This window comes from Lactuca saligna, chromosome 4, assembly GCF_052625555.1.
Source record: "Lactuca saligna cultivar CGN05327 chromosome 4, ASM5262555v1, whole genome shotgun sequence".
NCBI classification, from domain to species: Eukaryota; Viridiplantae; Streptophyta; class Magnoliopsida; order Asterales; family Asteraceae; genus Lactuca; species Lactuca saligna.
In genome coordinates this window covers 18,060,415-18,132,503 of record NC_136420.1, presented here as the reverse complement: position 1 = coordinate 18,132,503, position 72,089 = coordinate 18,060,415, and the positions used below count along the sequence as shown (strand labels likewise).

The 72,089-nt window shown below is 35.6% G+C and overlaps 4 protein-coding genes across 4 annotated transcripts; 2 read left to right on the top strand and 2 right to left on the bottom strand.

Annotated features, from left to right (window-relative positions):
- Positions 1 to 33,575: 33,575 nt before the first annotated feature.
- Positions 33,576 to 35,158, top strand: LOC145038331 (uncharacterized). The gene is made up of 2 exons (XM_078986724.1): positions 33,576 to 34,316; positions 34,975 to 35,158. The coding sequence occupies exons 1-2, from the start codon at positions 33,617 to 33,619 to the stop codon at positions 34,992 to 34,994; spliced, it is 720 nt and encodes a 239-aa protein (XP_078842850.1). The 5' UTR covers positions 33,576 to 33,616; the 3' UTR covers positions 34,995 to 35,158.
- A 5,792-nt stretch (positions 35,159 to 40,950) lies between these two features.
- Positions 40,951 to 41,355, top strand: LOC145039336 (uncharacterized). The gene has a single exon (XM_078987406.1). It carries the CDS (start codon positions 40,951 to 40,953, stop codon positions 41,353 to 41,355), a length of 405 nt encoding a protein of 134 aa, XP_078843532.1.
- Positions 41,356 to 51,401: 10,046 nt separating this feature from the next.
- LOC145041336 (uncharacterized) lies at positions 51,402 to 53,051 on the bottom strand. The gene is made up of 3 exons (XM_078989359.1): positions 52,111 to 53,051; positions 51,927 to 52,004; positions 51,402 to 51,816 (listed from the first exon to the last, which is right to left on the bottom strand). Exons 1-3 carry the CDS (start codon positions 52,933 to 52,935, stop codon positions 51,811 to 51,813), a joined length of 909 nt encoding a protein of 302 aa, XP_078845485.1. The 5' UTR covers positions 52,936 to 53,051; the 3' UTR covers positions 51,402 to 51,810.
- Positions 53,052 to 65,698: 12,647 nt separating this feature from the next.
- On the bottom strand, positions 65,699 to 66,596 carry LOC145039335 (uncharacterized). The gene is made up of 2 exons (XM_078987405.1): positions 65,853 to 66,596; positions 65,699 to 65,752 (listed from the first exon to the last, which is right to left on the bottom strand). Exons 1-2 carry the CDS (start codon positions 66,594 to 66,596, stop codon positions 65,699 to 65,701), a joined length of 798 nt encoding a protein of 265 aa, XP_078843531.1.
- Positions 66,597 to 72,089: the final 5,493 nt, after the last annotated feature.

Genomic DNA, 72,089 nt, shown 5'->3' with positions numbered 1-72,089 from the left:
ATCTTATGGTTAAGGCTTCAGGATCCTGCAAACGGAAGACTTCTAAGGTGTAACGCCCGTAGATCAGGGCTAGTCAGTTTTAAGACGATAAGCATCAAAAATGACTTTTTCATGTAATATTATTTTGAAGAATTAATCTTAACCAAGTTGTAGTATATGTCACAAGGTTTCCGTGCGTATAAAGAACGCCAAAATCCGAGTTATAACGAAGAAGTAATAACCTATCGAAGTTTCGCGCCAGAACCGGCATGACCCAGCACGACCCAGCGCGACGTAAATAGTGAATCTAAGGTAGATAGATATCTATCCTTAGTGATCTAAATGAGAGTTGAAGATGTATTCGGTAGTAGTCCAACAATAAAAAGACAGACGAAAACAGAGTTCAGATGAAGGAGTTATGAATTTCGAACGGAGTTTTACTGTCCCTGCCTACTAAAGATAATATATAAGTAATATACTTATAATATATTAAAAATAAAGTCAAAACTAGACAATGGAGTCTAAAAGAGAGTTGTAGATCATAATCTCACCTTCGCGTCGATATAAAGAACATCGAAAACGGAGTTTGTATGCGAAAGTTATGAATTTCTGAAGTTCGGGGCGCGAAATCCCAAAACTGTCAGAGACCACGATGTGGCAAGCAGTGCCACGACGTGGCAAGTCCCTTGAAACCTCCGGGAGTCCCCCAGATGCAACTTGGGATGACGCATGTAGTGAAAATCAAGCCCATGACGTGGCAAAAGGTTCCACGACGTGGCAAGGGCCAGTTTTGCCCTATAAATAGATTTGAAGGGCCATCCAAGTTTGGTTGCTCATTCTCTCATCTCTCTCCCATATCACATCGATTTATGTGTAAAGAAGTACCCCCGAAGCCCTGGTATCAACCCCGAGACCCGAAGCAAGTCCCAAAGCCCGAAGATCCTGAGAAGAAAAGAGTTTCCGAGCCGAAGCTCTGCCCGCGAGAAACCCGGTGTGTGAAGTGATCCCAGTTTCACCGAAGAATACTACTTCTACAAGTCGTAGTGCTGTCCGATCATCTTATGATCAAGTGAGTGTATAGTCACTTTCATCTTACACATAGATATGAAGTATTTTATAAAATACATGCTATGTGTATATATATTGTTGTTTATACGTGCGAGTACGTGATCACTTTCTTCTAACATATATATATATATATATATATATATATATATATATATATATATATATATATTAAGTATTTGCTATGAAATACATGCTATGTGTTTATATATTGTTGTTTATTTAATATGAGTGTGGAATGGATGTTTTATATAGGTGTTAAATGAGTTAATATGTATATGTATTTTATATCTACAAATATGTTGGGTAGAACATGGGTAGATGAATTAGATGATGTGTGATGATAATTAGGTGATGAGAAATAGATGATTATAATTAGGCGATGATAATTAAGTGATGAGAAATAGGTGATGGTAGAAAGGTGTGTTGGAATAGTGTCTAAGGCTGCAACTATATTAGACAAGTATTTGACCCGATTGTGTGTGGTCCTTTTGGGTTGCCTTCACCATAGCAACTTGATAGGATGATTTATTAAGAGAGAGTAAATATCATTAGTATATTATGAGAATAATATATTGTTATTTGATTAATATAAGTCATAGAATTAATTGGAGTTAATTTGGTGACTTAAAGAGATTAATTAAATAAGAGGGTATAAACTGTCAATTGTTTGATAGTTACACTTTAGACTGTAAATTCTTATGGAAGATAGGTTGGACGATTTCTAGGGCTTGGATAAGCCAAAATCATCCAAAGGATATCTAAGGTAAGGATATGGATGAACTTAAAGTCTAAGTTATCCAACTAGGGTTTAAGTTGTAACCCTTAAGGAGTCTACAAGTATAAATAGACCCTATGGGATAGAGAATTCGACACATCTTCAAAAGTAAGGATACTCTGGTCGAATTCCTCCCCTCTCCTCTCTCCCGAATCATCCTCCTTGCTATTTGGTGTTTGTAAGCCATTAGAGGAGTGACAATTGTGACTCTAGAAGCTCCAAGACAACAAGATCAACAAGGAATTCAAAGGTATGATTCTAGATCTGTTTCAATATTGTTATTACACCTAAATAGTCATTAGAAGTCTTGGATTCAAAACATGTTTGATTAGAAAGCCTAGATCAAAGCATTAGGGTTTTGCATGCGCACATAGGAAAGTTCTTATGGCTAAAACCCATCAGTGGTATCAGAGCCTAGCTTGGTTTTCATTGAATTGTTGCTTGATTGTATGAAACTAAACTGAAAAATTCGATTTTTATGTTTCTGAGTCATGGATTCGGCGAGTTCCAAAGTGGACTCGGCGAGTAGGCCTGACTTGGCGAGTCCCTTTGTGCACTCGGCGAGTCCAAGCGTCAGGAATGGCCAGATTCGGGATTTTTTTTCATATTTATCTTATGGAAACTTACCTTAATCATATTAGATCAACCCTAATCCGATTTTGTGATATATATGACTATATTTTTGATCTAATTGAAGATAATTATCAATTAATAAAATATTTGATTTCCTTATATGATAATTATTAATTAAATATGGATAATTATGTGATTTAGATTATTTGTTATTTGATCCTTTATGTTTTAAATGTTTAAAACTTGTCCTCAAGTTTTGAAATTTATGTTTTGTGATTAAAAGTTTAATTTAGACAATTTAAATTTCAAACCCTAGAATTTTACAAGTTTAAAATACAACCCTATACTAGTATAATATTACAAGATTAATATATATATATATATATATATATATATATATATATATATATATATATATATATATAACTTAAATGCTAGTCTTACCGTTAGTAGGCCTCATTCACGAAGCCGGTCTATAAGGTGGGTATAAGGTTGCGGCCTATAAAATGGCGCTTAATGGGTGTACACTCACACCCACCGCTCGCTTGATTGGTGGAGGGTCGTTAGCCGAACGGGTAGGATAGGGCAACCTCATCCTCTCATTAAAAGTATAATAAGAAATACAAAGTAACTAAATGTTTTATTAAAATTTCCCAATCTTAGTTACTTTAGGAAAAGTGAATTGATGCAATCCCATGAAATTACACTTTGCACCTTGCTAAGAAGTTAGTGGAGCGTGTGTGGTTTACCAGCACACTAATTGGTTCTAAGAAAAGGTTGCAAAGGGTGATTCATTGTTTATCATAGTTCGATGGAGCGTGTGTGGTTTACCGGCACATCGAATAGGTGATCGTTACAATGAAGGCACCATGTGAATTTGCATGGTAATTCACACCCGCTTTGTGATCCTCGGTATCCCAATCACAAACAAGAGGGGCATATCGAGATTTAAACATGCCATTGAAAAGTTTCAATGAATCTCATCCGAACCTAGGAATTCTCAATACATTTAGGACTTAAAGTTATGTTTTTCATGGTGGAGAATTAGTGAATCGTCATTCACTTACCTTCAAATTGTTTGCATGTTAGATTACGGCATCCCTTTTCTAATGTGTAAATATTGTTGTTGGATCCTAGCCCTAATTTCTTATTGGGTGAATATTAGGGATTCATATTCTAATCTATCTTTGTCCTTTCTATTTGTAGATGTCGAACGCCAACAATGTTGCTGCGAGTTCTTTCACTTTGATGAGCCTTTGTCAAAAGGTCACCTTTGATGGAACGGACTTTAGCGAATGGATAAGATACATTCGCACGATTGCTCGCTATGAGGATAAGGAGTATGTCCTCGACGAGAAGCTCGAGAAAATCAACCCCGAAATCGCTACTCCCGCCGAAATCACCGCTTTCAAAACTCACGAGCGTGATGCAACGAAAGTGCATTGCATCATGATCACGACAATGAACTCCGAATTCCAAAAGTCCTACGAGGACATGTATCCGTACGAAATGCACCAAGACTTATTGGAGAGATACCATCAAAACGCGAGACAAGAGCGTTATGAGATTTTCACGAACATGATTTCCGCTAAGATGGGTCATGGAGAATCTCTTACCGTGCACTTGCAAAAGATGCAAAGATATGTCGACCGCCTTCGCAAGTTAAATGTTGACTTTGGGGAAGACTTGGCAATCGACATGGTGCTTCACTCTTTGCCTCTGAGCTACAATCATTTTAGGATGACCTATCACATGAACAAAGAAGAGGTCACCTTAAGCAAACTCCAAGGTCTCTTGAGGGTCGCTGAGAGCAACTTCAAGGACAAGTCTGTTGCATCAACTCCCAATCCGCCTGCTGCTCCTGTCTTGGCAAATGCACAAGGAAAAGGAAAGAAGAGGAAGGCTTCGTCAAAGAACCATCGCAAGGTGAAAGCCCGAGATGGTGCGTCTTCTAGTGGGACCAAAGTTGATCACGCTAAGCCCTTCTCTAATCCGAAGGAGGCAGAGTGCCACCACTGCCACAAGATAGGACATTGGAAGAGAAGCTGCCCGGAGTACCTGCAAGCCATCAAGGAAGGAAAGATCAAGCCTAAGAAGAAGTAGAGACGTGGAGCATGGAAGAATAAATCTAATCATGGGGAACAGAAGATCGTCGCCTGTGACCAAGATTGGAGTGTATTCTTTAGTGCTTAGGAATAGTTTATCTTTAGATTTGAACAATTGTTGCTATTCGCCAGAAATGGCTAGAAACATCATTTCTTTTCATGGTTTGTTCAGACAAGGTTTTAGATTTTCTTTTAATAATGAGAATGGTTCTATTTTAGCTTATCTAAATGGTGTCTTTTACATTGAAGCTATACCATGTAATGGAATTTATGAAACTATTATGATTGTTGATAACTTAGGAAATGATGTTTTGTACTTGGATTCTTCCAATAGTATGGATAAGGCATCCTTATGGCATTGTCGTCTTGGACATGTCAACAAGAAACGCATAGCCCAACTCCAAAAGGATGGAGTGTTGGAGTCATTCGACCTCAGGGAAGATGACACATTTGAGTCTTGTTTACTTGGAAAGATGACTAAGTCACCCTTCGCTGGTACGTGCGAAAGGGGTGAGGATCTATTGGACCTCATACATACCGATGTGTGTGGACCGTTTAGATCTACCACGAAGGATGGGTATATCTACTTAATCAAGCAAAAGTCAGAAACTTTTGAAAAGTTCAAACAGTTTAAGAATGAAGTGGAGAATCAATTGGGCAGGAAGCTCAAGATGCTTCGATCCGATCGAGGAGGAGAGTACCTAAGTCTTGAATTCCACGATTATCTCAAGGAGTGTGGAATAGTTTCACAATTGACGCCACCTAGGACACCACAATTGAATGGTGTGGCAGAAAGGCGTAATCGAACTTTGTTGGACATGGTTCGCTCTATGATGAGTCGTGCTTCGCTATCTATCTCTTTTTGGGGGTATGCCTTAGAGACTGCCGCCCATATCCTTAACCGAGTCCCTACTAAGAAGGTTGCCAAAACACCTCACGAGATGTGGACGAGGAAAGCTCCTTCGTTAGCACATATCAAGGTTTGGGGTTGCGAGGTTTTCGTAAGACGAGATACTCACGACAAGCTCGAACCTCGTAGTGAGCGATGTATTTTCATCGGCTACCTGCAGAAATCCTTTGGATATCTCTTCTATAGACCGAAGGACAATGTTGTCTTTGTTGCGAGGAGAGGAGTTTTCCGAGAGCGAGAACTCATAGGCTAAGGAGACAGTGGGAGGCAAATCGATCTTGAAGAGATTCAAGAGTCGATGGATGAAGGAACCTCTACCACTGGCACTCAACCCGAGGAGGAAACTCCGGTTGAACCAATTGACATATCATTACCTCTTAGACATTCCGAAAGAGTTAGGTTTCAACCCCAGTTGTATGGTTTTCATATTACTACCGAAGGGGACACGTATATTAGTGATAGTACACTAATAAATCTTGATGAACCTAATAGCTATAAGGAAGCCATGGCAGGCCCAGAGTCTGCAAAATGGAAAAAGGCAATGGATAGCGAGATCCAATCCATGTATGATAACCAAGTTTGGAATTTGGTTGATAATGTGCCTGGACGTAAGACCATTGGGTGCAAATGGATCTTCAAGAAGAAGACCGACGTGGATGGAAAGGTACACATGTTTAAAGAGTGACTAGTTGCGAAGGGCTTTACTCAAACTCCCGGAGTTGACTATGAAGAGGCCTTCTCACCAGTTGCGAAAATAAAATCTATTAGAGTGATGCTAGCTATTGCCGCATTTCATGATTATGAGATTTGGCAAATGGATGTCAAAACCTCTTTCCTTAACGGAAAGTTGGCTGAGGATGTTTACATGGCTCAGCCAAAGGGGTTTGTGGATCCGAAGCATCCGAATAGAGTGTGTAAGCTTGAGAAGTCCATTTATGGACTAAAGCAAGCGTCTCTCAGATGGAATCTTTGCTTCGATGAGAAAGTCAAAGAGTTTGGATTTGTACGAAGCGAAGATGAATCGTGTGTATATGTCAAAGCCAGTGGGAGTATAGTAAGCTTCCTCGTTCTATATGTCGATGACATATTACTCATAGGAAACAACGTCCCGACTCTGCAGGAAGTTAAGTCCTGGCTCGGGAAGTGTTTCGCTATTAAGGACCTCGGAGAGGCTTCCTATATATTGGGAATAAGGATAGTAGGAGAAAGAAGTAAGAGACTAATAGGACTTAGTCAGAACACTTACTTAGAGAAGGTACTAAAACGTTTTAGTATGGAAAACTCAAAAAAGGGAGAATTACCGATACAAAGCAATGCCAAGTTGAGTAAGACTCAAAGTCCAAGTACCGAAGCCGAGATAGCTGAAATGAGTCGAGTTCCATACGCTTCCGCAGTTGGCTCAATCATGTACGCTATGACTTGTACTCGCCCTGATGTAGCCTTTGCTTTGAGCATGGTTAGTAGATATCAAGGGAATCCAGGCAGAGCCCATTGGGTTGTGGTGAAGAATATCCTTAAGTACCTTCGGAGGACGAAGGAATGGTTCTTAGTCCTTGGAGGGAGTGATGACTTGAAGGTGCGAGGGTATAGTGACGCCAGTTTTCAGACCGACAGGGACAACTACCGTTCGCAGTCGGGCTGGGTCTTTACCCTGAATGGAGGAGCAGTAACTTGGAAGAGTTCCAAGCAAGAAACCGTAGCTGATTCAACGTGCGAATCAGAGTACATCGCAGCGAGCGAAGCGTCAAAGGAGGCAATATGGCTAAAGAACTTCATTGGTGATCTTGGAGTTGTACCTTCCATAAAGGAGCCCATGGAGATTTTCTGTGATAATGAAGGTGTGGTTGCCTTGACCAAGGAACCGAGAGATCATGGTAGATCACGACATATCGACATAAAATATCCCTTTATTAGACATCGGGTAGAAGAAGGACAACTCGTAGTGAAGATAATATCATCGGAAGATAACCCAGCAGATCCGCTTACGAAGGGACTGAGTAGGGTTAAGCATTTGCAGCATGCTAGTAGTATTGGGTTGAAGGATGATATTAGCATAGATTAGATAGTATTAGAAACGTGTAATAGATAAATGTACTTAACATTTAATGATTAAATAAAGGAGTTTTATTTATAAGTAATGTTACTGTCTTATGTTAATTGTTTAACTATTGTTTCACTTTGCATGTTTTGACTTCCAGAATAATTGAGTTTATTAAGAATAATCAAATTGTTCAAATAGTACACAATCGTTCATATGTCGGAAGTAGATATGAATGAAGATTGTCATGAATAGGTGTGTAGAGTGTCTAAATGGTGTTAGACATAGCAAAAGATTGTTGCAACGTTCATGAGTGCTTATGAACTAGGTTTGAGCATTGGAACAAACCCGCGCTTGCTGGAATCACCTTATGGAATGTGATAGTAAATGGGTGATCGAAAGACGATAATATCATATAGTCTTAAAACCTAGATATATGGTTTGTTATTGGTTAATTGATTGTACATTGATAATGCGAAAACGCATTGGTAACTCGATGTTATAAAACGTATTGTTGTGTGTAGTTGGTTAATGAATAAGTAAATGCATATAAGTCGAAGTTTATCTGTAACTTTTATCCTTTGAAGGAAAAAGTGATATCTTAGCCGCTCGATGATTTGATTTGACTTATGTGTCGGTCCGGGTCAGAACTGAATTGATATGTTCGATTGAGTTCTATGTCAAATAAATCGGAGATCGAGAAACCAAATGCTAGACTAACTATTCCATAGTATTGTCAGCATGATATCTAACAGAGGACTGTACGATCCCTTATCTAAAGGAAAAGATTGATTAGATCAAAGTTTGACAGCGTCTTTGAGAGCTACGATTGCAAATCGGAGTGTACCTGCGCATATAGTTACTAGACTTATCCAAGTGGGAGACTGTTGGAATAGTGTCTAAGGCTGCAACTATATTAGGCAAGTATTTGACCCGATTGTGCATGGTCCTTTTGGGTTGCCTTCACCATAGCAACATGATAGGATGATTTATTAAGAGAGAGTAAATATTATTAGTATATTATGAGAATAATATAAAGAATAATATATTGTTATTTGATTAATATAAGTCATAGAATTAATTGGAGTTAATTTGGTGACTTAAAGAGATTAATTAAATAAGAGGGTATAAACTGTCAATTGTTTGATAGTTACACTTTAGACTGTAAATCCTTATGGAAGATAGGTTGGACGATTTCTAGGGCTTGGATAAGCCAAAATCATCCAAAGGATATCTAAGGTAAGGATATGGATTAACTTAAAGTCTAAGTTATCCAACTAGGGTTTAAGTTGTAACCCTTAAGGAGTCTACAAGTATAAATAGACCCTATGGGATAGAGAATTCGACACATCTTCAAAAGTAAGGATACTCTGATCGAATTCCTCCCCTCTCCTCTCTCCTAAATCATCCTCCTTGTTATTTGGTGTTTGTAAGCCATTAGAGGAGTGACAATTGTGACTCTAGAAGCTCCAAGACAACAAGATCAACAAGGAATTCAAAGGTATGATTCTAGATCTGTTTCAATATTGTTATTACACCTAAATAGTCATTAGAAGTCTTGGATTCAAAGCATGTTTGATTAGAAAGCCTAGATCCAAGCATTAGGGTTTTGCATGCGCACATAGGAAAGTTCTTATGACTAAAACCCATCAAGGTGATGATAGATAGGTGATGTGAGATGAGAGGAGATACCATAACCTTGACCGGCGATGTGGAAATTTGGCGATGTAGTCATCTACCAGAGTAAAGATGGCGACCAAGGACTATTCTAGATGACCCCGTGGAAACAACAGCAGGCTCATAACCTGTAGGTGATGAATTACGAGTCCAGGCGATGTTGTGGCTACGTATTCATGCGATGATACTCTAACCTTTACTATAAATTACGAGTTCAGGCGATGTTGTGGCTACGTATTCATGCGATGATATACTAACCCTTACTATGAATTACGAATCCAGGCAATGTTGTGGCTACGTATTCATGCGATGATAGACTAACCCTTACTATGAATTACGAGTCCAGGCGATGTTGTGGCTATGTATTCATGCGATGATAGTCTAACCCTTATTATGATTTACGAGTCCAGGCGATGTTGTGGCTGCGTAATCATGCGATGATACCCTAACCCTTACTAGACATATATTGAGGGAGTGATCCCCAAATTAGTATTGTCTATGCAATGTAGGCGATGATTCTTAGAAAAAGTTCTTAGGAACAAGTATATAAGCATATAAGATGTAAGGAGATGAGCGGTAAATATGATATAGGAGATGACCCTTAGGATAATATCTTTAGGGAAGATTAAAAGAAGATAATGGGGATGAGTAATTGGGTTGATTGTTTGATAACTAAATATAATAATTACATTATTGTGGGTTAAAAACCCTATATGCTCATCAGGCTCCTAAGCCTGACCAACTCAGTTTAATTGTATCACATGTATCGATACGAAGCTGTTTTGCACTGAGGGATTAAAGGAGATGTAAATCACTAGAGTAAATGAATGTATGTTCTGTTTATGCTTATGTGTCTGTATCGGAACATGACATCCCGAGGTTTTATTATTTAATGAAAATACATTCTCTTTGAGAAATATTTTGATAAGTTTTTATCATATCTTGTTTTGGGAACAAATTCTGCAACCGTTTTCTTTAAACGAATACTCTGATTTATAAAACAAAGCATAAACAAATCGGTCTTTTCTGGCCGTGAAATTGGGGATGTCACAGTTGGTATCAGAGCATTAGTTTAACCAAACTAGGAATTTGTAGGAAATTTCTAGACTTAAACTTAGAATGCTAAGTAATAATCGTGAGGAGTGTGTCTAAAATATGTTAGGTAGTACACCTAAATTGACACATGCACTAGTTTATTTTAGGAATGATGCCTAAAATGCTTTTATGTGCTAATTGTTTTGTGTGATAGCTAAATTGATGCTATTATTTGTTCGGATCTATGGTCTGTTGCCGACCGGATCTGGAAACCTTATGTGTTTAGGATTCTAAGCGTTCGACTACCAAATTAGAACTATCATGTAAACGTTTTGGGGTGATAAGGAGATTTGTACGTTTACGTAATTAAAAACTTTCTTATCTTAAAAAAAAATTCTCGCTTGGTACACCAAATGTCTGCTTGGATGTACAAGAGGTCATGGTGAAGACTCGTAGATAAATTGAGTAAATGGAGGAAATGAAGAAGTCTTATGATAGTGGATGACACCTATCAGAAGATATCATAAGAGTGGTATCTTGCCTTTAGAGTATGTCATATGAAATAACAGTACGTTTAGAGGAGTACGGTACGTCTGAAGTACACTTTCGATTGGCAGGATGATGGAACGATTGGTGAAATTCTTGAAGTTGTCTCATCTTCTAGTATTTCCATCACCAGTCGAGTTGAAGTAGAGTTGATGATTGAAGATTAGGCAATAAAGAAGTCCAAGTAGAGTCTAGGGACATTGTTTATGATTACTTGGACACATTCGTATGTGTTAAATTGTTTTGTGATTTTCTTGTATAGTGAGTTGGTCGACTGCGGGACAATACTTGGGACGAGTACGAGTAGGTGTGAAAGGTAGTAGATGTATATACTACCAGAAGCATAGGACTCGCACTTGGATCAGGGAAAGTCACAAGGTTACCAAGAAGCTAGTAATTGATTCCGTTTTGTTCAAGTGTGTCATTACCCTTGTTTCGGTAGTGACTAGTAAGATGGTTGTTATTCCGACCCTAGATGGTTGTTATTCCGACCCTAGTGGTCATATCAAATTGAGTCCGACTATGAGGAGTTTGTTACGTGGTTCATGAAACCAAGTTCGATGTAACATCTAACCTAAGTCAAAAGATTGAAATCAATGCGATCGATAGCATCGCGCTCGTTGTTAAGGAAGCTTGTAGCTAGAAATGCTGCATGTAAAAATGTGATTATATCACGTTAGAATATGAAAGAAGGTATATTCCATTATGGAACTTGACTCTAAGAGACTTGAGTCTAAGCGTTGCATCATACGATGAGAGGTCATTAGAACATCACCCATCGATTTGTTACAATAGATAAATGAAAGTATTTATCCTGAGAAGAAGAAGGAGTCCACAATAAGGATTTATTTTGTAACTCGAAGGTTACAATTGAAAGTACAACATAGTACAAAGAGCAGATGCAGGATTGAGCACTACCTGCTATCGAGAAGTCCAAGAGTTAGATACTCTTTCGAGGAAATATAGAACTTACAGTTATTACTTAGGATGGAGAAATAACGTATGGAGTCAGTATACGAATCATGTTTCGTTGATGATTTCGGGACGTAATCATCCTAAGGGGGAGATAATTGTAACGCCCGTAGATCAGGGCTAGTCAGTTTTAAGACGATAAGCATCAAAAATGACTTTTTGATGGAATATTATTTATAAGAATTAATCTTAACCAAGTTTTAGTATATGTCACAAGGTTTCCGTCCATATAAAGAACGCCAAAATCCGAGTTATAACGAAGAAGTTATGACCTATCGAAGTTTCACGACAGAACCGGCATGACCCAACGCGACGTAAATAGTGAATCTAAGGTAGATAGATATCTATCCTTAGTGATCTAAACGAGAGTCAAATATGTCTTCGATAGTACTCCAACGATAAAAAGACAGACGAAAACGGAGTTCAGATGAAGGAGTTATGAATTTCAAACGGAGTTTTCCTGTCCCGGCCTACTAAAGATAATATATAAGTAATATACTTATAATATATTAAAAATAAAGTCAAAACTAGACAATGGAGTCTAAACGAGAGATGTAGATCATAATCTCACCTTCGTGTCGATATAAAGAACGTCGAAAACGGAGTTCGTATGCGAAAGTTATGAATTTCTGAAGTTCGGGGCGCGAAACCCCAAAACTGTCAAAGACCACGACGTGGCAAGCAGTGTCACGACGTGGCAAGTCCCTTGAAACCTCGGAGAGTCCCCCAGATGCAACTTGGGATGACGCATGTAGTGATGATCAAGCCCACGACGTGGCAAAAGGTTCCACGACGTGGCAAGGGCCAGTTTTGCCCTATAAATAGATTTGAAGGGCCATACGAGTTTGGTTGCTCATTCTCACATCTCTCTCCCATATTACATCGATTTACGTGCAAAGAAGTACCCCCGAAGCCCCGGTATCAACCCCGAGACCCGAAGCAAGTCCCGTAGCCCGAAGATCCCGAGAAGAAAAGAGTTTCCGAACCGAAGCTCTGCACGCGAGAAACCCGGTGTGTGAAGTGATCCGTGTTTCACCGAAGAATACTACTTCTACAAGCCGTAGTGCTGTCCGATCATCTTCTGATCAAGTGAGTGTATAGTCACTTTCATCTTACACATAGATATGAAGTATTTTATAAAATACGTGCTATGTGTATATATATATATATAATGTTGTTTATACGTGTGAGTATGTGATCACTTTCTTCTAACACACACACACACACACACACACACACACATATATATATATATATATTAAGTAGTTGCTATGAAATACGTGCTATGTGTTTATATATTGTTGTTTATTTAATATGAGTGTGGAATGGATGTTTTATATAGGTGTTAAATGATTCAATATGTATATGTATTTTATATCTACAAATATGTTGGGTAGAACATGGGTAGATGAATTAGATGACGTGTGATGATAATTAGGTGATGAGAAATAGGTGATGATAGAAAGGTGATGATAATTAGGTGATAATAAATAGGTGATGTGAGATGAGAGGAGATACCATAACCTTGACCGGCGATGTGGCAATTTGGCGATGTAGTCGTCTACCAGAGTATAGATGGAAACCACGGACTATTCTAGATGACCCCGTGGAAACAACAACAGGCTCATAACCTGTAGGTGATGAATTACGAGTCCAGGCGATGTTCTGGCTATGTATTCATGCGATGATACTCTAACCCTTACTATGAATTACGAGTCCAGGCGATGTTGTGGCTATGTATTCATGCGATAATAGACTAACCCTTACTATGAATTACGAGTCCAGACGATGTTGTGGCTACGTATTCATGCGATGATAGACTAACCCTTACTATGAATTACGAGTCCAGACGATGTTGTGGCTACGTATTCATGCGATGATAGTCTAACCCTTATTATGATTTACGAGTCCAGGCGATGTTGTGGCTGCGTAATCATGCGATGATACCCTAACCCTTACTAGACATAATCGAGGGAGTGATCCCCGAATTAGTATTGTCTATGCAATGTAGACGATGATCCTTAGGAAAAGTTCTTAGGAACAAGCATATAAGGATATAAGATGTAAGGAGATGAGCGGTAAATATGATTTAGGAGATGACCCTTAGGATAATATCTTTAGGGAAGATTAAAAGAAGATAATGGGGATGGGTAATTGGGTTGATTGTTTGATAAATAAATATAACAATTATATTATTGTCGGTTGAAAACCCTATATGCTCACCAGGCTCCCAAGCCTGACCCACTCAGTTTAATTGTATCACAGGTATCGATACGAAGCTGCTTTGCACTGAGAGATTAAAGGAGATGTAAATCACTAGAGTAAATGAATGTATGTTCTGTTTATGCTTATGTGTCTATATCGGAACATGACATCCCGAGGTTTTATTATTTAATGAAAATACATTCTCTTTGAGAAATGTTTTGATAAGTTTTTATCATATCTTATTTTGGGAACAAATTCCGCAACCGTTTTCTTTAAACGAATACTCTGATTTATAAAACAAAGCATAAACAAATCAGTCTTTTCTGGCCGTGAAATTGGGGATGTCACATGAGGTGACAGATTTAAACCTAGAGAATCTCATCGTTGAAGATGCTCTTGGAAAGTTGTCCATATTTTCCCAAGCAGTACGTCTCCTGTGCATAAGCGTTACCTACGCCAGTTTTTCCTCCTACTGATGTTTGCGTTTCTTTCAAGTATTTTCTCACGTTTCCCATGTTACCAATGATCTCGAGGTCTGTGTCGAGTAATGAGGATCTTCTCCAAAGGATGGAGCTGTTGAGTAAACAAAAAATCAAAAGGGAGGAAGAGCATATTGCAGATTTCGAGGAGGTGATCGCTGACACATAGACAAGTGATGTGATAGCTATTTTTCAAAGCCAAGATTAAGCTGGTGGAGGATCTGGAAAACGCAGGTTCTTGGGACGTAACGGATGGCACGAGGCATTGGCCAATCTGATCGATAAGCTGGCTATCACCAATCACGATCTCATGTTGTTACTGACCAAAGGAGGGGAGAAGAAGGACGGGGCTAATGATGATCAGGCTAATTTCTAGGTCTGGAAAAATTTAGTTTAATTAGCTTTTGTTATTATCAGTGATGTAAGACAATTTACCTTGTGGATGGGTTGATATGCAACCCTTTTTTGAATGATATAGTTGTGTTTTCCTTTTATAACTCTCTCTTGATTTCTCTGCATAACTGTTACGATATTAGGATCCTTACATAATCAGGGTCTCGAAAAATAGTTCCTGAAAACAATCCTAAGATAAAATTTTCCCACTGACTTATCTTTAGCATACTTGAATTTTGATAATCAAAAGATTTTCTCTTAGGATCCTAGAAAGTTCAGGATCCTTCAAATTTACTTAGAGTTTTTCGAGAATAAGGATGGATGGAACTTGATTATCTTCGAGTTTTTCTGTAAGCATCATGAGCTCTTCAACCTTAGGATTTACTTAGGATAAATCTCAACTTAAGAAATAACTCAGGATTGTTGTTAACTTCTGATGATAAGGTTCTTCACTAATGAGGATCCGTACCGATTAGGATCCTTAAGGATGAGGATCCTTAATAATAAGATCATACGGGGGAATTCCCTTCTTAGGATAACCTGTTTAGGTTATAGACTTTGATAAAATTCATGTGTAATAGTATAGGTTCAATGGATAACATGTTAATGTTATATACTGGGCAGGATCCCAACTAGTGGTGGGAATGTTATAAAGCTCAAGTAATTTCTAGGGTAAGATCCCAACGTGTGATAACATGAGAATGTTATCAACCTTAAGTAATCGTTTGGGTAGGATCACAATGTGTGATAACATGAGAATGTTATAAACCTTAAGTAAAAACTAGGGTAGGATCCTAACGTGTGATAATATGAGAATATTATAAACCTTAAGTAATCACTGGGGTAGGATCCCAATTTTTGATAACATGAAAATGTTATAAACCTTAAAGATCTCAACTTATGTTCAAAGATAAGAGGGTTGCCAAGCCACTGAATCGTGAAATGATCCCCTTATCTGTATCCCATAGTGAGATATCATGCACACAAGCGAGGTGTATAAACCTAAGTTTGTGTGAAAGAGGTAATTAGATCTTTAAACCTTAGAGGGGATTAAGTACCCTTAAACGTAGGAGAGATGATTAGCCTCTAGCTCGTGTATATGGTAGTTTAGGGATTACACCGCTAAGTATAATGGATTTTCTCAAGTGATAAGATGTTGAGATATTCGCGTGTCAAGATCCTTATGTTTCAGGATCTTCAACCTTGAGGATCCTTAAATTTCAGGATCATTGCTTATGGAGATCCTTAGTTGTATGTTGTTCTGCATAGAAAACATTAGCTAGGGTTGGGCATTAGTCTAGCTAATTCCCCTCAGATGCTTAAGTTAGTAACGTATTCGAGGAGAAAATAAGTAATTATGAAATGTTTAAGGCAAAGAATATGTGTACCTACACTGGGATCCTTGGTGTTTTGGAATGTTTTCCATAATATCAAGTCTCCTATTTGAAACCTTCTGACATTTATTTCCTTATTGTAAGCCTTTGTGATTCTCTATTGATGAGCAGCAATGCGTATTTTGGCAAGATCCCTAAGCTCATCAACAATGTCAAGATCTTGTCGTTATTCTCTTGGTCTTGCAGCAAGTATCTTGCCGTCGAGATCAATACTTAAGTAGGGATCACTGCTTCTGTCCTAAACACCAAAGAATAAGGGTTTTGACATGTGCTTATTTTGGAAGTATTCTTATCTACCCACAAGACGAGTGGAAGCTCTTCTACCCATCATCCCTTCTTTTTATCTAGCCTTTTCTTCAAGTTGTTTACTATGATTTTGTTGCTAGATTCTGCTTGAACATTAGCTTGAGGATGAACAGGAGTGGACATTATCATTTTTATTCCTCAACTCATGAAAAAGTCTCTTGTCCTTTTGCTTATGAATTAGGATCCATTATCGCATATGATTTCAGCTGGGATCCCGAACCTGGTCAAGGTATTATGTTTAATAAACGAGACAACCTCTTTGTCTCTTACTTGAATGAGGGCTTCAGCTTCAATCCGTTTTGAGTAGTAATCGGTCATCACTAGCGTGAACAATTTTCCTCCTGGGGTCATCGGTAATTTTCCCACTATATCCATCCCCCATTTCATGAATGGCCATGGAGAGATAATAGGATGTAGAGGTTCTGCCGGTTGATGCAGGATGTTAATATGTCTTTGACAAGAATCACACTTTTGAGCATATAGAAAAGTATCTCTTTTCATGGTTGGCTAGTAGTATCATGTTCTTAGTATCGTAGAGCATAAGGATCTTCCCCCAGTGTGATTGCCATAGTCTCCATCATGTATGTCTTTCAAGACTTCTGCAGCTTCAGGATCTTCTAGGCATCTAAGGGATGGACCTGCCATAGACTTTTTATACAGTTTACCTTGGGTTATCACGAATCTTGAGACTCTTTTTTGATTTCTCTATCGCTTTTTACATTTGGTGGGTCATGCTATTTTGGAGATACTCCATAATGGGTTGGGTCCATGATCGTGCATCTCTTTGAAGATCCTGTTCGTCGAGGCCCCTTTGAGGAAGGATCTAAGAGTCAGGGTCTTGAATAGCTGCTATGCTTAACTGTTGTCCAGGATCATCAGATTTTTCGGAGAGGGTTTCTATGTTCGGGGTTACTATATGGGTTATAGGAATATTCGTCTCCGGTGGGATCCTAAGTTAGCTAATGCGTCTGCTTCTGTGTTTTTTTCTCTTGGAACTTGGGTTAGGCTAAAGTTTTCAAATTCAAAAGCTATTTGTTGAGGATCTCCAGATATAGTGTTAATTTTTCACCTTTCACTGCATAAGATCCATTAAAGTGATTGGTTAGTAATAAAGAATCAACAAATACTTGAAGATCCGTGATTTGATGATCCTTAGCCAATTTTAGTCCCATGATGAGTGCTTCGTATTCAGCTTCATTGTTGGTAGTGTTGAATTCACAACTGACTGCCTGGGGTAGGATGTCCCCCTATGGAAACTTTAGAATGATCCCTAGACATGTTCCTTTTTTATTTGAAGTTCCATCTGTGAACAATGTCCATTTTCCCATGCGTTCATCTTAGGAGTTGCTTGACTTCCATGTCTACTTTGTTTTGTAGATAATCACTAAAGTCAGCAACAAAGTCTTCTAATGCTTGAGACTTTCTTGCAGATCTAGGTTCATATCTGATGTCAAACGTGCTTGATGTGTGTAAAATGCACTAGTTTTAATCCTAATAATTTAGAAACAAAATAAACACACAAAAGGCAGTGTACCTATCGATTAGTAATATAGTTCAAGAAAGTAGGGTATCGAACATAGGGAACAGTCAACAATTAATATAAATGTTAATATTATCTAAATAAAACAAGTAATAGAAAGTGGGGTTTCTCTAGTTTTGCAAGACTGGAAACTTAAGCAATCAAATAACACTTAAACGAAGACAATTAACAACTAAAGAGAATAAAAGATAAGTAGATTTAATAATAAAAGAGACTTATGTTCAGGTTCGACTCACTTATTTCTATGGTTGATTTTATGGCAAGTGCAATGGATTAATTTATCATTGGCTACCGATTAATGTGATTAGGTTCATGTTCACTATTACAAATCCTTAGATAACAAATTATTTCAAGCATTGATCAGTTGATTAAACTAATAAGTTTCCTAGTTTATTGATTTGGGTTAAGTAAAACTTGTAATTTAGCTAATTAAATTACTAATTCAATTAACTTCTTGTATGGTTGTTCGTCATACAATCTCACACATTAACTTACCTATTTTCTAGTTAATCCCTAGGTTCATGCTCACTAATACTAGGCATATAATATTGTTTTCACATAAATTATATGAGATAAGCAATTAAGAGGATGTTCATGCAACTTAATATACTTGATAATTAACCGAAAAGAGTTGTTGTCAACACATAAGGATATTTAACCAGCTTAACCAAACAAAATTCACCAAATTAAATTAATCAAACCACAAAATCAAACCATAGTCATAAATTCATCTACCCTAAACATAAGTTATGAGTGTTTAGCTCATATCTACAGCATAACAAACTAAAAATGAAATCTAATGATTGAAACATGGTTCATGCAAAAGATTAAGATAAAAGTAACGTGTTATTGCCTTTGATCTTCTTTCAAATTGATATCTAAGTTGAAATCCTGAAAATCACAGCTCTAAGAACCCTTCTGGCCCCCAAAAATCGTCCAAAGCTTCCCCAATTAATTAGGATTCGAATGATAAGTGTTTATATATATATATATATATATATATATATATATATATATATATATATATATATATATATATATATATATAAATTCTAAAAATAGGGCCAACTCGATAAGTTTGTGACCCAACTCATCGAGTTGGTCATTAAAATCCCGTGTACGGCAAGTCAGCACCTAGAATTGCAAACTTTCTGATCAACTCGTCTAGCTGATGGCCAACTCATCGAGTCTATTTGGTATCAACATTTTCTAAAAACATGAAAGTCGTCCAAAATTGTGTCTAATTTTCGTAAAATTTTTAATCTCGTCAATCAGAGTTACGGTTCATGAGATATGACCAAAACACTGACGAGGGGTCAAGTTGTCCAGCAACATCCTTCTTTCTTCAAAATCCTAGATCAAAGATTCCAATTGCTAGTTCCACTTCCTTTTCCATCTGAGCATGTCATTGTTGCTGAAAAATGAAATTCTAAACTAATTAAGCACCTTTTGTTCATTAAATAAGATAAAATCAACATAAAGTATTAAGATAATGCGTGAATTTTGTAACTAAATATGCCCATATTAGTGCTTAACTTCACCGATCATTTTATCATCCTTCCCAACATTTCTGGTTTTCTCATGACATTCTTAATAGGATAATTAGTTTTTACATGTATAATGTGTGTTTCGAAATAATGTCTTAATTTAGTAAAAGCAATTACTAAGGCAAGAACTAATTTTTTGAGGTGGGATTATCCAGTTTCAGGATCTTTTACTTACATAGTAGATAGGATGTTGGCCTCCGTTAAGATCCTTGGTCAGGACCACACTTACAGTGTTCGAGGATACTGAGAGGTGGAAGAGAAGTAGTTCCCCGTCTGTGGGTTGTACTAGTAATGGTGCGGAACTAAAGTATTTTTTTAGTTCCTGAAAAGATTTTTCATGATCTTCAGTCCATTCGAACTTCTTGTTCTTCTTCAAGATGTCATAGAAGGGTTTACATCTTTCTGAGATCTTGAAAAGAACCTGTTGAGTGCCACTACCCTTCCGGTTAGCCTTTGGATGTATTTTTTTGAAGATGGATATTTCATCTCGACGATCGCTTTAATCTGCTTCGGGCTTGCTTCGATTCCTCTCTTGGTTACCATATTTCCAATGAACTTGCCTGACTTTATTCCAAAGTGGCATTTGAGTGGATTCAACTTCTTATTGTATTCGTATAGGATGTCAACTGCTTCTCTCAGATCCCTAAGATGATCTTTAGCTTTCATTGACCTCACCAGCATGTCATCAATATAGACTTCCATGGTGTCCCCCAACTTGTCTTTAAACATTCGATTCACCAATCTTTGATATGTCGCACCTGCATTTTTAAGACCAAAAGACATTGCCTTGTAACAATATATACATGTTAGTGTTATGAATGTTGTATCTTCTTGGTCAGAATGTTCCATCTGGATTTGTTGGAATCCTACTTAAGCATCCATGAAGTTTAAGAGTTCATGGTCAGCCGTCGCATCTATCATAGAGTCAATATGCGGTAGAGGAAAAGGATCCATAGGACGAGCCTTGTTAAGATGCGTGTAGTCTACACATACTCTCCATTTGCCATTTTTCTTTTGTATGACAACCATGTTAGCTAGCCATCTGGGGAACTTCACTTCCTTGATCATTCTTGTTTTAAGGAGGTTCTCTACTTCTTATTGGATGATCTGATTCCATTCGGGTACAAATTTCCTTCTCTTTTGGTGTATTAGTCTGAAAGAAGGATTAATATTAAGTTTATGAGTGATAAGATTCTTGTCTATACCTGTCATATCCTTGTGTTTCCATGCGAACATCTTGCTTCTGGTTCTTAGGAATTTTAACAGATCTTGGTCAATTTGTTCAAGGATTGAGGATCCTATGAGGACCTTAGCTTCAGGAACCTTGATGCCCAGGGTCACTTCCTTCACGTCTTGCTCCTTTGTTTCTAGAACGTGTCGTCCCCCTGCCTTAATTGCTATGCTTGCTAAGGTTTGGTTGTAGATTTCATGGAGGTTTTGTAGCATTCTTTTGGTTCTTGTTTATCTCCCATGATTTTCACTATTACCCATGAAGTAGGCAATTTTACGCACATATTATATGTTGATGGGACTACTTTCGTCTCGTGGATCCACGGTCTACCTAGTATCACATTATAAGAAGATAAGGTGTCAATAACATAGAAATTTTGCATAGAGTTTACCTCCTATACGTATATTGGTAGTTTTATTCCCCCATTTGTGTGTTTTATTTCCCTGTTAAATCCTATGATGATTGAGGATCTCTTGATTATTTCTGCTTCTGGGATATTCATCCTTTTTAGTGCGTCTAGGAGTATGATGTTGACCGAGGATCTCCGTCAACAAGAATCCTCCTCACGAAGTAGTTGGCCACGTACAGTGTTATCACGAGCCTTTCATAGTGAGGATCCTGAATCCCTTCCTTGTCCGTCTCATCAAATGTAATTTCTTTTTCGCAGCTAACCATGGTATTCTCCCGTGGTATATATTCCTTTTATGTTTTAGAGACCTTTGCGTGTCTTTTAGCCTGAGAATAAGAAGTACCACGGATGTTAGATCTGCCTGATATAACGTTAATTATCTTAGCGTGTGAGGTGGAGATCCTGGTTTCTCTGGGATCCTATGACCATCCTCACTGTTCTCCTTGGATTTTTCTCTTTTCCTCCCGAGGATCTCTTTGAGGTTTCCCTTGCTAAGGAGGTAACTGATTTCTTTTCTTAAGGCTATGCAGTCTTCCATCATGTGACCAAAGTCTTTGTGGTAAGCACACCATTTGGACTTGTCTTTCCAACTGGTGGACTTGTTATCCCTCTTCGTCACCTTTCCGTGGATATAACGAACATCGAAATCGGGCTTATAACGAAGAAGTTATGGCATTCGGAAGTTTCGTGGTTTTCAGGCTTATCCAAGTACATGGGGGGGTACACAAAGAGTACGCGGGCCTTAATACTGAAGAAGGTAGTACGTTGGGCATATCTTGGAGTACGTTGGGCGTACTGATCAGGATGGTTGATGTGTACGGAAGTACCCACTAATTTTAAGATTTATAACCTAACAAACTTAGAATAACTATGCACTTATAGGCAGTGTACCTAGTCAGATTACAGTATAGCTTAGGTAAGTCGGGTGTCGATCATAGGGAATGGTGGTGAGTTAATTTAAAATATTTGATTATAGGTTACAGGACACACGAAAGTAATAAAGAAATGGTTATTGAATCTCAAACGATGACTTAAATAGCAAATCTCGATAAACTAGCAGTAAGGCAAATTTCTTCAGGTACTTTGGTTTAAATAAATTACACCTTAAAAGCATAAACAATTGCATACACAAATTCATTTATTCATGTTCACTGATTCCTAAAGTGATTAGATTCGCGTTCACTATAACTAATCCTTTAGCAAACTGTAACGACCCAATTTTCATGTCCAAAAATTTCATTTTTAAAACATTACTTTTAGAAAACATTAATAAATAAAAGTATTGTTGATCACGCCATAACACATCGCAAAACATGTTTTAATATTCAAACCATAAAATCCATCAATTATCAGAGTACAATCCCAGTGAATCTCGTAGATGCGGAAACCGAAGAGTGTGTGTGTGACATGCTGCTACCGTGCCGGCTCCTTTCCCCTAGCTAAGGAGGTACCTGAAACCAAAACTGAAACCGTAAGCACAAAGCTTAGTGAGCTCCCCCATAATACCCCATACCATACAGCATATAACAAAACATGCAATTAGGAGATACGGGCCCCGCCCACACTCGTGAGGGTACGGGCCCCGCCCACACCTCACTTTCTGAGAGATACGGGCCCCGCCCACACTTCGCTACCTGGGAGATACGGGACTAGCCCACACTCCATTCTCGGAGGGATACGGGCCTCGCCCACACCCAACCGTCAACATATATCATACAAGTATCACGCAAACAACAAGTATAAACAGTTCTATCATACTGGTAGATATATCACAATCAACTTGACTAATAGATACGGGCTCGGCCCACACTATAATACTAACGTCACATCTATACGGGCCGGCCTTGGTGCCTTAGACCCATTACTAATGAAAGGAAACTCACCTCGAAATAGCTGCTGGTCTGTGTGGGAACTGATCACCTACTACTGCTGCTGCTGCTCCGTAAACTCCCCGGCTGTAATTCCCACAATATACTTAATCATACACTGTTAACTGTCCTTTGGGTAAAAAGACCATTTTACCCCTGGTCTAGCCCTAAGTCAAATCGAAGTCAATTATTAGTTTACCCGACTCGCCGAGTGGATCTCCACTCGCCAAGTCCCTAGCAACTATTATCCTGGGTCCCTGATTTTACTCGTCGAGTTGGGCTCTGACTCGACGAGTTCATCTTCTAAGATGACGTTCACCCTCTTCATCCTACTCGCCGAGTTGTATGAACAACTCGTCGAGTTCATCTTCATCCGAAGAACACTTTATGCTAAGACTCGCCGAGTTGTAAGAACAACTCGCCGAGTCTGTTCTTGATCTATGAAGATTGCCTTGGACTCGCCGAGTCAGGGCATTGACTCGCCGAGTCCTATCATGGGTGAGTTCAGCTTCCAACTCACCGAGTCACCCCCTGTGACTCACGGCTCAACTCGATACATCTTAAAGGGACCGGTTCAGTGACTCGCGACCAGACTCGTTGAGTCACATAGATGACTCGCCGAGTCGCAGCCATGCATCCATCAAATACACCGATTTGCTCGATTCCAGTCCATGCCATTCACAGATATGGGCTTCTAGGACACAAATCACACGTAAAGTTTCCAACTTTACGTGTAGATATTCACCAATATGGATTTTAAGGCTCAAAGTGCACCAAAAGGGGTAGATCTAGGGCTTTCATGCAATATGACCCCATAAAGGCATTAGATCCAAGTTCCAGGGACTAGATCATGCCTAGATCTAAAGGCTAACAACTTATTATCACCCACAAAGCACAAACAAGCTTGGGGAAGAGCCCAAGAAGGACTCCAATGAAGCAAAAAGGGATTACAAGCTTGAAAACAGAGGGGAAACGAGCTATACCTCAAGGAATACGTTGAAATGACACAAAGATGGCTGATCTCCTTCTCCTCTTCTTGATCTACTCCTCTTTCTCCTCAAAACCTCCAAGAACACTTCAATCTCTCAAGGGAATAAGGGAAAACGATGTTGGGGGAGTTCTGGGGGTGAATGGGGATGAGTTGGGGCGGAATGAGGGGTTAAATAGGGTGCAAACCCTTGAAACTTAGGGTTTCATCCAGCAGCGGTGACTCGCCGAGTCCAGGATATGGACTCGCCGAGTCGCCCACTTAAACGTGTCCTGAGTCTCGTCCCTACTCGGCGAGTCGGACCTTATGACTCGCCGAGTCCAAGGCTAAAATAGGGCAATGCTCAAATAAAATTCACATACCGGAAACCAGGTGCTACACAAACAAGTTAATTCAAACAGTGATAAGTTGATTAAACTAACATGTTTCCTAGTGTTCAGTTCGTATCAAGCAAGACTTGTAATAATAGTTAATCAAATTGGTCGTTCAATTAACCTCTTGTTGATGGTCATCAAACAAGGCTCACACGTTAACTTATTTATTCCCAAGTTAATCCTAGTTTCGCATTCGTTATTCCTAGACTTATAATCTTGATGGTCATCAAAGTCATAAGATACAAGCAATCAAGCAGATGTTCATACAACTTAATTTACTTGACAATTAACAACAAATAATTATCATTAACACATAAGGATCTTTTAACAAGCTTAGCAAGACAAATTAAACATAAACAAACAATTCAATATAGCAATTAGTCCAAAAATCAAGGTTTCATTCAATCATAAACAAAAGTAAAAGGTTTTTACACCTAAATCAGAAACCAAGTACATAATAGTATCACTTTGGAATGCTAAACATGGTCACATTAAGAACCCATATGATTACCGACATGTATCCGCTCTCCAATCCTTCCGATCTCCACTCCCGTTAGCTTAACGGCCTTCCGGCCGCCTTCTAGACCCTCAAAACAGCTTAACAGAAGTTAATTATTGACTAAATTAGGTTAGAAGTCAAACCCCTCCTCTGGTTAGCTGATAATCGCTTTTTATAACCCTTGGAACCGACTTACGTACGCTGGGCGTACTTAGGAATTTGTCGCGATGAGGAAACCTGATGCAAGCTGTTACGCTGGGCGTAACCATATATTACGTTGGGCGTAAGTCGTCTCTTCCAGCATTTTTCTTTCGTTTAGCTTCTAATCCCTAATTCCGCTCGAATCTTTTCTTTTGTGCTCTATCAACAACTAATAGCTGCAAATCATAATTCAAAGCATTATAAGTACTTTTTAGTTCTAAATGCGAAAAATAAAGGCTAAAATATTAAGATATAATGTATAAAAATATATATAAAAATACACATATCAAAATAGCCCACACTTAGCCTTTGCTTTCCCCCAAGCAAATTTACTTTTATTTTACCAATATCGCACTCAACAATCCATTTTAAACTCAGTCGTTATGCCAAGACCGCAACACATGCATTTGTGTCTAAATTTTTTCCTAAAGAACCCCCATACTCTAAATACTCGCAATCCTCATAAACACTCGCCCACTTTTTCCGAACAATGCTCATTTTATGCATCCCTCCGAATCCATCCGCAGAAAACCTCCTAACCTGAAGGTATTTTTCGTTGAGCAACCCAAGCATACATAATCTAGACAATTACAATTTATAATACCACTATGGAGCTCTTTTGGAATTCTTCACTTCTTTGACATGAGGTTAGGCTGTCATGAATTGGTGTGTAAATTGTCTAAGTGTTTAGACATAGCAAATATTTGCTGCAACGTTCATAAGTACTCTTGAAATAAGTTTTGAGTATTGGATTAAAACTGTGCTCATGTGAATCACTTCATGGAATTTATCACAAGTGATTGTGAGACGATAATATCGTATAATCTTTAAACCGAGATAATGCGTAAACGCATCATTAACTTGTTGTTATAAAACATGTTGTTGTGTACGATTTGATAACTAAAAAGTACAAGTATATAAGTCAAAGTTTATCTATTCCTTTTATCCTAAGAGGGTAAAAGCGATATCTTTGGCCCCTCGATGATTTTGTGTTGACTTATGTACCGGGCCTGGTCACGACTGAATTGATGTGTTCAATTAAGTTCTATGTCAAACAAATCAGAAGCCAGGAAACAAATTGTTGGACATTGAGAATGATTATTTTCCATGTCTTTGTCCACATGATATCTTGCATAACAGAGGATTATATGATCCCTTATTGATGTGTGTAAAACCAACTAGTTTTAATCCTACTAACTTAGACACAAAATAAACACACAAAAGGCAGTGTACCTATCGATTAGTAATATAGTTCAAGCAAGTAGGGTATCGAACACAGGGAACGGTAAACAATTAAAATAAATGCTAATATTATCTAAATAAAACAAATAACAAAGAGGGGGTTTTCTCTAGTTTTACAAGACTAGAAACTTAATTAGAATAACCAACACACAAATTAACTAACTAGCAACTAAAACAATTAATTACCAACTAAATTCAATAGTAAAGAGGACTTCTATTTAGGTATGACTCATTTGTTCCCATGGATGATTTTAATGTATCGGATTAATTCTTCATTGGCTACCGATTAAGATAATTAGGTTCATGTTCGCTATTCCTAATTCTTAGAAAACAAATTAACTCAAGCAATGGCCAATTGCCTAAATTAACGGGTTTCCTAGATTATTGATTCGGGTTAAGTAAGACTTATAGTGGTTAACTAAATTGGCCCTTCAATTAACCTCTTGTCGATGTTCATCCAACAAGCTTACACATTAACTTACCTATCTTCTAGTTAATTCTAGTTTCACGTTCGTTATTCCTAGACATACAACTATGTGGTCACAATAAATCATATGAATTTAATAACTAAGAGATGTTCATACAAATTAATTACTGATTTATTAATAGAAGAATAGTTATTGTCAACACATAAGGTTCTTTAACAAGCTTAACAAAACATAATTACCAATCAAAATTAATCCTACTCAAATAATCAATCCATGTTCACAAAATTGTCTACCCTAACAGAAGAATAAGTTTTTAGCTCATGATTGCAGTAAACATAAACTCAAAAACGAAATCAAAGTATGTAAACATGATTCAAATCAAAAAGTTACTAAGAATAAACCAAAATTGTCTTGATTCTCTTCACAATTGAATGTAGGGTTTATTCTTTAGTTCCTCACAACCTAGCAGCACTTCCAATTGTTTCTCAGCCTCCTAGGGTTTCTCTCCATGCTATGATATCGATATGAAAGTCCCTTTATTTAGATTTTTTCACAAAACAGAGGCTACTCGGCGAGTCTGTCACTTAAAACCCGTGTACGGCAAGTCAGCGCGTCCAGAATTGCGAAAGTTCGATACAACTCGCCGAGTAATCGACCCTACTCGCCGAGTACGTTTCAAATCAGCATTTTCTCAAAACACGAAAGTCGTCCGAAATTGTGTCTGATTTTCAGAATATTTTGAATCTCGTCAATCGGAGTTACGGTTCATGAGATATGGCCAAAACACTGACGAGGGAGTCAAGCTGTCCAGCAACATCCTTCTTTCTTCAAAATCCAAGATCCAAGCTTCCAATCGCTAGGTCCGCTTCATTTTCCTTTCGAGCATGTCTTTGTTGCTGAAAATGAAATATTTAAGATAATTAAGCACCTTTGGTTCATTATTTGAGATAAAATTAACATAAAGTATTAAGATCATGCATGATTTTTATGACTAAATATGCCCATATCACTTATCTAAAGGACGCGTCATTGATTAGGTTAAAGTTCGACAATGGCTTTTGAGAGCTACGATTGCTAATCGGATTTTGAAGTCATACTTATATTTATTAGACTTATCCAGGTGGGAGACTGTTGGATTAGGTATCTAAGCCCATAACTATAATTGGTATGTACTCGACCCGATAATAGCATGGTCCTTTTGGGTTGCCTTTACCATAGCAACTTGACATGATGAATTATGAGAAAGAGGTTGATAAATGATTTATTAAGATATTATAAGAATAATATATTAATTGAAAAATCATATTATTTAAATTAGTATTGATCAGAAATTAATTTGGAATTAATTTAGTGATCAAAAGAGGCTGATTAAAAGAACGGGGACTGATTATGTAAATCAGTAATAGTTATAGTTTGGGCTAATGGACCCTATTGATAAGGGGTGGACAAAAATCTATGGGAAGCCCATAGAGTTTTCGTCCAAGGCTTGTGATGTGGAGGTTTATGGATTGCTTAAGGCCTAAGCAAGGGAATTAGGGTATCCAGTTGAAAACCCTAGCAGCAGCTTAATTATATAAGGACCCCTTGGCTATATTTTTTTGGCCCCTACGCTTTATAAGTGAGCCGTATCTGAAAATTGATAGCCTCCATCCCCTCACTCTCTCTCTCTCTCTCTCTCTCTCTCTCTTGTTCATCTTTTGCTTATGGTGTTTGTGACTCCATTAGAGGTGCAACAATGTGGGCACTAAGCTCTTAAAGGTCAAGATCAAGCTATCAACAAGAAAGGTATTTTTCTATCTCTTGTTTACCAAATCCGAAAATTGTATGCTAGATTAGGGTTCTTGCTTTAGAAAATTGATTTGCATGTATAAATCAAGAAAAATCTAGATCCAAAGCAAATACGGTTGCATGTGCACCATAGGAATGTTGTAATGTTGAAAACCCATCACAATTTACTTCTCAGTTTTGGTAGAGTTTTCGTGAGGATTTGGGTACAAGACGACACTTCAACATTGCTTATCACCCTCAAACTAATGGTCAGAGTGAGCAAACTATTCAGACGCTCGAGGATATGTTTATGGCTTTTATCATAGATTTCGGTGGGAGTTGGGACTCATACCTCCTTCTAGATGAGATTTCTTACAACAATAGTTATCATTCTAGCATCGCCACACCTCCATATGAGCTTCTTTATGGGAGGAAATTATGTACTCTAGTTTTTTGGGGAGAGTTCATACATAGGGTCATATGGAGGACTGAGGTGGTGCTCCAGACGACGGAACTTATTCAGCAAATTAGGTAGACGCTACAAACAACATAGGGCTGACAGAAGAGTTACGATAATAGTCGACAATCTTAGTTGGATCTTCAAGTTAGGTATATGGTTCTGCTGAAGGTATCACCCTAAAAGGGTGTTATACGCTTCAGGAAGCAGGTCAAGCTGGGGCCCCAATTTATCAGACTTTTTAGAGTAATGGCCAAGGTAAGCAAGGTGGCCAACCGGTTGGATATACCTGAGGAGCTTAGTGATATTCATAGTACCTTCCATGTTTCTCAGCTTTGGAAGTGCCTTGTTGATTATACGGTATTGGTTTTGTTAGATGAAATTCAAATTTATGAGCATATGAATTATGTGGAGAGGTCGGTGACTATTCTGGATAAGAAGATGAAGGCCTTGTACACCAAGGTAGTACCCTTAATCAAGGTTCAGTGGTAGCATCGGAAGGGTTCCGAGTGGAATTGGGAGCCTGAGTCAGAGAAGCACGGACACTACCCATATCTATTTGCAATTGTGGATTTCGAGGACGAAATCTAGTTCAAGTGAGGGAGAACTATAACACCTAGTTTTAAGTAAGCATCGGTTGTGATATATCAGTTAAATTTTTAAGGATGAAAGCCTTAGTCACAGCGTGATCTCTTTTGTATCATGACGTGGCAATGCTAAGAAGAACATGCGTTCCATTGGTTGTCATGACGTGACCACATGTTGGTCACGACGTGGTAGCCCTTATGTGCCAAAACCCTAATTTTAGGGATTGTCCCCCTATTTAATAAAAGTGAGGTCTAGGGTTTGCACACCCTCAGCCTCCACCATCCCATTTCCCTTCCAACATAAATCCTAGCATCCATTATGTTGTTTAAGAGGTTTTTGTGGTGTTTTGGTGTGTAGAAGAAGAAGAAGAAGAAGAAGAAGCTCGTAGTGGCCAAGATCTAGCAAGTTAACCTTATCTCTTCATCCTTGCTTATACTATGGACTTTTGTAAGTCCTCAGGATCCAAGATTTATAATTAATTCTTTTAGATCTAAGCGTCTTGCCTATTTCTCCATGATTGTGAGAGTTTGAATGGTTAGGTTTCATAAAGTTGGCAACTTTATGGATCCTTAGGGCCTCCTTGGGGCTATATGTTCCAAATCTATGTTCTTTTAGTGTATTTGGTCTCATGCACAACCTAGGGTCCATTTCCTTCCATGTTTTCACCTAGACTGGAAAAGACATGAATTGGACATGTATCTCCATAAAGTACCGATTTTTATGTTGCATTGGGAGTAAGAAAGCCTCCTTGAAAGTATGAATGAGTGGTTGTATTGATCAAGGACTTAATGCATTAAGTTGACCAAACTAGAGCTCACGAAGTGAATGATTGGCCTTCACAACATAAGAAAATGGCACTCTTGTATCTGTTTTGTCTTGAGGCCACTACAACGTGACATAAGCTTGATCATGATGTGGCAGTTGGCTGTAGAATTTTTTACTGTTGACTTTGACTTAACCGTTAAATTTTTTACCAAGTTTGACTTTAGGTCAAATTAATGGTTTTGGGTTGTATTCTGAGTTTTGGTCCTTCGTTTGTTGCATAGGTAACTTGTAGTGTCGATTATTTGATCTGTGATCAGTGTTGTTATCTTCTAGGCTGTGAGGTGAGTTTTCTCACTATAGTTTGTACTGTATTATGTGTCCTTGTTTCTACGATGTTGGTGTATTGTAGTGATCTGTTAGATTGGTAAATATGTATGATTACTTGTATTTGTTGGTTATTATACTGTTTGCATATGTCGACATAGTGTAGTTTGGGTTGAGGCGATACGACTTTGTGATGTTGGCCAGTTAACCCGGGGCAATCCAGTCGTGTGTTATGGGCCCATGGGCAATCCATTCTGAAGAATGTGGGACTGGTGGCAATTTAGTCTGATGGTTGTGGGCCCATAGGCAATCCAGTTTTATGTTGTGGGCCCGGTATACATGCATTGTATATGTATTGTTATATAGGGTATTTTAGGAGAGCATGCTAAGCTTTGGCTTATAATTGTTGATTTCAAAGTTTCAGGTACTTTAGATGATCGTGACAAGACGAAGACGTGATCATATACATCCTCCTGCTGATTTTGTGTTGAGAGATTATTTGATACGCCGATTTCTATGGCTTTGGTTTGAAAAATACGTTTTATAGTTTTATGGTTTTATGAAAAATATTTTTTAGAAATAAAAAAATTTATCATGGTTTTTGGGATATTATAATTTTGTTTCTACTTCTAAAAGTGTTGAAACATTAAAGTTATTAAAAAATAGTTAAAAACATAAAAATAATAATAATTAAGCATGCATGTTCATAGTATGTAGTTTTTTTTTAGTCCAATGTGTAGTAATGAATGTGAACTTCTAAAGAATTATCACAAGACATGTATATTATTATATCAAGTAGTTTCTAATATATCAAAATGTTTGTTGATATTCGTTTGGGAAAATGACTTATTAAGGTAACTAACTATTTCAATTGTCCATATATAGGTAATGTTCTTTTTTTTGTACATATTAAGGTAACTAACTTGTTTTGTTTGTTCACATTTAGGTAATATGACCGGCTATCACCTGTTTTTGCTTATGTGGCATCCACCTGGCATTACGTGGCATGGTGCATATATGGGAAAATGACTTATTAAGGTAACTAACTATTTCAATTGTCCATATATAGGTAATGTTCTTTTTTTTATACACATTAAGGTAACTAACTTGTTTTGTTTGTTCACATTTAGGTAATATGACCGACTATCACATGTTTTTGCTTATGTGACATCCACCTGGCATATGACTTGAATACGTTACACCTACGTGGCATCCACCTGACATATGACTTGTTTTGTTTCTTCTTCCTCATCTTATTCTTCAAAACAACAAGATGAATTTCAAGCCGATCATCCATGTGATTGCGGTTTACCATCTCGTGTGAAGATTTCAAGAACTCATGACAACCATGGAAGAAAATTTAGAGTTCGTTAAAACTCGATGGTAAATCAATATTGTTGAATATGTTGCAGGAGTTCTTGAAATCTTCACACGAGATGGTAAACCGCAATCGATAATCAGCTTGAAATTCATCTTGTCATTTTGAAGAATAAGATGAGGAAGAAGAAGCCATCATCGATCGATCTAGGGTTTAGAATTAGGGGTGGAATCGTATGACACAGTTATAGTGTAATCGAATGAAGATAAAATATGCACCATGCCACGTAGGTGTAACGTATTCAAGTCATATGCCAGGTGGATGTCACATAAGCAAAAACATGTGATAGTCGGTCATATTACCTAAATGTGAACAAACAAAACAAGTTAGTTACCTTAATGTGTATAAAAAAAAGAACATTACCTATATATGGACAATTTAAATAGTTAGTTACCTTAATAAGTCATTTTCCCATATATGCACCATGCCACGTAATGCCAGGTGGATGCCACATAAGCAAAAACAGGTGATAGCCGGTCATATTACCTAAATGTGAACAAACAAAACAAGTTAGTTACCTTAATGTGTACAAAAAAAAGAACATTACCTATATATGGACAATTGAAATAGTTAGTTACCTTAATAAGTCATTTTCCCTATTCGTTTTGTACGAGTTAAAAGTGTTTGATAGGTTTTCTTAATTTTTATCATAGTTGTTTTAGTTTTTGTATGTTACTAAGTTGTAATATTCTTTTCATATTATTTTCAATTTGTTATATATACAAATCAATATATATTTGCATAACTTTGAATGAAATCATCAATTAACGATATACATAACTTAAACCTATCCTAATTGTTTTAATTTTTTTTTTTTTTTTTTTTTTGTTGGAATGATTTTAGAGTCAGTGACTGATCAGTTTTAGTTTTATACTGTTATTTTTTATCTCTAGTTCCACCCATCATTTTTTTTTTTATTATTGTTTTATCATCTACGGTTCCAACAATCAATTTATTTTAAGAATATGAAAAAGGAGACCTAGTGTTTGAAATTTTATGCAAGCTAATTGAAAGTGAGCAACAATGTCACCCTCAACTTTGCCTTTTAGACCCTTTCACCTCAAGTTTGTCCCCTCAAGTAATTCATTTTCTTTTTCTAAAATTCAAAGTAAGGTATCCAATAAATTGTGCATGTCATCCCTTTCTTCACAAAAGCAAAGAATTAAAGTTAAACATGTTATATGTTTATATAATATTATATTCTATATTTTATAATTTATTTTTTATTACAACTAATTATATGAAATAATTCAATATCACACAATCATTTTCAGAAACTACACATTTAAACATCCTCTAGATATGACATATGACATTTTTGACCAAATTAGCACATGACATTCACACAAAAACATTTTTTATATTAAATATCGAATAATTATTAAGGATAGAAGTACGTATTGCAGTATTGTTGTCGACATAATTATTCGTGGCTTGGTAAAGAAATTTACCCCAATCATTTTGACTTCAAATTCACACAAAGAAATCATGGTTTTTTGCCTTTTAGCCTATAAATTCTCCCATTCCCCCTTATCCAAACAACTTCCCATCAGCCATGGCAGTTGATGTTTCTGAACCTTTTATAAGTCCAAGAATCTCTTTCTCCTATGATCTCAACAACCAATCATCCGACACCATCACCGCCTCCACCACCACCACCACAGCAGCTACCGCCGTCACCAACACCTTCGAATTTTGCATCACCTTGAACCTTCTGCAACAAATCACCTCCGCAGACGAGCTATTCTACGACGGAGTACTCCTCCCTACACAAATCAAAAAACCCGAAAACCTTCTTCCCAAACCCAAAACACCACTACCAGAAAATATAACCATGCACGTACATAGAAAACGTCTGAAAGAGCTTCTATCTGACAACGACGACGAACAACACAAACAAGAGAAATCTTCATCGACGTCGTTTTGGAAGTTTGCACGAAGCACAAGTTTGAATTCTGAGAATGGTAGAGGCCCAAAAAGGTTATTCCGTTCTTTATCGTTAAAACGACTGTTACAGAGTAATTCAACTGATTCTGCATTGAATCCGAAGGAAAACGATGCTCCGGTGGGTATAGGGAAGTTGAATTCAGGCAAAGAGCCGGCAATGGTACGGATACATCATAGTTGTACGGGAGATAATTCTTGTCGGAGGTCGGCAACGAAGAAGAACTCCGGTGATGTGAATAAAGTCAACCCTATATTGAACATTCCACCGGCTTATAATATGAACTTGTTCGGGTCGGGTTCATTGTTCTGTAAGCCCAAAAGCAAAACTAGATAAATTATATTTCTTGTGATGGTTTTTTTTTTTCTTGTACATGTATATGTTTGTTAACTTTAATGCTTATTAAGTTTTTGGGTTAGATAAAAAATTAATTAAACTAATCTATATGCTTCTTTACTAAATGTCACAGTTTGAATAGATGTTACGAAAAAAATTATTTATTTCACAAAATGCATTTTGTTTCTTGCACAATTGCTTTATAGATGATTTCTCAAATAATGATGCCATTATGTAGAAGATGAATTTTGTGAAATAAATGATTTGCTTTATAAAATAGGGTGTGTTATTAGCCAACCCCAAAAAGATAATATCATAAAAGTATAAAACTATGTTTGTAACTTTTTAACAATTTTTTTTTTCAGTTTTACTTATAATTTTTAACTAAATTTTTAGTTTTACTATTTTTAACTTCTATATATAATAAGTTTTATTGTTTTTTTAATGAGACTCACAATAAAATCTTTAAGTTTCAAAAACTTTATAGGGTTTACTCTAAGTATATTTATTTTCAATTTTATCTCATATATTTCTTTGTAATTTGTTAATTTGATTCGTTTTGCAAAACATATATTTCTTTGTAATTTGTTAATTTGATTCGTTTTGCTTTTGTTTTCGGTTCATGTTGATAGGGCAATTTTTGTTGACGTGACACATCATATGATAGTCTCAAAAAGAAATGGAAACAATGGTCTAAAGAAGACACGAACTTGAGACATTTGGGAGTATGCATACGTCTTAGTGAAACAAACAATGTTTTTGAAATTAATACTACTGTAATTACAAAAATATATTTAATTTACGCTACTTTAATTATATTTTTATAACTAATATGAAAAACATTCTCCCAAAATATGGAATAAACTGAGATGTACAATCACTCTTGATCTCTCGTTTGTACACATGAAAACCTACATCATGATCAAAATAACACTAAAAATTGTTTAGTATATAAATTTATTTTTTCTTAGTTTGACGAACACACTTGTAATTAGATACAACTTACACTCTCAGTGCATGCATGCATGTTAGACAACACCTAACATTACTAGATACAATATGACACGTAGCGTGTATACGATTATTAAAAATAAAAGTTAAATAGAATATAACCTAGCGGTATCAACATGGTATAGTGGTGTATATATACTCTTATTATAGAGGAAACAAAACTGAAAATTTATATATATTGACCACAATTGAGGATTTTTGGCACCTATTTTACTTAAAACCAGAAAATCTTGAAAAATTAGATTTATTGTTAATTTTTATATAATATGAACACAACGTTCTGAATACTAACAAGGGTATAAGAGTATATTTTTGAACACACTTATAAGATAGTTTGAACCCCCATAAATAGTCATATCCTAGATGCATGCAAGCATTTTCACACCCTCCCACTCCATCTCATCCCACGCCGCCCATCCCCATACATGGATTTTGTTATAGCCATCTGTCATTAAGCTTAATTATTATATGCTAAAATTTTAAATTTTATATAAATTCTCATAACTTATAATTGTACTTTTCTAGAAAAATAATAAAACGATTGATGAAGATGCAACAATATATACAATTAAGTCTGTGATATAAGTGGTGGATAAATGATAAAAATGTATATATCAACATGTCAAAGAATTGGGAAACAATTATATCAACATGTCAACATGTCAAAGAATTGGGAAACAAGTAAACAATCCTACCCTTGTTTTATGGTAAATTCTCATGACCTTTCTTTTTCTTTAGAATTTTTGGTGCTTTTTCAATAATTACATGTCCCTTGTTACTTTGGAATATCCATGCTTTTTCCTTTTTTTTTTTCCTTTTTTTTTCTTACGTCGTATTTGAATTCAAAGCTTATGTTAGGCGATAGTAGGCTATTTAAATTAATTTAAAACATAATTTATGTCCCTTTGAGAATACGTACGACAAAGTTGCACTCGATCCAAGTTTATTAAAATAATCATTAGCCTGATGTGAATTTAGATTCGTTTTTCTTTACGATTTAACGATGCTGTGGAAAATAGAAATAAATATATTTAACTGTTAACATTATATTAAAAAAAAATCATATATATTCGGAATTTTTATAAACCTTTTTATTTTTAGAATCTATCACATTTTCCATTATTTTCGTTCTTAACTTTTTAGTAGTTTTAATGTTAATTTTCCTTACAATTTTTTCCCAAAAAATGCAAGTTTTTTTCTTAAAAAAGAGACTTTGTATTTAATTGGCTCATAATTTTTGAATTGTTGTTTCTGCTAACTGCTCTTTTATGGTGGTCTTTAAAATTAAGATTTGAAGAACCATTAAACTGTTTTTGAAGCTAGAAAAAAATGTTGATGTGTCTAATTTTGTTGGCAAAATAAATATTAAAATTTATTACAAGATGCTCAGAGCTTGTTGATGTTGAATAAAACAAACAGAAAGAGGATTTTTGAACTTCAAATTATATTTGAAAATCCAATTTGAACCTTCTGTGATCTGACTATAATTATATCACAGATTTCTTTTAGACTCTTTTTTTTTTTTCTCACTAGTGGTCGTATCAATATTATCATAGTTAACAATATCCTTTATCATTGTAGTTTTTGTTCATTTGCAAACTACATGCAAGAACTTTGAGCTAAAACATAGAACTTTCAGTATTCAAATTAGTATATATATATATATATATATATATATATATATATATATATATATATATATATATATATATATATATATATATATAACCTTTGTCCTCCAAATTAGAAATGTTGGAACCATTTGTGATACGAATGCATCCAAGCTAATGTACATATATGTTTTTATTATTAAATTAGCAAGCATATATACTAGGGCTGTGCAAAAAACCGCACAAACCGCCCGCACCGCACCAAACCGCACCGCATAATGCGGTTTGCGGTTCATCATTGCACTATGCGGTGTGGTTTGCGGTTTGTATTTATAAAACCGCGGTTCAAACCGCACCGCACCGCATGTTATATATATACTTATTTTTCTTTATTTTGTTATAACTTCAAATCACGATTTAGAAATGATGTATATAAATATATTTCTTACAATAACCAAATATCTATAATGTAACATTAAATCACTATTAGATCAAGATCTCATGGTTTACAAGAATATATCAATTATAACGGCAATATAAAGCAATAACAATGATACTTACAAAACTATAATAACACGAGTTACAATTTATTAAAAACGATTTAACTCGAAAATTGTATTTGTTTTTATAAAATGAAAGCAATCATTTTTTTTTAATCCGGTCAGGTTTTTGGTTTTTTGATAGATTTAATGTTAAACAACTCATCAAACCGCACCTAAACCGCATAAACCGCACCGCATCATGCGGTTTTGAACATCTGTGGTGCGGTTTGCGGTTTCTAAAATATTCAAACCGCATATGCAGTGCGGTTTGCGGTTTTGACTCGAAACCGCACCAAACCGCACCGCGCACACCCCTAATATATACAATCGAACCTCAATAAACATAAAACATAATCATGAGAATTATGAGTCAAAAAAATATCAAATATATCGATTTTTTGAATAAAAGTTAGGTTTTTTTTAAAGAAAAACAATAAGTTTAAACAGAAAATAAATCTAAAATATAAAATCTAGTGTGTGTGTGTGTGTATATATATATATATATATATATATATATATATATATATATATATATATATATATATAATGTGGCATTGACACCAACATATTTAGAGAATGACGATTGTGGTGGTATAAACATGCCTAATTATAATAGTATACCGAGAAAGGCAACTAAAGAGCGGAGTCAATAATTGATGGTTGATAATTCAAGGACAAGATAACTACTATGGAGAAAGTAAGAAGAGGCTTAACATATATATATATATATATATATATATATATATATATATATATATATATATATATATATATATATATATATATAGCTATTTTTAAGGACATGATCTCATATAAGAGGGTGTGAAAACTTAGTATTAGGGTTTGGGGAAACTTAGTAGCCTAGGTCCTTTAAATGCATTTGCTTGTGTTGTCTTTACATATTTTTCCTTCTTTCTTTCATTCCCTTGCATGTGTATGTTCATAGCATTTTATGGAATCTGTTTTCTACCTTCTCACCTCGTCATATGCATTTTAGGTTAGCATCCCATATTTTACAAAGGTCACAATCAAGTTGCAGTCGCTTGACCCATGTTGGATCATGGTTTCCCATGTATGAGATTTGTGTATCATACGTCGGGGGTATTATGTTTGATGTTATCACTCTACCAACTGATGGAGACATGATTGTTGACATTTAGCTCCCCTTGCCTCATTTTAAATGAGATTATAGGTCGTTGTCGTTGTTATTGTCATAAAACCCCTACATCTTTTTCTCAAGAAACCACCAATTCCCATCCTTATTTCCTCGTCTTTCCCAAGTAAACCACTTATCATCTCAAAACTAAATAAAAGAATTAGCTCATAAGAGTTTATTACATAAAAGACCAAATGTTTTTTTTTCGGTTTAAACGTGATTTTAAAGAAATCCTTATATTTTCCAACTTTTATCTTTATAGCTCATTCATCGGGTTTGCAAGTAAATTTCTAGTAAAGCTCAGAATATAGACAGCATAGAAGAACTCGTACATTTTGTAGCTAACTGGAGTCAATGTTCGAAGAAACGGAGAATACTCACGATGATATGTTATGGAATGCTTTGGAGTCTTTGGAAAGCTCATAATGATAAGATCTTCAAACAGGAGAAAAGGAGTCCAACCAAGGTTATTAATGACATTCAAACATTGGTCTTCTATAAGGTAAGACACAGGGGATCAAACGGGAGCATTCGGTGGTGTGATTGGAACATGTCTCCATTTGTTCCTTTATAATGTTGCGTATTTCTTTGTTTCCTTGTTCCTGCTCCTTCTTCTCCATTTTTTCTTGTAATTTTTCTAGCTCAGCTCATCTAGCTTCTTGCTAGGTGTGACCCTTTTATAAAATCGTTAACCGTTTCCAAAAAAAAATATAATTTTTTATAAAGAAAATCTTTCTAGATCAAACCCTCACATTTGCATGTATTTTACCAAAAGATCAAAGAGTTCAAAAAACATTTATATCTCAAATGGTCACAAAATTACTAGTTGGTCCTTTATTTTCTCGATAAATGGATGAAAGTTTCATTCATATTGTTTAAGGTTCAAAATTACATTAAAAATTACCACGATTTACCAAATATGATGGACATAAGGGGTCGTTTAATAGTTGCTAGTTAGGTTAGAATAGACTAGGTTAGAAGCTGACTGGTTTAGAAGTTCTGATTAATTCTACTTCTAACTAAGTTTATATTGTTTGATTGTTTTTATAACTGTGGTGAATGATAAAAAATATCCATATTACCCTTATACCGTCTCTTTTGTTGGATAAAATGAATGATAAACATGTTACATTGTAGATCAAGATCACATCAATATACACACAAATATGCACACATATACACATATACATATAACAAGGCATCTATCATTTAACCATTTAACAACAAAATAAAATCATAGCAAAATCTTTAATGTAATTTTAACTTCAATTCCAGTCTACACCATTTGCATTAGTTCTATAAGAAAATTACATACAAGCACATAGAATCTACAAAAAAGCATAGCAACAGCCAAAAAAATTAAACAAAACAGGAACAAAAACTCAATGGAAAAGCTCAGGAATAAAATCACGGTAACAACTAGCCAATCGAAAATCTCAGCAAAAACTCATAAATATATCTGCAAAAACTCAGAAAAAATCAATACCAATATGGTGTTATAAGAAAAAAAATCGATACCAAAAAACTCAGGAACAAGATGGGAAGAAACTGGCACCTCATCGTCGGAAGTAGGTTGCTCAGGTTGCTTCATCGGAGGAAGAAATTGACTCGAAGTGAACGGTGGAAGTGGACGACTTCAGATTTGTCTTCGATTTCTCTATTTTTTCGGTGTAGGCGTGCAAAAAATAACAGGGCAAAAATGGAAAGACATTGTTTTTGTTCCCAGTCCATCAATTGCAAAGAAAGGAACGAAACTGATGATAAACTTGGACCGAATCCTTTATTTTTTTAATCCTTATCAAGCATGTCAATTCGTTTTTATTTTACTCAATCCCCTTTGGACTCTTAGACCGTATATCAAATGACCCCTAGTCGGATTCACCTTGTGTCTTTTAGAAGTATGGCTTACCCATTTTTTCAAACTTAGTTAAACTCATGTTTAATTTTGTATCATTTTATGGAAATAACATAAAAAGTTTTTTTTTCAATTATATAAAAACTATGTATGTAGACTTTTCATATCAAAAACATATACGGTTGAATACATCTCACATTGCAACATATTTATTTGTTCAATTGTGGGTGTTACAAGATCACATCTTACGAAATAACAGCATATGTGGTATGGATTCAGATTATGTTTGTGCTTTGGCCTGTCTTCATGATACGATTCCGGGCTTTGACTTTTGCGGTTTCACTAATAAGGACACCGCCCCTCCAACAGCCCAACATTTATTGGCGAGTGCCCTTTTTAGTAAAATTGTCCAAGATATGGAAGTTCACTTCGACATGACGATTAGGCAGAAAGCTATTTTTGAGTGTCTAAGGGCCCCACATGCTCAAGATTTTCTTATGACTATTCCTATTGACGATCTTGGCCAGCATATATCGCTAGTGGAGTATCGTGTCATCCTTAAGTATCGCCTTATGATCCTTTTATTTCCGGCTGACGAGACTTGCCCTGTTTTTCGTAAGGCGTGTTTGGACTCGTTTGGGGAGCATGTAGTTCATTGTAAAGAGCTCCTGGGTTTCAAGTACCGACACGATCTGGTTAGGGATGTTCTGTTTGACATATTTAGACGCGCTGGGGTTTCTGCCAAGAAAGAGGCACCTGTGAACTTTTTGACTGACCCATTGGAAGGAAGATCAACACTTAGATTAGCTGATGTCTTGGTATTTGGATGGGCTGGATGAAAACATGCATGCGTGGATCTAACGGGGGTCTTCTCTCTTGTGGGATTGGGGAGTGGAGTTTTCACAGTGGGGCAAGCTGCTTTAAAAGCTACATCAAACAAAGTGGCAAAATATGAGAAAGCTTGCATGGAAAATCAACACACGTTTATACCCTTTGCATTTGATACTTTCGGTTTCCTTGCGCCAGAAGCTGTGGAGCTACTCAATAAAGTTCAACGGGTCATGCATTATAATGTTATGACTCCAAGATCTATAGATGTTGTGTTTAAAAGAATTAGTTTTGTCATCCAAAAAGGGGTTGCGGCATAGTTTGTTGCTCGTTTACCCGCTACGTCTATGTAATTTTCAAGTAAAATGTGAATGAAAATTTTGATTATCGTGCAAAAAAAATAAAATAAAATAAAATAAAATAAAATTATATAATACTTTTATTCACAAATGTTAAAAACTATTTAGATCTTTTCGATTTACAACAAAACCAACAAATATATCCTGTTAAAACTCACATCTATCCATTTGATCATTCAATTCACATAATAGCATATAGTTTATTTTGTATTTATAAAATAATTTAGATTTATGAATAATCATAAGGTACTTCTAATTTATTTATCCCGAGATAGAAGACGAACAATCAAGTTGTGTTGTTCCTTTTTTTTCTTTATGAAAGCGCTTGATAAGACTACAAAATTAATTTATTTTAATTTAGCTAGCTTTTTAATAAAGTATTTGATATAAGACTAACCATTAAATGCTATTGCCAACTGACATAAAGGTATGTGTTTTATTTGTGTGTGGAACATGTTGTTATTAATCTATTAAGTGAAAGTTGCTATCTAACCATGGAAAAGTACTAGAAGGAAGAATGGTTGAATGTGTTTCTTGGTGAAGCTTAGAGCAAAGATGCCTTGATTTATGGATATGCATTCAAATTGAGTTTTAATCTAGTTGGCTAGTAACAACGTAAGTTTCACTTTTAAAATAAAAAGGCTAGAGTTCACTTATTTTCTAGTGGTTGCCTAGCCCTAGTGGGTCATTGAAAATGGGCCAATGGTCCATTTGCTAATTGATAGTTGACATGACATCAACTTCGTATTCATGTTTAGCTTCATGCCGAGTAATCGGAGGGGTAGTTTGGCAATCCGGTGAAGATGAGAGAAAGTTTTTATTTTTTTTTACCACTTTCAAAATAAATATCATTTTTCAAAAAATATCATATTTATAAAACACAAGCTGTTTTTTTTCCTTCAAAATTTCCAAGTTTTAAATCCCCTCTTCAACTAATATAAATATCAACAACTTTTCTTTTCATCACATTCAAACATTTTTCATTCACCTCTCTTAAACATTCAACACTTGTCAATCTTTTTCAAAATTTATGCCTGAAAATGATTTATTTTTGGACCACGGCAGAAGATATCGTTTGGGTTTATCCATGGGAAGATGTAACTAATGATCCAAATAGTAACTGCCTCACAAGTGGGTCTTATTTTTGGAGTAGAATCATCAACGATACAACAGCAAAATATATGAAGCTCGCCACAGAACTAAAGATCTACTCTTCGTCAAATTGAGAAAAATAAAACGAAGTGATAGTACAATTTCATGCTATATTTCTTAGAGTGAGACGTGAGTCAGCAAATGGTGAAAACAATGAAATATTGTTAACCAATGATCTTCAAACTTTCCGTACAAAAAGTAACAAACATTTCCGATGTACTTGTCTTTTTAATTGGACGTAATTAACAACGGAAACATTTTTGTTTGAATAAACTAAAACCATTTTATATCCACTAATGATCATTTTGCAAGAACTTAGAAAGATTAAATATAACCAAAGAAAACGAAAATGATACAATCTTTGAAGACTTTGATTCCTTTTGGTAAATAGGAAGTGAATGAAAATGGCTTTAAGCTCCATATTAAACTCTTTATAATGTATCCACAAAGTAAGTTTTGAACCACCAAAATATGCTAGTAAACACTTGTTATAAAGTTGTTCTTAAGCTTTAAGACTTATACCAAATAAATGCTTAAATATAAGCACCTTATGCAATGAGAAGATGCAACAAAAATTTCAAGACATGAGAGGGAAGAAGCTCTCTCATTCTTGGATTTGTAGAGAGAAAAGAGAAGTGTTTTTGTGCCAAAAAACTAACTCTAACTCTTGCCAAAATGCCTTTCTTTTATACATGCAATTGTAACGTCCCAAAAAGACGGATAAAATTTTTGTTTTTGGTTTCATTCAAATCATACGTCACTAATATCAAAATAGTCATAAGAGTATCATAGTAACATGTTATCAAAGTAAAAATTCCCAAAATCTCTAAATGCGGAAATCATAGGGTGATGCGGTGCAATCAGGTTGGGCTGTTCCATTTCGAACTGGAAGTACCTGAAATATAAACTAAAAACTGTAAGCACAAAGCTTAGTGAGTTCCCCCAAAATACCACATACTAAACAAACATATAGTCAAGCATATTTGGTTCATCATCAATCTTCTGAACAAGAATGCTTATTTTCTTTCCATTTGGAAGATTTCTTCGGCCGAGAAATTGGTCGATGTGTATTTGTACGAGATTGTCGCTCTCCACGGTGCGTCGGTTTCGATTGTATCCGATCATGATGTGTAGTTTAATTCTCACTTTTGGTAGATAATTGAAAAAGAGTTCGATACGAGGTTGCATTTTAGTATGTCTTATCACCCTTAGACTAATGGTCAAAGGGAGTGAACCATTCAGACGCTCGGGGATATGCTTAGGGTTTGTGTCATCGATTTTGGTGGGAGTTGGGATTCCTACATTTCCCTAGTTTAGTTTTCCTACAACAACTATCACTCTAGTATTGGTGCACCGCCGTATGAGCTTCTGTATGGGAGGAATTGCCGTACACCAGTTTGTTGGGGAGAGGGTGTCTACAAGGTCATAAGGAGGATTGAGGTGGTCATCCAGATGATGGAGCTCATCCAGAAAACCAGGAAGAGGTTGCATGTAACATCCGTCACGTAAGGTAATAATTATTTAATATCTTTGTAATTTATTTTGTTGGGCTATGGAATAAGTAATGGATTATAGAGTGGACTTTAGCAAGTGGGCAGATAAGAGTGGGCTACCCGAAGACGTACGTTGGGCGTAAGCTTGGCATACGCGGGTCGTAGTGCAGCATTTAATGCGGGGGTTTCATGCACATACGCGTAACGTACCAAGGAGTACATGCAGCGTGCACAAGCCGATTCCAAACCTTATTTTTTAGGGTTTAAGCCATATAAATGCAACATTATGACTCAAACCCTAGTCTCCTTACCATCCTCTCAACCTCAGAAACCCTAGCGAGCCTCTCATTCTTCATCCTTGTGTGTTTTTGGCTTTGTAAAGTTCTTGGTGGTGTTTAGAAGCTTGAAAGAAGGAAGAAGAAGTTGAAGAAGAAGAAGAACTTGAGTATCTTGATCTCAAGGATCCGAGATTACATCACCATTTGGCACTCATTTGATGTAAAAAGCTTTAAACTTTCCTCATGAATGCTTAGATACATTTTAATGGAGTTTTAGACATTTTTAGGTCCCAATAATGGATTTTTATTTATCAACTTCGTTTCTAGGCTTAGGTTTGCCACCCTTACTGTTAAATGCGTCCTAATATCAGTAAAGGTTCGATCTTTAAAGTCCTTTGGTGACCATGCATGAGTTTTAGCCATTTCCATGGAAGTTAGTTGCTATATTCCATGTTTGGGTCTATTTGGTGGGTTGCAAGCAACCAAGTAATCGACTTTATGAGCTAAGACATGTTAATGGCCTTAGATCTGTAATTTAGGCTTAAGGCCTTAACATATTAAGCACTTTTGAAGTTTATGGCTTAACAGGGAAGTACGATGGGCGTACAAGCCAGTACACACAACGTACAAGCCATGCAGCCTGTACGCTTAGCGTACAGAGGAATACATCTTGTGTACTCACTGATTTGGGCTTCACGACATTTGGGCCTCGTTTTGGGTCAATCTATGGACTTCTTAGCTTTTGGGCCTTAGTGGGCCATTAGGAGTCAGTTAATGGGCCAAGGACATGTTTGGGCTTAAGGGAAAGCCAATTTCAGGAGTTGGGCCCAATTTAGAAAATTAGGCTATTAGTAGGCCTTTAGTGGGCCATTAGTGGGCTTGGAAAGTTTAGATGGAATTGGGCCTAGGTTATGGTCCAAATTAAACCAGGGGTAAAATGGTCATTTTAACCTAAGAAGGATTATGAGATTTTGACTAAGTGTTGTTTTGATAATCATAGGCAGGGAGTTGTTGGAGCAACCGTTAGAGATTCCTTACCGAGTGTTTTCCGCAGTTAGCTTTACGATGTGAGTTTCCTCCTGTTTGAACGGGTCGAAGGCACCATTGTCGGCCCATATATATATATATATATATATATATATATATATATATATATATATATATATATATATATATATATATATATATATATATATATATATATATATATATATATATATATATATATATATATATATATGCTAGTATGTTCTGGGCTTAGGTTCGATGTCAGGGATAACTCGATGTAGGTTTATATGTTTCCGGACTTCGGTCCGATGATGGGGGAAAGCCCGAGGAATGTTTGTATGCTTGATGTCTTCGTGATTCTTGCATGTGCCTGTTTTATATGTTCAAGACTTTGGTCCAATGTCGGGGTAAGCCCGAGGAATGCTTATATATTTATGTTATATGCTTCCGGATTTCGGTCCCATGTCGGGTAGGGCCCAAGGAATGTTTATATGTTTATGTTATGTAATTATGTTTATATGTACTTGTTGATATATACACCAGATTTTGGTCCAATGACGGGCGAGGCCCGATGCCGGATCGGTCCGATGTCGGGCGGGGCCCGATGTAGCGGGCAAGGCCCAATGTTATGTTATTATGTGATTATGCGATTACGTGTATGTTATGTGGTAGTTTTGGGAGACTCACTAAGCTTTATGCTTACAGTTTTTTTCAGTTTTGATTTCAGGTACTTCCGGTAGCAAAGGGAAGAGCTTGAGATGACTGTAGTGCACACACCATGATTTTAGCCTGGGATGTGTTTACTCTGATATGTTTTTTTACAGATGTTATGATGTTTTGAGAAACAATAACTTATTATTTTCATGTGATGTTTGATAGCTATTGTTTTATTAATAATTAAAAATGAAATTTTTGGACCGTATTTTTGGGATGTTTCATTGGCGACAACTCAAAGCCGACAGAAGAGTTATGTTAACGTGCGACTATCCAAGTTAGATTTTCAGGTCTAATATATGGTTTTACTGAAGGTATCGCCCTGGAAGGGTGTCATATGCTTCCAGAAGAGGGGCAAGTTGGGTCCTCGATTTATCGGACTCTGCCAGTTGGTTATCTCTTTATGTACATATGTTAACATATTGTGGTTGGGTTGAGGCGATCTAGCTTTGTGTTGAAGGCCAAGATACCTGGGGGGGGGGTCTAGTTGATACTATAGGCCTAAGGGAGTGGTCCAACATATAGCTAAAGGCTCAGGTGGCGGCCTAGCCTTGTGATGTAGGTCTTGTGTGCATGCATTGTATATGTATTGTTGTGTGGGGTATTTTGAGGGAACTCACTAAGCTTTGGCTTATAGTTTCATTTAATGGTTTCAGGTACATCATATGATCGGGGCAAGGCGAAGGCATGATTGTGTACATCATCATTGGATATTATAATGAGAGATGTTTTTGGATACTCTAATTTGATGACTATATTTTGGAAATAATGTGTTGTATGACTTATGGATTACAAGAATGGTTTTGAAAATGAAAATTTTTACTATAATTTTTGGGACGTTATAAAGGATCATCATTTGATCATATCAAAGTACATCACTCCCTACACTTAAGTCTTACTATGTATCTCAGGTGTTAAAGATACAAAGATAGTACCTTTTAATCAAGTGTTACTCATGAAAGTGATCCATAGGGTGATCTTGATTCAGGTCCGTTCAGTATCAGTTCTATGATAAGTACCTATGAAACTTGGTTACAACCACTTGTGTACTTTCATCTGTTAAGAGTCAACCAATCGAACTGATATTATTCTTACTTCATAATTACTCTTTATAATCGACTATGAACTTTTAGAATAATAAGATTATTCATGGATTAAACATGTTATTATAAAACACAACAAATATTGATGTGATGATTATATCTCAATATATCAAAACAATATAATAGTTGTCTTAATGTTCCAATATCTGAATACTAAATTCAAATCAAAATCTCATTTGTAGAATAATGATGTCCTATGACAGAAGTGTGACTATCATACTTAGCTTAAAAATACGACTTCATTAATGGGTCCGACTGTAACAGCCCGGAATTTCCAGGTATTTATCATTGGTGTTTTTTTGAGATTTGTGAGTGGACTCGGCGAGTTGGAGCTCGAACTCGCCGAGTAGGATCGCGATTTTGGACACGGGTTTGCGTCTGGACTCGGCGAGCCCACGCTGTGTAATGAAACCCTAATTCCCAAGGTTTGAGACCTATTTAAAGGGCCTTATGGCCATCATTTGTGCTCACCAATCCATAGAGAGAAACCCTAGAGTGCTTGAGCGTTTTAAGAGAGAAAGGAAGCCATTCTTGACCTTTGTGGTGTTGTTTAGCAAGAAGAAGGAGGTCCTAGCCAAGAGGAAGCAAAGGAGGTTGCTATACTGTGGATTTGAAGCTTAGATCATCGAACTTGAGGTATCATTTCAGCTCATCTTCTGTTTTTGAAGTATATTTGGATTTAGGGTTTCTTTTGGCCTTTGTTGGGTTGATTTGATGCCCAAATAGTCCCTTTCTAGTGATGAGGCTTTGGATCTGGATCCATAGAGGTCCAAAGAGCCTCACTCATCAAGCTTTATGAAGAGCAATGGAGGTTATGACCTTGAGTTGTGGTATTTGGGGCTAAATCATCATATATGGTCATATAGATGTTGTATGTACATCAAGATAGCAACTTTACATGATAAATAAGCCTGGAAGGACTGGATCTATGAGTTAGTGGAATAGATCTGCCTCAGGAGTGAGTTTAAGTCGTTGCATGGCATGGACTCGTCGAGTCCAAGAACAGACTCGGCGAGTAGCATGAAGATTGCCCAGCACCACCCAGCGAGTGGTCTTGCCGAGTTGAGGGATTGACTCGGTGAGTCAGGGAGAGTCAAAGTGGGTTGACAGGTGGACTGAGTCAAGCTGGGACTCGCCGAGTTGTTCTTGAGACACCGCGAGTTGAGTCGTGGAGGCCCCACAACTCATGCCAGGTGGAACTCATCGAGTTAGGAGAATACTCGACGTGTCAAGTGAGGATTCCAGGGAAATCAGTGTATGCGCTTAGACTCGCCGAGTCGTTATAGTGCACTCGCCGAGTCCGGTCAAAGTTGACCATTGACCATTGACCAATGTTGACCTATGTTGACTTGTTAAGGGATAGTCAACCTTAGTTGGGAAAGTGTTAATTAGAGATGTATTGTGTTATACGAGGACTATAGCTCGGGAGATCGAGCACTAGTGATTTCAGCGATTTACGAATTACCGAACACGCGAGGTGAGTCTTCTCACTATACTTTACCTTGAGTAGGTAAATAGAGTTATGTGATACAGTGCTTGTATGCTATATTTTTATGTTATGTGTTGCGCTGCATTATTCTTTGTGATTTATGTTGTGCATGTTTACAGAGTTAGAACCCGAGGGTTCACAGAGTTTGGGTGCACGGACCCACAAAGTTATAGCCTCGAGTGGCTAATATGTGTTATATGTGGTATTTTGGAGAACTCACTAAGCTTTGTGCTTACAGTGTTTGGTGTTATTTGTTTCAGGTACTAGTGACGACCGTGGGAAGGCGCCGGCTTGATCCGTACACACGCATGGGATTTATGATTTTGAGATCTTGGGATTTTTGTATTAATTGGATTGAATGTTCAAATATGGTTGTTTTATGAATCTTAAGTGAATTATGTTTTATAAAATTTGAAAATTTTGTTTTGAAATTTACGGTGTTACACCGACTAGATTTAATTTGTTTGAATTCTGTGAATACTATCATCTCCATATTTGACTATATTCTAAGTATAGTTAAATATCTTTGAGAATACAATTGGTGCTCTGATGTGACATAGATTCTCTTAGTTTGAATAAGTATACTCTTGAAGTCAAAAAATATTTATAGGTTATCCATAATATGATATAAATGATCATTATATTTTAATTTCTATTTATTAAGTATTATTATTTAATTGATAATTATATTTTAATTATTTTTTATTTATCAGAAACCATGGGTTTTGATAAATTAAACATTTATAATGTTTTATGGTTGTAAAGTTATTATTGTATAAATTTCAAACTCGAACAATTATCATACCTTTTAAATTTTATGTAATTCAATTTAATGGATTATTTGAATTTTTAAGGGATTTTTTTGTGAAAATTGAAACCGGTCAATCCGGGTTTAACATGTTTAGTAAACAGGTTGGGTTGAAAAAACAATAAACATGTTAACCCGATTTCAACCAATTTATTTAAAAAGTTGGATTGGATCGAGAATTTTCAAACCATTACTTAAAGAGGTTAGGTTTCGTATATATTTTCAACTCATTTATTTAAACTGATCAATCCGTTTATGATACAACCCAACCCATTTTCACCCCTTATATGTTTTCAAATTTTGATTTGAATGTAAAAAATAATACAATAAAATAAAATGAAATTTAAAGGAAAAAAGCTACGTGAAACACAGGAGAATAAGATGGGATTGAGAGAAAGAAAATAAAATGAAATTTAAAGGAAAAAAGCTACGTGAAACATAGGAGAATAAGATGGGATTGAGAGAAAGAAAGAAATATGTGAATTTAAAATGATAGAAAATATATTTATTATTATAGAAAAATATATAAAACAAAATAATTTGAGCCGTTGGAGGAATCACCTGGATCGCGAGCCCAACCCACCTCCCCCCAAGCCACTCCGACCACCCATTATCCTAAAGTCGATGATTACAGATGTAACAAAACTACCTTTCGTGGACCCAAAATAGAAAACCAAACTATCAAATAGTATTTTGGTAAAATATTAAAACTCACATAAATCACATGGGCGAAAAATGTCAAATATAAAATTCTATTCGTATTTTTTGCAAATAAACAAAAGCCTAAAGCGTAGGTTACACGTCATGGCCATCCTACCTCGTCACCATACTCTTGTCTTGTCAGTTGCTTCTATTGGTGTCAACAAACACCCCCCACCCCTATTTACACTTTACCACTTTTATGTTTCAAATTTAATGCTCTATTGCCCCCTTAAAACTATGATTAGTGCTAAAGTAGCCTTAAAACTAAGAAAATACTTCTAATCAAACCCAATTTCGACCACATCTTCTCCAAATCAACGTCATATACTCATATCCATTACATCATTTTCTATAAATTTTGCATCCGTAAAGATGTCGAAAATCAAAGGTTAGCAAATTGCATAAAGGAAAATCTCTAGAAAAATTCCAAGCTTTTAGAAAAAGTTTTAAAAAAATCTTAATTTGTTTTTAACAGAAAAATCCAATTATTTTGAGAAAATCATATAATATGTTATTTGCTATCAAATATAAAAAACGATTTTTTTTGTTAATTAGGAAAAAATATTAAATAATCAGGATTTTTCTATTAAAAAAAACTTTTAGGACTTTATTGAAGATTTCTCTTGTGTCAAATTAAATAGCAATGTACTTTTATAGTTATTAAGTTATTATAAATTGTAGAAAAACTTTATTGGGTTTAAGTTATGAATAAAATAAAATATAGTGATAGAAAAACATAAATATGTTGTTATTTTGTTGCAATTTACTCGTTTTCAAAAACTGGTTGTGAAACCAGATTAATGAAAACGTCAAAAATTCGAGATTAATGTACAAGTTTCGTTACATAGAGTACAAATTACTAAAAGGGTATTACCCAAACATAGAAAGCACTTCATGAAGTCCATAAGAAGAAAGAAACCGAAATTATGATACAAAAATGTAGGCAAATTGTTGAACTACTAATGATCAAAATGTTACCATTTAGCATAACTTTGATTCTTCATGCATACGCTGCTCTTGATCTACAAAGCTAATTAATAACAAGAATCATCAACAATGGCAAATTTCAAAGAAGCTTTCACACTTTATTCATTTCTATAACCAAGAACAGTAAAAAAAAAAAAAAAAAAAAAAAAAAAAAAAAAAAAAAAACCTTATATATGAACACATGTTGACTATAAGAAGCAAAATTAGCAGAACCCAAATGAAAAAGCTAAGCTTAATTCAAGATCTAATCAGGGAATTTCAACATTTGGAAATCAAACCCCCGTTTTGAAGAAATCAAACAGCAAGTATTCCAGTTATTAATGATTATACTTCACCATTGTTATCAGCATCATCCTTAGGCGTGTCTCTAATACTACCTCTGCAAAAATTCAACAGAAAGTAAGAAGATGATAAGAAAAACTGGAGTTTAGAATCGATGGGTAGATCAATTAGATAACAAGATTGCTGAATTTTTGATCGGATGATTACCTTTGCGGTTTCGGTATCATCGGGAACTCTGTATAGGTCGGCGGTGATTTCCGTCAGCCACAATCCGGGAAACAGGGTCTGCATCGGAGAAAACAATGCAACAGTGATGAATATGATCGTGATCTTAAGGATTTGTAGTTTGAAGAAAGTGGAGGAGTAAAATTGGTTATGAAATTTGACTTACATCCAATTGCTTTTGAATAATCCTTGGTCGTTTCTTCGGCTTACGTGGAAGTCGCCGGCCGGCCATAGCCGTGAAATCATCTTCCAATTCACGGCGAGAAAGTTGAATTGAGAATTTGGGTCTGTCTCTCTTCTCGCCACTGGTAGTTACGGTGGCTGTAGCGACGCCACCGACAGGTCGGGGTCTCGGAGATTTGTTGCCTTCGTTTCTCACCGGAGATACATTAGGTTTCACAATATCACCATTGCCGTTGACTCCATTCGAAGGGGAAGGAGCTTTGCACGCAGCTCGTCTAGTCCTCAAATTCCACGGCCTCTCCGCCGGAGAAGTAGATGTCGTTGCAGTCGTTGTTGTTGTCCCCGGCGGCGGCGGCGGATCGACAAGAGTTTCTCTTAGAATCGCATCCTTCATCTTCCCGACCTCCGTCTGGAAATCGAACATCAGTTTCTCTCGAGTCGCCTCGATCTCACCGTCTCCGGCTCTCGCCTTCAATTTCTCCGACGAAGAAAACTTGTAATAACTCTCCACCTTGCGATCATCACTTGATCTAAATCTTCTCTCAAACTCCATCTCCCTCCGCCGTGTTCCAATCACGTTGCCCCTTCCCCCATCACAACCACCGCCGCCGCCACTCTCCGACGATTGTTTGCGATCGACGGCCGACACGTCGCCCTTTGAATCCACCTTCATACACCGAAGAAGCTTCTGATTCCCCCACTTCAAACACGGCAAATCAAAATTGTGCAGCCGCTTCAATCTCTCCATCTCTTCTTCCTCCACCGCTTCTCTTTCTCCGCCGCCTCTTCTCCTGCCGGAAAATACCATCAAAACCTCTCTGAATCTCCCTTTAATCAAAATTCGTGACAGATTATCAGGAGGGTTTTCCCTGGTTCTCCTCTTGTGTTTATGTGAAATCGCCGCGAAACGTTCATATATGAGGAGTCAAGAGGGGTGGAGGGTGCGATTTAACGTTCGAGGTGGCAGGTTCCCAGTGCTAATGTACGCATTATGAGTTTTGTTTTGTGCGCATTTTTGGTGTGAGGTGAAACGAGAGGCGACTGAATTTCAAATATGAGTCTTCATATCAGCCGTTGATCTACACGTACTATTTTCTGCCAGCCGTTGGATTTTATTTTTATTTAATCAATTCTTATATAGGGATCCCCATTAATTATTCCTATAACAAGGCTTAGTTGCCGAAAGATCCTTGCACTTTGGTGTTATTGCAATTTAACGCTTACAAATCTGGATAAGAACCTTGTTTATTATATAGATATAATATAATTACTAATTTATAAGATTTATAAGGAAATTAGTAATCTAGCCTTAATAGTTGTTTTTTTTTTTTAAATAACAATAAAAATGTACTTTTGAAAAATTACCATTTGGTTTGGTATGTTAGAATCTGTAATTCGAAATGGATAAACAGATATAGTGACCTGACCGGGTAATATGGTCTCCTATAGATAACATTTTGAACCCATTTTTATGTCGGGTTCAATTTAAACTCCCATTTTCTTCGGACAACATTTCAGACAGCATCAAACTCAAACATTGTCTTCCTTTAGCAATAAATAGATTTAGTTTTTTGTGGGTATGTCTCGATATTTTCGGTTCTTTTTTGATGATTTGGTGTGGTAACATAGGTATTAATCGTTTTCCTTTAAATTAGTTTTTTTGGCTATATGTGAGTATACGTTTGAAATAGAATAACAAATCTAAAAAAAGAATTCTAAAATAATCCGTAATGACTCTGGAATACGAAGATCTTGTCGAGAATCTGTAGAACAAGTTTGGAATGCGTAGAATTATTTTGGAATGGTATTTCACAATGTGTCAGGAATAGAGTCAATGTAGTCCGGAATGTTGTTCCAAAATGTTCTCCGAAACATACGTATTTAAGTTAGGAATGTGCAACAAATGCCTAGTTATAATTACTTTGATTGTAGCATAACAAAACATATGATGTGGTTCACTACAACCTGCAGACCTGAAGTGGGTTGGGAAATCATGACCCATTTACACACACCACAACGTGCAACCATGTTAGGGCATCTTGTTTTGGTGCTTATGTTAACATATCAATGGGTGTCAATGTCACGCTTGACTATGTCATTATCTTATATGCAAGGAAGTTAGTACTTATCCTCGGGTTGACTCTTGCATATGTATGTGTTATATGCTTAGTAGACGGGGCCCAACGGGTATTCTGTATGCCATTACTTGTTATACATGTATGTTTGTATGTTGGGCAAGGCCCATTGTGCTAGTTAGGGCGAGGCCTGTTATACTCAATGGGTGGGGTCTGTTATGTGAGTTAGGGTAGGGCCCGTTACACTCATTGGGCGGGGCCCATTATATGTTTGATATGTGTGGTATGTGATATTTGGGGGAAACTAACTAAGATTCGTGCTTACGGTTTTCGGTTTATGTTTCAGGTACTTCTGATGCAAAAGGGAAGAGCTCGGGGTGATTCTAGTGCACACACAATATTGTTTCACATTTTCATGACAACTCTGATATTTTATGATGTATTGATACATTTGTTCCACTTAGGGTTTATGATGATGTTTTTGGATACTGATTTTATTAATTTAAAAATGAAATTTTTGAATCTTATTTTTTGGACATTGCAATTTTTGTTGTAGCTTTAAGAGCTTCCCGATTTAGGTAGTTTCATGTGATTGGGTTAACTGTTAGCACCTGTTGGGTTCCAAGTAGTCTGCCAAATTTTCTCTATGGATTCTTTGATTTTATGAAGTGGTTGGAGGAAGCATCTGGATTGTGTTAGTATAGTTTACAGTAACTCTAACTCAGTCAGATTTCGAGGACGATATCCAATTTAAGTAGGGGAAGACTTGTAACACCTAGTTTCGTGATGTTTTTAATTTCATGATATTGGGTCGTTATTTAATCAAGTAAATGTCTTGTACTTCAAGGGAATAGAGTTAGACCCAATTGGATGTTGATTACACAACTTAAGCCCTCAAGTTGTTCTTTGGAACAAAAAAGTAAAATCTGAAAAGTAATATCCGGACTTCTTGCATGGAGTAATGGATTTATTTCAACATCATTTTTTTCACTTCCATAAACATTTGTTCCTTAAACAACATTTTCTTTTAATTTTTTTTTCACTTTCATCTAACTTCTTTTTATTTCTATCTTTAAGTGGTCCTTACAAGCTAAACGTTAGTATTCTAACAATGTAAAAAATGGTAGTTCTAAGAATTATTTACCCCATTAAATTGCTATATATGTAGGGCAAAATATAGTATGATAGATATTGCAACAATTGAAGTTCTATGTTTAACGTACAATTATCACCGATTAAAGATATTTATCTATTAATTACTTTTTAAATACAAACGACTTTGAATGGTTCCAATCGCGTGTGGTATTAAATAATAATCATATTTTTTTAAGTTGTGAAAATAAAAGTATTATCTAGTGGGAATACAAACATCGTTAATGATAAAATCGATTTGTGAGAAAGATGTTTTATATTTGTCACAAAGTTTCTTTCATATCCCAACTTGAATCGTTTGATCCACAACCTTCTATAGCTTTTCATCAGTTGACATAACAAACTCGCGCTATGCGCATTTTCCTGAATATCCCTCTTTGCATTTGTCGTAATCTCCTTCGACGTTTTTGCATCTTATTTTAATGTTGTTGCACAACCATGTTGAACCATAACCATAAGAGCCTTCATCTTTATATTCTACATTGTGGAGTCATTCGATCTATTAAACTTCTTTCAATCGAACTTGTAAGACGTCTCTTAAACCAACAAGTATAATCACTCGAATAATCGTAGCTCTAATACCACTTTTTGAGCAAGCAATAAAAAAAAGACAATAAATGGCAAAATAATAATAATAATAACATAATTTGGTAGAAATAACCATGTCCATGGGGAGAAACCAAATATCTATTATATTATTCAACTATTTAGAAGACAAAATTGCAAAAATTGTCTCTGTCGTTGTTGTTGGCAGTTTTATGTGTTTTTAGTCCAAAACAAAATGTTAGTGCACCACTGGCAGGGCCGGCCCAATAGGATGGGCAAGTTGGACGACCGCCTCGGGCCTTACTATGATCTGGGGCCCCAAAATTATTTATGTTTGTTATCATATATGTACGTTTTGTTAGTAATTTTATTAAGATTTTGGTAGTTGAGTTGGTTTGGAGTTATTGCCTCTGGGCATTATTTTTTTAAGAGTCCTAGGTTCGAAACCTGTTGTACTGCTCGCCGTCAAATGCCGCTGAAAACCTACAGAAACTACTGATCTGTTTGTACATCGAGAAAGGAGTGACGAATTGTGTCAACAGAAACAGTGGGGGAGTTTATACCCAAATGTAATCGCCTATTGGACATCAAGCTTTCGGTAGTGGAAGATTGGTTGTAGAATAGGATAACAAACTGGGTCAAGACATAAATTCAAACTCCGGTGAAGACTTTAGATCCAGATGTAGGTTTCCGACGACGGAGGATTTTAAACCTAGATCCCTAGAAATTGAATCCTTCATCATCTTTTTCCACGTTTTTCATATGTTGATCAAAACCTTCATCTCCTAAACCCAATCTCGGTTGAAACTATCGATGAGTGGTGTTGAACGATTTCTGGCCGAGATTAAAAGTACAAGAAGGTGAAGGGAATGTCAATGATGGGGATTGTGGAGGGCTTACCAGAAAAAACAACACCCACTAAGGAAAAAGGATGGCGCCGGTGGTAGTGGTTTCTGAAATCATTCATCAAATTTGGTTGATCGGAACCACTGGCGAAGGAAGAAGAATGTCGTCGATGGTGGTTTCTAGAGACGAAGGGTAACACTGATGACGTAAATGTGGGTGGGCAGGTGGTATCCAATAGGTGGGTGGGCAGGTGGTATCCAATAGAAGGAGGAGGGGTGAACAGGTGGTGTCCAATAGGTGGAGGTGTCCAACAAGTGGTGGTGTCCGGCAAGCGGCGGCGAGGTCCTATGATGTTGTTGGTCCGACAAAGATAAAGATAGAGAAAGAGAGGCATTGAGTAAATATTGGTGGATAGGTTAGAAGGAGGAGGGGTGGGCAGGGTATAGTTTTGTCTTTTTTGGTTTTTTAATTAAATATATAGAGAATAATTAAAGAGAAATTTAAAAAAAAATATATTGAAGGATAAATTCATCATTTCAAATTGGGTATGGACCAAAACCACACAAAAATGTCTACTATAGGAATCAAAACCACACAAATTATCTAAAATTGGAGTACTCATGCACTTTTAGACCAAAATCACATAATTTTTACAAATACAAAGACCATTTTTGCAATTTGGTCTATTTAAGAAAGGGATTCAATGGGGAAAAAATCTAAAGACCTACAACATATTCCAAACATTTATCCCTTCGAAATTGGCATACAAATTTCTTCACTTTGTTCTAGGTTAAGTTATTTCAAACACATTACCAAAATTTCAGTTCATATTATAACAGTTATCTATTTTCATTTTTATTTTTTTAACTTGATAATATAAAATAATAAGGGTGGACATGATACGGTACCGATCATTTTTTTTCTCAAATAAGTACCGTGACAATTATAATTGATATAAAAATTTTGCTATCGATACTATACCAAATATAGTTGATACCAATTTGTTTGATTACCAAAAAATCTGGTTGGTATAAATAAGTAATATAAACTTTTTAATTCTCTACTGTAATATTTAATGACCAACAAAAACACTGGTAATATTGTCGCTTAGTAAAGAAATTAGTTAAATAATTATTTTAATTAACTAAAGAATGTTATCCAAGTAACTTTATGAAATTTTTTATAATTTAACGTTGTAATAACTATCACCTAACGCAACTAAATGATTTATATCAACTTTTTTAAAACTTTAAACACTAAATAAATGCATTATATATATATATATATATATATATATATATATATATATATATATATATATAATTGGTATTAGTCCAACAATGTATTTAAAATTCTTTATCATTATGATACTTCTTGTTAAATATATTGGCTAATGCACGTTTTTACTATAATATTATTGATTGGTTCCATCGATAACAAGTTGTTTTTTTTACATGTATATTTAACAGTCTCACGAATAATCTATAAGATAGTCTATTTACATGTAAGTTTAACTATAGTGTTACAACGTCTTGTTTTGTATTCGTCTTTATTTATTATTATTATTATTATTATTATTTTGAAAATAACAAAATGGAAGAGAATAAAATAAATTGAAGCATCTATATTTGTGTTATTAAACTAAAAGTTCTGAAAACAAACGTGCAATCTTTAATTAGAAAAAGAACTTTTTTTTCAGCAACAAACTTTTATAAACCTCAAAAAAAACACCTAGGTATGAGTTACTTAAAAGTAGGGCGGATCTAACCACATCTCGACCCTTCTCCAAATTTGACGTACCAAACTACATTTGAAAAATAAATACACAACATCTTCTGGATCAAACTGACAGATAGGACACATAATCGAGTCCAACTCCACACCTTTAGCCAACAAGATCAATCTGATAGGAATCATTTCTAACAAAACACGCCATAAAAAGATATTTACCTTGATAGGAACATAAATTTTCCATCTGGTGGCTACACGTTCCACTGGAAGTCTCGAAGAATCAATATGACTCCTGATTGAGTTGACAGAAAAAATACCTGAAGAATCTAAATCTCAATTCCATTTGATTGGAACGGACATCAACACAACTGTATCAAAATATCCCTAAGATTATCAAGTTACACAGTTTCCACACCACTTCTGATAGGATGACGCCACGAGAAAGTACAACATGCCAAAGACCAAAAGTCATGAACTAGGCCTCCTTGTAGAAAAAGGAGTAATGATTATTTTTTACCATGAAAGTCTCAAAATTGTACTCAAATCTTGAAATCAAGATCTCAATTTTTCATTTCGTCTTCAAATCACTTACTTCCTTTAAGGGAAGATAGACTGAAAATCCAGAGATAACTATAGAACATGGAGAATTCGTGTGGAATCAACCTCACTAGGGGCAACATACACATCAAATATATAGATTTTGAATTTCAGACTTGATATTTAATTAGTATTATAAACTAATAATGAATTGTTTAAGAATGTCAAACGAACAAATGGATAGATAATATATAAAACTAAATATCCAAAACATTTTAACGTAAGAAAACAACTAACGGTTAATATTGAGAATTAAACGTTGATAAGTTGTAAATAATAAGTTTAATTATTATTACTATTGTTACCAAGTTTCTTCCAGAAATCAGAATGATCATTCAGATGAATTTCGACACGTGGCGGTTTGAATTTCGAATCAAATATCAATATCCGCTTTGATTTGAATTCAAACCTAAAGACTATTCGATCTTTCCAGATGATTCTAAAATGTTTTGTCACCTCATCCAGGAGGTCAACATTGGTACACTCTTTGACCAGGTCGGTCAAACCCGATCCGGTTGAACCTCGCCAAAAATAAAAGTTACTCAGCTCCCAGCGACCGATGCATCGTGACAAGTGCGCCTAAATCGCGTCATTTCGTGCACTCACGTCATCGGCTAGACCATGCACGTGTGTTGGCTTAGCCCATCTCTTGATCCATTTAAACATTTGAAGGCCTATCAAGAGAAAACCAATACAAATCCACAAAATGTTTCTTCCCCCACCATTATGGGATAAAGGAAAATAGCCAACTTGCCTTATTCCCTTATAATTTCCAACAATCTCCACCAATTTGGAAATTTTCCTTTCACTTAGACAGATGATGACACTTGGGTGTCATGAAGATTAAACCCTAGTTTAATGAAGAAAAACTAGAAGATATTGATTCTATGGTATCCTTATAGGTTTCAACCACGAACCTGATGACCTCTCTGGTTTACCCCCACACACCACATGGCGTCTTTGCATTTTCCCTGATCGCTAATATGTCTATGCGTTATAAATCCTTTCATGACCCTTTAAAAGATAAACCACTTATTTTCACTTGAGAAGACACCACCTCTAGATCATATAGGCAAAGTTTACAACATCTTTGTTTCTTAGATGTCTCCATTTGTTAAGAGTTTTAACCCATCCTCGTTCTTGGCAACGACGTACTATCCTATCTCCCATAGATCTATCATTAATGATAGTACCTTCTATCGTTATTGACTTCGTTGTTACCCTTTAAACTTGAGAATTAGGAGCATTAATGTCAAATTGCTTTTCCTTCACTAAGCGATTCTATTTTAGTTTTATACCCATGACTCTCGTGGTAAATGTAACCAAATATCTCGTCAGAGATATGGTAAGCAAATCTACCAAGTTCCTACATGTCTCATAAAATTATGTCTCAGAACTACATATATTGACTTCCAAGTATACAACATTTTCCACTTTAGACCATGTAGCCTCACTGTCAGGTACATAAGTATAGATGGTATTGGAATATCCTATAGGTGGATATCCACGAGTCGATATTGAATCCACTATGCCTGTTTGCCTACTACTGCTAAGGTAATTATCTAGGCTTCCATCGTTGAATGAGCTATATATGTATTTTTCTTGGCCGCCCAATAAATAACACCACCAACAAGAGTATAAATCCATCCACTTGTGGAGTTTAAATCAATGGCGTGATCTATCCAACTAGCATCATAATACCTTTCTAGTATTCCGTTAGATGACGAATACGTCAACTCAAAGGTACTTTTCCTTTTCAGGTATCCCAATACTCTACTCATTACCTTCTAGTGCTCCGTCCCGAGATGACAGTATACTGACTTAGTTTGCTTATACTGGATGCGATGCCAGGTTGAGTGTAATGTGTTGCATACATCATGCTCTCAATTTAACTTGCATATTCTAGTTAAGCCACTTCTCAACCAGAATCCACATTCAGTTTCGCACTTGAATCAAAAGGAGTGTTGAATTCCTTAATATTCAAATATTGAAATATAGCTAGAATTTTCTCTAAATAATGAGATTGACTCAGAGAAATATGATTGCTTGTCCTTTTCACCTTGATACAAAGAATTGAATCAACTTCACCAAGATCTTTCATCTTAAATTTTGAGGATAGGTATTTATTCGTCTAATAAGACCTAGGTGAGTACCAATGATCAACATATCATTGAGATAAATACAAATAATGATTGTGTATTCGAAAGTGTATTTGGAATAAATATGTTTGTCAACACTATTATGCTAGAATCCGAAAGCAATCACAATAGTGTCAGATCTCTCATGCCACTATTTAGGAGCTTGTTTCAAACCATATAAGGATTTAATAAATCTACACACTTTATTTTCATGTCCATGTATCACAAATCCTTCAAGATTCTCCAGGTAAATCTCCTCTTTGTGATAACCATTCAGAAAGGTTGTTTTCAAATCGATTTGATGAATGTACAATCCTTTCAAATATGGTATTGCTAAGAGAGTTCTGATCGAACAATACTAGCAACTGGGGCATAGATATCAAAATAATCGATCCATTCTTGTTGTTTGTACCCTATAGCAACTAATCTTGCTTTATAGGCATATATGGATCCATCTAGATGGTATTTTCTCTTAAATATCCATTTGGATTCTAGGGTATCTTCCCTTTGGGTAGATAATCCAATTATGAAGTTTTGTTACTTATAATTAAATCCATTTCATCCTTGAAGGCTCCTTTTCCACAAAGGAGCATCTCTAGATGACATGGCTTCAGTGGAGGTCTTAGGATCATCATCTAAGTTGATGGAAAAAATGACCTCTATCATCACTTTCTTTTGAGTACCTTCAACTAAAAGAGTAAAATTCATCTCCTAGATTTTTCTCTTTTCTTGACCTTGTATTTCTCATTGGTTGTTCTATAACCAGAGAAGGTCGAACATTCTCTTGAGAAGTGCTTAGGACTTTTATTGGATTCAAGTTTTCAATATCTTTTGACAACTTTTCTTCGAAGAATTCCACGTCTTTGGATTCTATGACAATACTGAGTCATTATCCAATAATCGATAAGCCTTGTTGTTATGAGCATATCCAATGAACACACTCTTCATAGCTCGAACTACCAATATGGATCTCTTAGGATCAGTTGTCCTATAGTAGGTAACACACCCCTACACTCTCAAATAGTTTAGCTTGGGTTTTCAATTTTTCCAGAACTCATACGGACTTATAGCAATCACATGGATAGTGATCCTATTATGAACATAGTAAGTAGTCAATAGTGTTTCCCTCACATATGTTTGGTAAAGATGATTGGTTGAAAATGCGATTGGCCATCTCACAAAGGGTTCTATTCTTTCATTATGTTAAACCATTTTTAGGGAGTATAAGGTGAAGTTCTTTCGTGTTTGATTACATTCTCTTCACAGAATGTGTCAAACTCTTGGTTGAAATTGTCCTCGTCTCTATCCGGGGCGAAGAATTTTAATGTGTCTTTCAAGTTGATTTTTTACTTCAGCCTTATATAGTTTAAATGCATCAAAAGTTTCATATTTTGATCTTAGAAGACAAACATGTAGATATTGAATTGATTTGTCACAAAATGTGATGAAATACATTTTTCCTCCTCAAGTAAGTATTCCATTTAACTCACATATAGCATAATGAATCAGCTCAAGTAATGATGTATTTCTCTCAACTAATGGAAAAGGTTTCTTTGTAAATTTGATTTCACACAAGTTTCACATTTTTCAAAATCTTTTGTGTCATATTTTAACATCCCTTTAGTTTTCATTTTTTTTCAATGTTTATAACATTAGCGTGTGCTAAATGTTTATATCATAAAGAAATTGAACAAAAAAACCCAGAAAAGCTCATTTCATTCACATTTGCAATCATTTTGTCGGTTACATCATTACTACAAACACTAGACACATTTTAAAAATAATTATTTAATATATAAACTCTCTCTCTCTCTCTCTCTCTCTCTCTCTCCAAGAATGAAATCAAATAAAAAAACTACTCTATTAAAACACAGAAACACACTTTAACAAATCTGGAAACACGCCATCGTTCATGCTTGGTTCTATTCTTCACCCAAAATCTAAATCATCAATAATGAAAGGGAAAGAAAAATCTAGAGAAAAACGGAGCAGAAACAGTTCGATTTCTGGATCTATATGGGGAGATGAAGTTCATAGGAGTCACCACCACCGTATTCATCTTTTATCCTTAGAAGAAAATCGGAGCAGAAACCGTTCCACAATCCCATTCACCGACCTTCAATACTACTCATCGATACTTGCCAGGCTCAGATCAACAGTTGAGAAACGGAGAAGAAGATGATGAAGGTTCTGATTTCCATTTATTTCCATGGATCTGGCTTTACAGTCGATCTAACACCACCGAAGGCTCCATGTCATTCCCTCTTTCATATATGTTATTTTGCTTATCTCTATGTCTCTAATCTTTGTTAACCCAGTTCTTTTAATGTATTTCAGATGGGTGATTCGATTTGGTTAATGTATTTCTGGTTTATGGCTATATTTGGTTTGATTTTCAGACCCCCAAACTAAAATCTTTAAGGAAAATTTGGAGTTAAGCTTTTGGTTGGGAGATGAAAGTCGACAAGAGAGAGAGAGAGAGATAGAGATAGAGAGAGAGAGAGAGATAGTTAATCTGCTCTAATTCATATCCGTGGCCAACATTCTATGGTTGAGATTTCATTCACTGGGATCATGGTTGATCTCGATTGTTGTTATTGGGTTTGTTTGAAATTGCTCTTGATGTCAACTAATTATTTGAGCCTCGATTTGGAAAAATTGATTTCAGATAACTTGATTTTAGATTCAGTTTTGGTTTGATATCAATTCAAATTTAATATTCTGCTTTTTTAAAAACTATTTTTGGTTTTAGTGATATATATATATATACATATATATATATATATATATATATATATATATATATATATATATATATATAGAGAGAGAGAGAGAGAGAGTGTGTGTGTGTGTGTGTGTATATATTAAATAGTTATATTTAATTTTTCTTTAAGAAAACATCATAAATGGTCCCTATGGTAGTGAAATGACGAAAATGTCATTCAGTTAACGAACAAAACTTAACGGAGTTAGCAATAAGAACCAATCGTCAAAAGTTTTGAAAACACAGGGACCATCTATGAGGTTTTTAAACCACAGGGACTAAACTTTAGATTTTGGGAAACCACAGGGACCATTTATGATGTTTTTTCAATATTTAATTTTGCACCACAAACCATATATAAGAATACATTATCAACTACCTATAAGCATTCATATTAAAATTTAATATAGAAAACTATTGTGAAATATTGAAATTGTTCATTTAAAAAGCTAACAAATTTCTTTTCATAACACTTCAAAAAGAACCATACAAGTATACATATGGTAGGTGTCAAAGAAAGTTACGAAGCCTACTAGAGGTCTACTATAAGCAACATATTCGAAATACATAGATGTTGGGGATAAATTATGAAATCAGAAATAATATGAACTCAAAAGCAATAGGAATAAGTTAACAATAAAAAATGTGTTTTTTAATCGAAATAAAATCAATTTTGATGGTTTTATACATAATATTATATATATGACACCGCAAACAAAAATAACTGGATAATAATTATTTAACACTTATTTTAATTTAATGAAATATATATTTATTTGTGTTTTTATATTGAATCATATTCTAAATATTTTTTTCATTTTAAATTTATTGTCTAATTTATAAGTTAATTTTTTATCATTTATCAACTATCTTTTACTTAGTCTCTTAAACATAACCTAAGTTTTGAGAGAGATTATCTTATCTAAGAATAACAAAGAATGTGTTTGAACGTAAACGTGCCATATAATCAAGTTCAAACTTCGTTTAGTTGTTTACATTTTCTATTGATAAATTAACTTGTTGACAAAAAATAATTTATTCTGTTATTTTATCTTTCCAACTTTGTATTGTAATAAAAACAAATTATAGATTGCTGATCTTAATTATAAATTTTTGTAAAATAAACGAAGATAAAAAAAAAAAAATTACTTCATGCGCAAGAATCCAAGTATCCATATACTACATCCAACCTTTTTCATATAATGCATTTATATGTAAATAATACTATACTTTATTTCATATGTATTGTTACTAAAATTAAGGACATGTATTTAATTATTCATTAATCTTATTTTTATTTTGGCATTTAAACCGTTAAGATATTTGCATTACTACAAACACGCATACGAATTTTCATTTAAATTTAATGAAAGCTTTCTATATCCAACCCAAAATATCCCACGTAAATATAATCACTTTTATCCTAAAATTAACCATGCATCATATCTTTGTGACCAAAAACCATATCAATATAGTTACCCAAAAAATTTCTTTATAATCATATTTAAATTACTTTTAAGGTGATTAAATCAAGAACTGAAAAACCATATATCACCCTACTGAAATTTTAAATATTACGAATCTGTGATGAACAATTTGAACAGATACTAAACCCTAGATAAGGTAATTCACAAACAACATTATATGTCAATTATACCTTAATTGTAATCTGAGCTCTAAAACACCAGCAAACATTTATCTATCGCGCATTTGCATTTTAATTTACTTGTATAGATCAGGATGAACTTCACATAACCGTGATCCTGGAAATAGAACCTGTAAAAAGAAATTCAAACAAGAATCGTTAAATCTTTTGAAATTGGGTCGAATTGATCTGAACTGATGAATTTGGATAATGAAATTAAGTAATGCGTACCTGTAATCTATTCTGAATGTTTTTTGGCCGCTTGTTAGGTTTTCGTGGTGGCTTCTTCCCCGTAATGGCGATGAAATCATCCTCGATTTCTTTGCGTGATAGCGCAATTGAGAATTTAACCCTCTCTTCCTTCTTCTCAAGTTTCCTTTTCGGCCTCGTTGATTTCTTCTCCGACATCGGATCATCAACCGATGCATTGATTTCTTCGGCGACTGGCGGTGGCGGTGGCGGTCGATTGTCGTATTGTTTTTCAGAATTCTGCACAGCTTCTGAATTCACAGGCGGCGAGCCCTTACTCGGTGCAATCTCGACGTCATCTGGAGTATTGTTTTTCAGAATCGCTTCTTTCAACTTACCTACCTCCGTATGAAAATCCATCACCAGCTTCTCTCTAGTTATCGAGATTTCGTCGTCATCTTCCGATGTAGCTTTTCTAACCGAACCGATATCCGGCGATTGCGGTGGCGCTGGTGCTAGAAACAATGGTTTCAGGTTAAATCGCACCCTCTTCCGCCTCGGATCATCACTCGATCTTCCTCCTGCTGGCATCTCTAACACCTCCACTTCTGCATGACGGTTTTCGATAGAACGATTGTTGTTATACTCCTCTGAATCTGAAGATTCATCATTATCAACGGCCGTCATTGCACGAATTGGATTAACGTTCATGCACCTCAAAAACCTTTGTGTCCCCCACATCAATCCTTGCGGTAAATTGAAATTATGCAGAGGTGATCTCTCCATTAACGAAACTCGAATTTGATGATTTCTTCTTGAAGATTTTAATTGCTTCGCAAATGTTCTTGAAGAGGCAACAACCGGAACAAGGGTTTTTGTTGATCGCTGTTTTATGTGCTTATGTGAGAGTCGCCGCGAAACGTTATACAATAAGCAAGGCAAATATATCAAACGCCGTCGTATTATAATGTCATGGCGAAGCTTTTGACAATTGAGCGTAAAAGTTACACGTTTTCCCCTTCACGTTATGGTGTAATACGCTTTTCTTCATTTTTTCATAGAAAAAACTGCAAAAATGGTTCCTATGGTATGATTTTTTTCGAGGTTTTATCAAAACCTCGATTCTTTTGGTTTTATGGTCTGTAGTTTATTTGTGGTTTTGGTCCCTCAATAAATTGAAATGACTGTAATGCCCTTATGATATATATTTTTTTATGTTTTTTTATTTGATTTAAATATAAAAAAATTAATTAATTTGGGTCTCTCTCTCTCTCTCTCTCTCTCTCTCTCTCTCTCTCTCTCTCTCTAACTTCCATCGGAAGCCTTAATTGGAAAAATCCACCACCATAAATTAACACCTTACACCATCACCACTCTTCCATCAATTTCACTACTAAGCACCCACCAACCATCTAGCCTACATATGATATTTTCCACCCTATTAAACCTGCATAAAGTTAAGTTTAAAAGGAAGCCACTATTGTTTGTTTTTCTTGATACACACCAGAAAAGTGAGGGTGGGGGTGAGAGCACACATGTGCAAGAGAAAGAGCTGAGGGTTTTTTGTCGTTTTTTCAACTACCGGGACCATTGGATCGTCACCACCATTAACCCATCAAGACCCTCTGCACCATTGTTTAAATTATAAACCCTAAATCACAGATTATCACCTTTTACATTTCATCTTCTAATCTAAATTCAAGTTGTGGGTTTCATCAAGTATATTCCCTAAAATAAAATATGAAATTGTGTATCTTTGTGTGTTTTCATTTCTAAAATCAATTTGGGTGTGCTTTACTTTACACCATGCTCCTGATTTGTAGCAAAGATAATAAGAGAAGAGAAAAGAAAGTGAAGAGAGAAAAGAAGAGAAAAGAAAGGAATCAATATTCGTCTTTTGTGTTCCCGAGTTGGAAAGAAGTGGAAGGAAAATTTAAAATTTGGTCTTTCTCTCCAAATCCTTCCAAATCGGAAGGAAAGTTAGGAGGGAAAGTGATCTTTCCATTTCCTTCCACTTCTTTCATTTAATGAAACTCGGGAACACCAATTTCTTTTATTTTACTTTCACTTCCATCAATTTCCTTTCTTTTCTCTCCTTAAAATGAACTCGGGAGCGGAGTGTTACAAAAATCAAAGAAATGAAGTATTGTTGGTGTATTTACATCAAATCTAAAAGATTTAGATGTCGATTTTGGACAAACACTTGATGATATCATCTCTACCTCCTCTTGACTATTGTGTTCTTCCGATTTAGATTCCGGTAGGCTATAGAAAGACAACTCATCACTGATACCAACACTTCTTTCTTCATCTGTTTCATTTTCTAAAAGGCCCACTCACGACTTCTTCATCAAAAACTACAGAGTTTTGACATAAACTTGTTGGACTAGTTTGAAAAAACGAGAGCTCTTCGTCATCATTGGTTATATCTGCAATTAAGGACTCGACATGGTAAGGTCGGGGGTAGTGCAAACAGAGCTCCGATTATGATTCCGCTTTGGCTACTCTCCGGTATCCTGCGCCGCCGAATGAAGACAATGGTTTGAAGAACTCAAAGGCGACGACGCCTACATGAACAGATTCTATGGGGAAGGCCACCTGTGTGCTACAATGCTTATGCCTTCTTCGAAGATTACGAAAAGTTACATAAATTTCTTCGATTGAGAGTTCAAGTTCTTGAAAGAGGAATCAGGATGCTTTAATTCAATCCTGAAGGTGTTAATTCAATGATTCAAGTCATTGATCTTAAAGATATGCCCAAAAGAGAGCTTCAAATCACATCCTTTGTATGTTTATGTGTAATGTTATAATTTTTAGGAGAGTTCTAAGAGATAAAAGAGGAAATAGGAAGAAGATGAAGTAAAAGTGTATAGGTGAGTATACGGTGTGCATGTGTATGTGTGTGTATAGAGAGAGAGAGGGAGAGAGAGATTTTTTTATTGTTTAAATAAATAAACAAATTTTATATTTAAAAAATGAAAGAAAAATAGAAAATAGATACCCCAAGGGTATTAAAGTCATTTCAGTTTACGAGACACCAAATCCGCAATAAAACTAGCTCAAAATGACCACGAAACCAAAAACATTGAGTTTTGGATCAAATCTCGGAACAAATGCATACCACAGGGACCATTTTTGCAATTTTATCGTTTTTTATAATACATCTATTTAAACACTACCAAACAATCAAACTTCCTTTTTCTAACTCTCAATATGTAATATCTCGTTTCTTTACCCTTGATTTTCTCTTTACACCACAAGAGTATAATCTTCATGCCATCCAACTTTCTTTTTCTAACTTTTGTCATGGAATTATCTTATTTAAACATAGCAAAAAAAGCATGCGTACACTTAGATACATGTGAATGCATATCATATTATAATTAAGGTGGCAACTCAGACAGTCACATCGAGTTTTTATCCGATATAACACAAAAAGAATTTTATAACATGAACACAACACAATAGTATATTTTGCTTATAACTAACACGAAAACAATCAATTTAAAATACGATTGAAATGATCAACATGACAAACACAAAAAGATAAAATAAAATAATCATTTAGTTTATCTAACTCATAATAAATCTTACAAAACATGACAAACAAATATTAATACCGTGTCAACTTTGTGTTGAACGTTGAACATGAACACGATACAATACGATATTTGGTGTTTTTACACTTGACACAAACACATTACGAACATGTACACGAATTCGAATTTCAGTTTCATACCAAGTGCATTTTGTTTCGTGTACTTTTGTCGTGATGTGTCATGAATTGTGACCCCTCTTTATAAAATAAATAGTTGTATACAAGTGCTTTGAGTTGTGACTTACGACACTGGCATATATATACCTTCAAATTCAAATGATATATATATATATATATATATATATATATATATATATATATATATATGAGATTTTCTAATATGTGCCCTAAGGGCACATATAAAAAGTATTAATTTTGAAAAATACTACCATAATTAAATGTGAAATGCATTAATTATGGAAATTATTAATGAATTTTACATTTAATTATGATAATATTTCTTATAATTAATGTATTTAATATTTAATTATGGTAATAATTATGATTAATTAATACTTCTTATATGTTCCCTTAGGACACATATTAGAAAATCCATATATATATATATATATATATATATATATATATATATATATATATATATATATTTGTTTAAGATGCGACCAAGTCCCAGAATAGTTTAGAGTGTTGTCTCTCGAGGGTGAAATGATGTATATTTGGGACCTACGATCATTGAAGAAAGTTAATTAGGGTCATTCATAATCCACGATGGACCCAAGATTATGCTCTAACCCAAGGTAGATAGAGATATTAATGTATAACCCATGTTGTATAGCCTTATTAGTTTATATTTGTATTGTTGTCCCATAACCTTAATTAATTTTATTTACATTTATAGTAATTATCTTGGTATCACAATACTCCTAAAATCTCTCCTCTCTTTTCTCTATCCTCTATCTCCTTCAAGACGCGTGTCATTACGTGTTTTCTATTATATATGGATGGTATCTTCTCATGACCCCCTTAACTAATTTACTTAAGTAGATTATTAACACCTTCATGATCTAAAAATACATTCTGCATTATTTTCGTGGTATATGCTTACATGCATTTCATATATTGACTATTGTCGCTTACTCTAAAGTTGACTGGGTTGGATGCTCGGTCACTCATAGATCCATATTTGGTTATTGTGTTTGTGGGGAACAACCTCGTCTCATGGTTCTAGAAACTCCAGGATGTCATTTCTAAAATCCAATGTTGAGGTGGAACATCACAAGGTGCCAAATGATGTTGCCAAAACCCGATGGATTCACAATATACTCTAAGAACTTTCATGTCTCACTACCAAATCACGCTTGTATAGTGTGAAAAAATTTGTACAATATACACATCATCAAATCTAGTTCAACATCAGCTACTAAGCAAAAAGAGATTAACATTCACTTTGTTTTATACATGAGTGTGAGTGACCTTGTATGTATGATAAAACTATATAAGGGTGTTAGTGTATAAACTATATTGTATAGTTGGCATATGGCCTTAATCATTTAAATTATAATTGTATATATCAAATTCGTAATCCATTAGAAATTCAATAATTGTCAACTGACACTCGAGAATGTTTGTGTAAAAATAAGTGTAAGAGGTATTATAGGTTACTAAAAATCATCCATACAAAAGGTATTTATACTTCTATTAAGGGGATAAATCTAGGTTTTATGAAAAATGTTGTTAGTGCGATTGTGCTTTTAGCTACTTTATGGTGTGACCTTTTATAAAGTGTGTGGTCATGATTTGTTGTTGGTTATAGGACCTCATGTAACATCCTAAATTCCAGGTATTAATCTTGAAAATTATTTTATGTTTAAGTTTTGGATTTATGGAGTTCTGCTTATCCATAATGTGTGGTGCATGGGTTGCCACGGTGCGGTGGTGATATGTCACCACGACGTTGCAGTTTAATGAGGTCAGATGCGGTGGCACATTGTTCACAAGACCGTAAGTTTCGGGCTTAGGCCCTATATAAGGAACATGAGGGCTAAGGTTTTGACCACCCTCACCCCCCCCCCCCCTCTCATCACTCCCAAAATCATCCTCTACAAACCCTAACCTTCTATCTTCATATCTTGAGCTCCTTTTGGTGTTTTTGGTTATTTGAAGGAAAAATAAGGAGGAGTTGTGCAAGAGACCACCAACTAAACCCAACTTCATCTTCTTTTGCATATTTTGGACCCTTATAAGTCTCCAAGTTCTCATTTTCTGCTTCATCCTTGTGTAGATCTATAAAGTGAGCCTATATTTTAATGTCGTGTTCTCTTGAGTGGTTAGACATGATAAAGTTTGCAACTTTATCATTCATTAAGGTTACTAGAGCAACATATGCTCCAGATCTAGACTCCCAAGGTTGTTTTGGTTCATGCATGAGATTTGGCCCCATTTCCATCATTTTAACCTAACTTGAGTGTATAACATGCATTGGACATATATATCCATAAAGTTAGGATTTTTATACATCAATTGAGTGCCTAGAGGACTTCTGGAAAGTTGGAATGGTTGACTTAACGTAATAAGGACTTGTTAGGATTTGGACATGTCAACATCTATACAGCACAGTTGAGTGCTAACCTCAGTGTAATAGTCAAATACATCGCAATTCTAGATTGGCCAAGGCCATGACATGGTGGGTAGCTCGCCACAACGCGGTGGAGGAATTCATC

What these genes read in the sequence shown, in the direction of transcription:
- LOC145038331 (XM_078986724.1), top strand. Translation starts at nt 33,617, where the DNA reads ATGGCAGTTGATGTTTCTGAACCTTTTATAAGTCCAAGAATCTCTTTC. An exon ending in CGGGTCGGGTTCATTGTTCT is followed by an intron (nt 34,317 to 34,974) that starts GTAAGCCCAAAA and finishes TCATGTTGATAG; the next exon opens with GGCAATTTTTGTTGACGTGA.
- LOC145039336 (XM_078987406.1), top strand. Translation starts at nt 40,951, where the DNA reads ATGACGATTAGGCAGAAAGCTATTTTTGAGTGTCTAAGGGCCCCACAT.
- LOC145041336 (XM_078989359.1), bottom strand. Translation starts at nt 52,935, where the DNA reads ATGGTATTTTCCGGCAGGAGAAGAGGCGGCGGAGAAAGAGAAGCGGTG. An exon ending in TTATTCAAAAGCAATTGGAT is followed by an intron (nt 52,005 to 52,110) that starts GTAAGTCAAATT and finishes TCTCCGATGCAG; the next exon opens with ACCCTGTTTCCCGGATTGTG.
- LOC145039335 (XM_078987405.1), bottom strand. Translation starts at nt 66,596, where the DNA reads ATGGAGAGATCACCTCTGCATAATTTCAATTTACCGCAAGGATTGATG. An exon ending in ACATTCAGAATAGATTACAG is followed by an intron (nt 65,753 to 65,852) that starts GTACGCATTACT and finishes TTCTTTTTACAG; the next exon opens with GTTCTATTTCCAGGATCACG.